The sequence below is a fragment of the Salvelinus namaycush genome, chromosome 6 (assembly GCF_016432855.1).
Source record: "Salvelinus namaycush isolate Seneca chromosome 6, SaNama_1.0, whole genome shotgun sequence".
Taxonomy (NCBI): Eukaryota; Metazoa; Chordata; class Actinopteri; order Salmoniformes; family Salmonidae; genus Salvelinus; species Salvelinus namaycush.
Window position 1 is genome coordinate 38,164,020 of NC_052312.1, and position 53,127 is coordinate 38,217,146.

Below are 53,127 nucleotides of genomic sequence, written 5' to 3' on the forward strand. Positions count from 1 at the left end.
CTCTCTAAAAGTTGGATGCATCTCACCCCTGGAGTCAGCCATCCTTGACAAATGAGAACAAATAAATGTGTGTTGTGTCTCCTCAGTCCTATTTTGAGGGATGTTTACACCAAGTTCCCACAGCGTTTAAAAGAAAAATGCATTGTCAGAGATATGCAGAAAAATGTTTACAGAAATCGTCTTTGAGACTACCCTTTTCTTATTTCTAAGGCGTGAACAAACATCAGATGTACAGTATCTGCCAAGTAATCCCAACAAATTACAGTGCAGTAACAGATGCTCATTAGCCCTAGTCAACAGTACAGGCTTTCCCATACAAACAGGTCAAAAATACAATGACTTTGTATCACTCACCTAATGAGAGTGTAACTTTCTTTTGATTCGCCACAGAACTTCAAGCCTTGAGCTCATAATTGTGGCAGTAGTCAGTCAGTCACACATTGCGGTGGCACCACCAATGAAAGGCACCTTGTTGCAGGACTCTTGGACTGTGGGGTGGGCCCCGGCCAGCACGATGACCTGTCACTTTAATTGCAGCGCTGTCACTCAGGCCGAGTGCAGAGATTCCTTTTATTCTCCCATAGCCCCCTTGCTCCTAAAGTGGTGTCTGACACGCACCACAATGTAAGCATTTCGCCGCGCTCTGACAAGACGATAATAAGAATGACTTACTCCCTCCCTTGGACTGGAAGGCATTATGTGTTCTTCTAAGTTTAGAGGGCATAATTTATGATAATTACAGTGCTTACAACCAAACAGCTCCAAAGGATCTTGCAGTGAGCACAACTATGCCAGAAAAAAAGAAACAAATGAACAGAAATAGAGAAAATGTTGGATTTGAATTATTCTTCTCTGCTGACATTTGTTTTATATCAAATGTGTGTTTATAGCTCAATAAAGTTGCTATCCGTAAAGTCAGTGCTAGTAGCGGGGGGAAAAATGAGGGATTATTTATGACTCAGGTTTCAGATGTTTTCGGAAAATGGGCAGGGACTCTGCTGTCCTAGTTTCAGGGGGAAGCTGGTTCCACCATTGGGGTGCCAGGACAGAGAAGAGCTTTGACTGGGCTGAGTGGGAGCTGCCCTCCCCTAGGGGTGGGAGGGACAAAAGACCAGAAGTGGTAGAATGGAGTATTCGGATTGGGGTGTAGAGTTTGAGCATAGCTTGAAAGTAAGGAGGGGCAGTTCATCATGCTGCTCAGTAGGCAAGTGCCATGGTCTTGTAGTGGAGGAATAAGGAGGGAGGAGAAGGTGAAAAAGAGTTTCCTGGGGTTAGGGTGATAGAAATTTAGAGTGATAGAAAGTGGCTTTAGCAGCAGGTACAGAGGAAGAGACGGTAGAGTGGAGGGTGTGAAAGGATGGTAGGTCATCCGGAAGTTTAGTTTTCCTCAATTTTCACTCAGCTGCCCTGTTCTGTAAGCTCACAATGAGTCACTCGGCCTCTGAGGAGAAGGGGAGGGCCGAGACAGCCAGGAAGAAAGGGGACAGAGCGAGTCATAGGATGCGTAAAGGGAGGAAAGTAGGGTCGAGGGAAGCAGAATGAGGAGACAGGAGGGAGAAGGATTTAGCAGAAGGGAGAGATGATAGAATAGAAGAGGAGAGAGTAGTGGGAGAGAGAGAGCGAAGATTGCGATGACACATGACCATCTGGGCAGGGGCTGAGTGGGTGGGGTTGGAGGAGAGAGAGACAGAAAAGTAGTGATCATTAATAGTGAACTGGAGGGGGGTTGCGATGAGATTAGTAGGTGAACAGCCTCTAGTAAAGATGAGGTCAAACATATTGCCTGCCTTGTGAGTGGGAGAGGTCTGGGAAAGGGTGAGGTCAAAAGAGGCAAGGAGGAGAAAGCAAGACGTTGAAAGAAATGAATCGAAGGCAGATGTTGGGAGATTGAAGTGGCCCAGTGCGATGAGCGGTGAGCCATCGTCAGGAAATGAGCTTACCAAGGTGTCAAGCTCATTGAGGAACTCTCCAAGGGTGGGCGATAGATGACATAAAAAATTACGCTTGAGTGGACAAGTGATAGTGACAGCATGCAATTCAAATGAGGAGATGGACAGGTGGGTGAGGGAGAGAAGAGGAAATCTCCACCTAGGACAAATGAGTAGCCCTGTGCCATTACCGCGATGACCAGTTGCTCTCGGACTAAGAGAGAACACGTAGTCGAATGAAAAGAGAGCAGCTGGGTGATCCATGTCTCCGTCCAGGGCAAAAAGTCTAGGGACTGAAGGGCAGTATAGGCTGAGATGAACTCGGCATTCTTGACCGCAGATCGGCAGTTCCAAACATTGCAAGAGAACAGGAATTCCACATAGGGTACACTAAATTAGAAGGGTTGTAGCCAAGGGGTGGGACGCGTGTGTAAAGCCTACAGGAAGAGGAGTGGACAGGTATTGAAAACACACACATAGTTGACAAAGCTACATAAGAGCAAAATTAGATAATCTGTAAATAGCTAGGTAAACTATTAACGATGTATTACAGATAAGTCGCTTGAAAGGAAGAAAAGCTGCAGTAATTTAACTTCCCACAAGTGCCTAAAATGCACTAGCGGGAAGTCTAAAGTAAAATATAGTTTTGTATGGGTCTTTATATTTTGTATGCCTCAGTGTAATGTGAATAGCATAAACAAACATAAAAAATGTAGGTTATGTCAATGTGTAAATCACGACAAACTACGGCCTCCCTTGGTCAGTCTGACCAGACACAGTATTGAAGCTTTCTCATCTCTTTCTGATGAGGATAATATGTACACTGGACAGAGATGTTTTGATCTCTCAGTAAGGGTACCAGACAGCTCAACGTCCTTTTGATCGACAACATGGATAAAAACAGGCTAAAGAAGGGTGGTTCCATTAGGCTCCTTGTTAATGAAAGCTACCAAGTAGCAGTGTTCTCTGCGGTGAGGTCCTTTACTAAACCCCCCCTTTTGGCATTTTGATGCATCTATAAGTCAGCGTTGGCTAATAGCTCCACATTGGCCTATTGATGCAACACGTCATTAAAGCTTTGTCATTTCCTGAGCGTCTGATAGTTCCTGGCATTCACTCAGCAGGGCTGCTGTTAGAAGAGGACTTGGAGGAGAGAGGACTGGCCTAACGACAACAAACCACCTGCTACATCAGCTACAATTTAGGGGAAATTGCCAAGAATAAACTCATTGTGCCCTCAGATTGTTAATATTAACTAGGTAGACGCTGGGAGAAATGGAGTGTTTATCTAAAGGATAAAGATACAGTAGGGATGTGGAACGCTATGACACCTGATGCTGTTCTCTCTAATAGGATGAGAAACAATTCAACAAGCGGCCGTCTATTTCCGATCTGGTGATTTCAATAAATTATTTCATAAAATATAATTCCAAATGCATCCATAAACATTGCTGCTTTCAATACAGTAAATCTGTGTTATGTCAAAACAGAGATTAGAATGCAATGCACACTGATTCACCAATGTCCAGGACCTATTACTGATCTCACCTGTCTCACTCTTACTGACAGCTGTGGCTGCTTCGCGTGACGTATTGTTGTCTCTACCTTCTTGCCCTTTGTGCTGTTGTCTGTACCATGTTTTGTGCTTCTACCATGTTGTGCTGCTGCCATGTTGTGTTGCTACCATGCTGTGTTGTCATGTGTTGCTGCCATGCTATATTGTTGTCTTAGGTCTCTCTTTATGTAGTGTTGTCTCTCTTGTCGTGATGTGTGTTTTGTACTATATTTTTATTTTATTTATTTTTATTTTTAATCCCAGCCCCTGTCCCCGCAGGAGGCCTTTTGCCTTTTGGTAGGCAGTCATTGTAAATAAGAATTTGTTCTTAACTGACTTGCCTAGTTAAATAAAGGTTAAATAAATTAAATAAAAATGATATATATTTACTTGGTGGCAGCACTATTATATAAAATAACTATTATATATTACTGTATATAAGAGGCAAAAGCTAGTAATGACACTTCAACAACACAAAACTCTCTATATTGTGAAAAAATAAGTATTATTCTGGATGTACTCTGTGGTGGACAGCTGTTTGATTGACCAGTGAAACAGGAGTACAGAGGGTGAAAGGTGAAGTGATAAATGACATTGGAGCAGTGACAGACACCTGGAAGCCTGCCCTCTTTTCTCAATTAGAAGAACCATTGTCAAAAAAGGACTCTACAGTGACATCATTATAAATGTGTCTATTCTAACTTGTTTCATTACTGGAAGACATGGGCATCACTTTATTTTTGTCCCCCACGATGAGGAGGGGGGGAGGGGACTGTGTATCTGTCTACGTCTTTTTGTTCTTTTATGTGTACGTATATGATGATTGCTCTGTGTTATTGTTGGTTTGGTCTGTATGGAAAATGTCAAATAACATGTTTGAAATGACCATTACAGGGAAAAGGGTTGATGATGGTTGATGCCAGACTGTTATATAAAGCCATCCCATTAAAACCCAACCAGCATTTTATAGACGGCACTTGGGAATGGCAATGCTCAATGATCCGAGTTACGACCATCTTATATAACATGGTGTTTTGCACGGTAGTCATGACAACACAAAAGTAACAGAAGCAGGTATTTTGTTTCATTGCTATTGCACTAATTATTATTATTGCAATAATGTGATATAATTCTGTATCTTGACATGTACCTTGAAGGCGGCTTAGTATTTTCCCTCACGGTTTCCCTACTTTATTATTATCCCAGGTTTCAGTGATCTAGTCCACAAGGGTAGATATACAGTGCCTTCAGAAAGTATTCACACCCCTCAACTTTCTCAACACATTTTAATGTTACAGCCTGAATTTAAAATGGATTAAATTGAGATTTCTTTGGTCACTGGCCTACACACAATACCCATCATGTCAAAGTGTTTTAAGACATTTTTACAAATTAATAAAAAATGAAAAGCTGAAATGTCTTGAGTCAATAATTATTCGACTCCTTTGTTATGGCAAGTCTAATTAGGTTCGGGAGGAAAAATGTACTTAACAAGTCACATAATAAGTTGTATGGACTCACAATTATCTGTAAGGTCCCTCAGTCGAGCAGTGAATTTCAAACAAAGATTCAACCACAAAGACCAGGGAGGTTTTCCAATGCCTCGCAAAGAAGGGCACCTAATGGTAGATAGATCAACATAAAAAAAGCAGACATTGAATATCCTTTTGAGCATGGTGAAGTTACGAGTTACACTTTAGATGATGTATCAATACACACAGTCACTACAAAGATACAGGCATCCTTCCTAACTCAGTTACCGGAGAGGAATGAAACCACTCAGGGATTTCACCATGAGGCCAATGGTGACTTTAAAACAGTTACAGAGTTTAATGGCTGTGATATGAGAAAACTGAAGATGGATCAACGACATTGTAGTTACTCCACAATTCTAACCTAACTGACAGAGTGAAAAGAAGGAAGCCTGTAGAGAATAAAAATATTCCAAAACATGCATCCTGTATGCAACAAGGCACTCAATTAATACTGCAATTCACTGTCCGTCCTGAATACAAAGTGTTATGTTTGGGGCAAATCTAATACATCACATTACTGAGTACCACTCTCCTTATTTTCAAGCACAGTGGTGGCTGCATCACGTTATGGGTATGCATGTATCATTAAGGACTGGGGAGTATTTCAGAATAAAAATAAATGGAATTGAGCACAGGCAAAATCCTAGAGAAAAACCTGGTTCAGTCTGCTTTCCACCAGACACTGGGAGATGAATTCACCTTTCAGCAGGACAATAACCTAAAACACAAGGCCAAATCTACACTGGAGTTGATTACCAAGAAGACAGGGAATGTTCCCAAGTGTTGGAGTTACAGTTTTGACTTAAATCTACTCAAAAATCTATGGCAAGACCTGAAAATGGTTGTCTAGCAATGATCAACAACCAATTTGACAGATCTTGAAGAATTTTTTAAATAATAATGGACAAAGTTGTGCAATCCAGGTGTGGAAACCTGGATTGAGTCTTACCCAGTAAGACTCACAGCTGTAATCGCTGCCAAAGGTGATTCTACAAAGTTTTGACTCAGGGGTGTGAATACTTATGTAAATGAGCTATTTCTGCATTTAATTTTCCCCAAAAATGTTTTCACTTTGTCATTATGGGGTATTATGTGTAGATGGATGAGAACAAACATAGATATTTAATCAATTTTAAATAACAACAAAATATGGCCCTAGCCCTCACCCTCCGATCCAACAGGTCCCAGATGTGCTCAATGGGATTGAGATATGGGCTCTTCGCTGGCCATGGCAGAACACTGACATTCCTTGCAGGAAATCATGCACAGAAGGAGCAGTATGGCTGGTGGCATTGTTATGCTGGAGGGTCATGTCAGGATGAGCCTGCAGGAAGGGTACCACATGAGGGAGGAGGATCCCTGTAACGCACAGCATTGAGATTGCCTGCAATGACAACAAGCTCAGTCCGATGATGCTGTGACACACCGCCCCAGACCATGACGGACCCTCCACCTCCAAATCAATCCCGCTCCAGAGTACAGGCCTTGGTGTAACGCTCATTCCTTCGACGATAAACGCGAATCCGACCATCACCCCTGGTGAGACAAAACCGCGACTCGTCAGTGAAGAGCACTTTTTGCCAGTCCTGTCTGGTCCAGCGATGGTAGGTTTGTACCTATAGGCGACGTTGTTGCCGGTGATGTCTGGTGAGGACCTTCCTTACAACAGGCCTACAAGCCCTCAGTCCAGCCTCTCAGCCTTGCGGACAGTCTGAGCACTGATGGAGGGATTGTGCGTTCCTGATGTAACTCGGGCATTTGTTGTTGCCATCCTGTACCTATCCCGCAGGTGTGATGTTCGGATGCACCGATCCTGTGCAGGTGTTGTTACACATGGTCTGCCACTGCGAGGATGATCAGTTGTCCGTCCTGTCTCCCTGTAGCGCTGTCTTAGGCGTCTCACAGTACGGACATTGCAATTTATTGCCCTGGCCACATCTGCAGTCCTCATGCCTCCTTGCAGCATGCCTAAGGCACGTTCACACAGATGAGCAGGGACCCTGGGCATCTTTCTGTTGGTGTTTTTCAGAGTCAGTAGAGTCAGCCTCTTTAGTGTCCTAAGTTTTTATAACTGTGACCTTAACTGTCTACCGTCTGTAAGCTGTTAGTGTCTTAACGACTGTTCCACAGGTGCATGTTCATTAATTGTTTATGGTTCATTGAACAAGAATGGGAAACAGTGTTGTGAAACCCTTTACAATGAAGATCTGTGAAGTTATTTGGATTTTTACGAATTATCTTTGAAAGACAGGGTCCTGAAAAAGGGACGTTTCTTTTTTTGCTGAGTTTATAATATTCAGACTGGCTGACACAGGCTCATCAGTAGGAGAGACAGACACACTGCTATTATCTGCTGAGAGATTTCCCCTGATTGCAGCTCATCTAGAACACACAGTATTGATTTCCTATTAACACATCCATGGAAAGAGGCTGCTAGGCCAGATGATAAGGTGGTGAAAGGTAGTGGTTAAGGAGGCGGACCGGAGTTATTAACTTCTTATTTTGCCTGTATTCATTACATTATCTTGTTTTTGGACAGTAATTGCTTCAATCTTGTATATGTAATAAGCTTTGACAAAGATTTTATTGTACATTTTGTATTTCTGAATTTACATTTGAAATGATTTGAATATACATATATCATCCAGTGGATGGAAGCAACAAGAAAAAAACTGAACCAAGGGGGCCTATGGAGCTGTCAGTGTCAACCACGGCTGTTGAAACCCTTTTCTTCCACCAGCTACCGCAATCACAGGGAGGAAAGATGAAAAGTTGTGATGCAAACGTATTGATATAAGTGGCCCAAAATAGACGTTTTACCCCGCGGACAAGAACACACTGAAATCAACTTTCATTACACTTCCCACCGCACTGATTTGCTTTGACACGAGCATCCAGTCCCATGAATAACCACGACATGTTAATTCATGTTTACTCCAGCGATGGGGATTCTGAACTACACGTCTTCAGAATGAGAGCTGCTCAAGTCTCAGCAGGGTGCCACGTATGGGCATTTGGAGACAGCAACAGAAACTGGCGGAACATTTTATAGTTGATTATGCACTGAATGCGGTTGTCATTAATTATCATATTCTCCTGAGTTGTGTACATTGGGGATAGGGTCTGGGATCAAATGGAATCCTGTGGTTAACAGGGCCTCCATTAGAGAACCCAAACTAATTACCAGAAACAATTAAGAACATTTTTATATAGAAAAAAACAAATCTCTTCCTCCAATTGATCAAGCTAGCTGCAGTATAGGTCATAACGTGCTACTATCATAACTCCAAAGACATGAATCAACTCTTGTTCTCTCTAGACAGTGTTTGGCCGTGACGCACACAGGCTTCTCTCTAGAGACCTCATCAGCCAAGGGAAAGACACGACGCCACCTGGCTGGTGTTCTGTGTATCCGTGTGCCTGAGCTACCCTGTTCCCCTGTCTCACAGTCAGTGCTTCACTAAAGCCTGTCTGAGAATAGCAATTAAAGGACGAGGGAGGCCTTTTCTCTTTCTGTCGTTTAAATTGGAAACCTGAGCCTTCACGGCCATCACTGCGTTATATCCGGCACAACAGGTGCAGTTTGGTGGTACTATCCTGTCACCGGCTCTGAGTCCCAGCAAGTGATAATAACAGGATGGAGCTGGGATCAGAGCCCTCCACTTGTTGGGTTGATTTACATGCTGTGCAGAGATGGCGAGGTGGCGTGAATCACCGGGAGAGACAGAGAGAGGACACGGTGGGAGGACATGAGCGTGACTCTTGATGCAGCTGTTCATCAAGCCCATCGACTCACAAAGATTTACAGCTCACCTCCCGGCAGCTCACTTATCCACAAATGTCCGCAGCAACAGCTGTGCCGGGAAAATGTGTCAGCATCCCGAAAACACCACAAGCATGCAGAAAAACTCACACTGGCACTACTAGGATACAAAAGATTCCAATGTATCCACACACTACTTACTGGGCTTAGCTAACAATGACTAGTAGATGGATAGCAATTATTCACTAAAGGAAAACTATTTCTTAATGCAACTTTACCATGACGCATAACACCAACAAGCCATTCATTGACGAGGCAGCCAGGTCAGTGGGCTGTGTTAGCCCTGACTTACCCCTGCGCTAGCCTAGCAGACAGCTGATGTCAGACAGCCAGTATTGTAGAGGAGCTGTGTTTTCTATGAATGAGCTGCCAGACTCCCACTCCTCTAAAGCGATGAGTCATCCATTGGCCCTGTGTCTTACAGTATGTCAGTGGGCTCAGCTGACGGTCCGCTGTTAGGTATAATGGAATGGGTTTATATTTAGCGTACCCACACATGCCAGGGTGCGTGCACACACACACACACGCACGCACGCACGCACGCACGCACGCACGCACGCACGCACGCACGCACGCACGCACGCACGCACGCACGCACGCACACACACACACACACACACACACACACACACACACACACACACACACACACACACACACACACACACACACACACACACACACACCAGAGGAGCTGGTGGGAGGAGCTATAGGAGGACGGGCTCATCATAATGGCTGGAATGGAATCAATAGAATGGTACCAAACACTTCAAACACATGTTTGACTACGTTCCATTGATTCCATTCCAGCCATTATAATGAGCCCGTCCTCCTATAGCTCCTCCCACCAGCCTTTCCTGCTACAAATAAATTCATGTCTACGAAAGTAGAAACAATAATGCAACAATGCCAGCAATGCAACAAGACAAAGTTCACTGCATCCTCTGAGGTTTTAGGGCTCTGCCTTAATGAATGAGCTTAACCAAAAAACGCTCCACTCAGAATCTCTGGAACAGAATGTACTGCGCATCTGTTTATTTTGCCACTCAAGTACCCCTCATTTGTGCACTTAAACTGAGACTCACAGAGAGCTAAGTACTGTGTTAAAGCAGTTAGAGATGTCGCATAAAGTTCACAGGGCATATCCATCATAGACTGGGTACACACACGAGATCACCCCTATCCTCATGCACATTATAAAGCCTCACTGTCTGCTTGATTGAATGATAGCAGTACATTATTTCACCCATCTGCAATACAAAGCCAGCTAACACGCTACTTGAATGTCCTCTGAAAGGCCTATGATGAGGTGGGGAAGTGGTCCTAATGGTATGCATGCTGGAGGAGTGACACCGGCTCTTTAAATGGCCAGAGGAATCAGGGCCTGTAACCTCAGTGGAGACTAGGGAGGCGTGGAGATGAATGTCCCTGTCGGAGGGGATAAATCTTCTTCATACCGCTGGCTGGTAGCAGGTCCCACCTCAATTTGGAGCTGGGTAGAGATAAGCCCTCATGACACTGTCTCCCGGGCAGACTAATTTATCCACAGGCTAGAGAGAAGCAGCTCTGATATCTTCCCTCTGGCGCACGCTGTTTGTGTCACTGCAGTATCTCTGTCTGTGTGTGTATAATGTACAATAAACCTTACATCCACATAACAACCCAACCCCATATATCTACCTCACGTCTCCTGATTAGTCACAATAATCTAGAGAATACAATTAGCCAGATGAGATTGTTACTTCAGTGCCTCCCTGTGGTTTTCCTAATAGCAACTAGTGGGCTCAAATCAAGCCTATATTGAGGATTCCATTCACAGAGGAATTCAAATCAACCTAATGATTACTTCAAACACAGGTTATTTGATTTGGGTTCAACTCGAGAAAATGTGTCTCTCCAAATCCACTGTAAAGAGTGGCTCCATAATGGATTCAGCCCACTGTTCAGTGGTTGTTGGGTCTCCATAGAGATGAAAAGACAGACTTATAAATGCAAATTGATAGAGGACATAGCTCAGACACCTGCTGTGATCACAAGATGTTTGAAGTTTCTGTCCTTTACCTGCGTTTCAATCTCTGTCCATTCTAAATCGATGAGGCTACTTACTCGTATAATTACTATAGGCCCGCGGATGTGTCCTTTAGTCTACAAGGGACAGTATGTACAACATTCCCCTTGAAATAACGGTTGAGTCACAGATGCAGTAACACATCGGCTGTGTGAGTGGCACAGTACATTATACTTTAGGACTGAAATGCGGTGGGTAGCCCTGACTTTCTCAGACGCCTTTCCTCACACAAACAGACAATAGTCTCTTCTACTGCGCTTAGTGGTTGTTATTCACACTTAGCTTGACAGAAACTTCGGTACAGATTGCAAAGTTCTGTGTTATTATAAGTTGTTTAACCAACTAAAAGTTGCGCTTTTGTAAACAAAAGGCTTCAGTGGATATTTAGCGCTAGCTCCCGAACCCCAGGAGCAGATTCTAAGTGTTATTTCTCTATCAGTAATTACTCACAGGCTATCTAATCATGACTCCATTTAACCAATTAAAGGCCACTTGCCACTACTGACAATGGTAATAATTTAAAGGCAGCATGCAAAACCTGCAACACACAGGCCCTTAATGAGCCTACAGGTGGATGCCTAAGGTACAGTGGCATACGGCGTCACCACAGCATATCCTTTCAACCACCCACCAATCTTCTCTTTCTAAGTCTAATCATGGATCCACATCTACATCTAACAAACAGATTTCCTGCTCCAGATTTCCTCCACACACACACACACACACACACACACACACACACACACACACACACACACACACACACACACACACACACACACACACACACACACACACACACACACACACACACACACACACACACACACATTCAGATCTAGCCTCTAATCACACACACAGGGTCACGTTTCAAGAGTGCATGTGCATCCCAACACACTAACAGGAACATTTTAGGATTTGAAATGCTAATTGACGCAGAATAGCTCTGGTTAGAGCTATATTGTTTTGAAGATGCTCTTGAACAAGCATGCAAACTTTTGATTGGGAACCATGTGTCATTCTGTGAGTTGATGTGAAATTGTTGAGCTAGTGTATAAGACAGTACATTTCATATTATCCGTAGTGGGCGAAGATAAATGACTATAGTGTACACATAATTAGCAGTTACAGCTTGTCAGTTGAACCCAATAACTATATGCATAATTCTTTAACCTAAACAAAGCACCTATAAATCATCATAAAACATAACAAAATTCAGCGACAATGGATTTTCATTCCATGAATTCAATGCTCACACACATCCCCACGTGGACTTGCTTGCTGACGCAGAGACTAACTCAAACTGAATCTAGTAAGTAGATCAACTGCCTCTGGACTGATCCTGTCTGAGATGTAGTCAATCCAGACGTTTCTACACTTCCATCAATATCAACTTCCAGCCCTTTTAGCCGAGTGGGGAGGGAGGGGCCCTGATTGCTGAGTTGGCCTACCGCAGTCTCTATGGAAACCTGTTGGCATATACTGTAGCAATGCCTGGAAGGCTTAAATTTGTTCTTATGGTTACAAGCAGCTCTCGGCAATAGTGAGGCCAGCCTAAACGACAATCAAAACTGGATGGCAGAAATATTGTCCCCAATTGCATTCCCTATTATGACACAGCTTTCATTTCAGTTCATTGATTTGTTGTTGCCAAGTGACAATTTGATTGTTTTTCCAGAATAGTTCAGAAGTTGAGGGGAGAATTGCCAGTAGAAACAGGTAACTGTGAAGCACAGAGCTAAGGGTTCACAAGTGTAGAGGAAAACAGGAGGGGAGGAAACCTCTTATGGATGAGGTATGCACAGTACTCATTACATCAATGAGTGCCAAGTTATGCATGCTATAGACGGTGTAAAGAAAAGATACATTCACACGTTCAACTGTAAACTGGTCACTTAGCGCCCTCTAGTGATTGTCCAGACTACTGTCTCCAGTAAGTACCAAACAGCCCCAATACGACACAACTCCAGCTAAATAACTTCTCAGTAGTGCAATTACATCTGATAATATGTTTGTTGATACTCTTTAGCACTAAAATTGGTTGAGTAAATTATACCGCCTCATATAATGGATTGATATGTATTATCTCCAGTCTGCATCATATCCGGGCGTGATTGGGAGTCCCATAGGGTGGCACACAATTGTCCCAGCGTCGTCCGGGTTTGGCCAGGGTAGGCCGTCATTGTAAATAAGAATTTGTTCTTAACTGACCTGCCTAGTTAAATAAAGGTTAAATACAAAAATACAGTACATCATTGCCATTATGTCTCCTGTTGATTGAAGGTGGATGGCCCAAGATGCCTGACTGTAAACACCCATCAATGGAATGACATCTATCACTCAGAGGGGCAGTTAAGATAGTGGGATCCATAGAAATAGAATTCTGGATTATGGGTACTCAATATGGCCAGCAGTTCACCCAACAGCCACCCATTGACTTGAATGTGGGGAAACCACTTATTGGAATTTTAACCCATAGTTAACTCCTTCTGGCCAAGACTCTGCAGGTCAATACAACTACTTTCCCCACCCTGAGCATGGCAGAGACTAAATTAGCTCTTTACAGTTCCATCTGTGCCACAGCTGTCAGGCACGACCCATGTTTCAACCATCAGAAAAGGACCAAGACAAACAAATAAACATTCATGAGGTGTACGTTAATGTGTAAAAAAAAAACATTTTGCAATGTAGTACATTTATCCTTTGGCGAGTTAGCTTGCATTTGACTGTTTCAGTAACCCTCACAGTAGAAAGAGAGGAATTTAACTAACCCGCTACAAAGACTGCTTAGGTATAATAACGACCAAAACTGCACCCAACATTCACACATTTTATTAGAATGATCAATCAAAACTGTATTAACAGCATTCAAACAATTAGCTTGATCTGTGAATACGATATCAGTAACCATATAACTCGAAGCATTTTAAAATGTTTACATCAGACAACTACAGTCACCAAAGAAAATGACAGCCTGTGCAAAACCTGTAAATACATTATGTAGGCTGATCAGTTATAGACCTGCTTAGCTAACGGTATAGTGTAGAAACCAGCAAACAAACAAAACAAATAAACAAGCAGGCCTAAACCCAATCCTCAGGAAATATGATTAAGAGAAGCAGGTGGTTGTACCTAAAACGCTCCTAAAACAGCTAGGCTAATCTGATCATGTTGGGGTTGTTGCTGTGTGACTAACGTAACTTCTTCGCCCCGCGGGTCGCCTTGGCCACCTTGGAGCCCCTCTGGTGGTCGCTGATGCCGTTCCGCAGCACGTTCACGTCGTACTTCTGCCTCTTCAGCTTCTCGGCCAGGTCAAACTTCTCAGCGTGCAGCTGGCGCAGCCACAGCCAGAGCTCGCGGGACTTCTCCACCAGCCTCTCCTGGTTAAGGTGGTCGATGTTGAGGGGCTTGCGGCGTTCCAACAGAGTCTTGGTCTTCTTCTCGCGCCCCGTCAGCTTCTTGCCCGTCTTCACGTCCCCCTTCTGTATGTAGCCGCCGAACGCCTTGTTGGAGAAGACGTTCTTCTTCCTGGCATCCTCCTCGGCGCGGAGCTTGGCCTCCTCTTCCCGGCGGGTCCGCTCCTCAGCAAGACGGGCCTGGCGCTCAATGTTCTGCTCGGCGCGCACACGCTGCTGCTCGGCACGGTCGGCACGGCGGCGCTCGATGCGGCTGCGGAGGGCCACCAGCTCCTCCTCCTCTTTCTGGCGGCTGGAGAAGTGCATCTCGATCAGGCTCTGCAGGTCATTGAAGTCCTTCTCCAGCCTCTTGCGGTGGAGGTCATCAAAGTCTAACTTCTCGCCGTCGAGTAGCTTGGGAGGAGCGATGTTGGTAATGTACTTGGTCCGTGGCTTGGTCTCCCCCTCGCTCCCCTCAATGTGTTCCCTCTCCTCCTCATCTACCTCGTCCTCCTTATCTTCCTCATCCTCCTCTTCTTCAGCCTCCTCTTCCACCTCAGGTGCCTCCTCTACTTCTTCCTCCTCATTCACCTCCTCATCCTCCTCGTATTCCTCCACAATATCCTCTGTGTCAGACATGTTAAGCCTGCCTCTGAGTCGGTCAAGAAGTCAAGGAAGAAAGACCAGCGGAGACACACACAATACACACACTGAGACCAACTTGTGTCCCAACAATCAAGAGGGGAAGGGAAGTTAACTTTTGGGCGTGGTTGCTTGGGCTCTTTTAAAGCTTTACCCTGATCATGTGTCCAAACCCCACTGTCTAGCAGAAATGTTCAGACAGATGGAATGGAGTCTATTTTCTTCTTCAACAAGTCTGCCCCCTTCCCTTCCCTGAACCCCGACCCCAGTCTCTCCCCATCATTCCTTTCTAAAGACAATCGGGAGTGCCCTATTTCAGACGCACAACAGATGCACTCAGGTGCCACTCAAACCTGTGCTCTCCTTCAAGCCCACAATCGAATGTATGCCTCACGATCACAGCATGATTGTTGTAGGTATCAATTGAAGTTCTTACTCATATACTCTGGGGTTATTTATACACTTGGTCATCAAGAGGGAGAAAATAGAGAGAGTTTATGGTAAGTACACCTGTAAAAAAAAAAGTCATAGTGGTCAAATAATCAAAGGGATGAAGTTTCCTAATTTCAGTTTAGAAGAATGAAGAGTAATAGTTTAATGGTCACTATATCAATAAATATATAATGAACGGTCTATATATATCAATAACTATATAATGAATGGTCTCTTATATTCCACATACAGAGTGATATATCAAGCACATATATGGGTCATGCACCAAAGATAGACCATTGATAGATAGACCAAAGGCTTGCTGCCAGTTAAAGTAGCACTTCATTGTTAGAATGTGAACACCAGACAACGTAACTGCGGTCACCTCGCTTATGCCATCACGTCATAACCACCTCATCTTGACTGAAGTACATTCATCTAGAGCATTGTTTTTCCACTGTGACTTACAGAGCTTACCGGTGAGCACATCCAAGAGCAAAGCATGTCATTACAATATATAAAGTACCCTTTGCAAGAACACCAAAGCCGTGTATAATCTTTTCAATAGTTGTCCTTCCTACAACTACTTTAAATATGTTCACTTTGCTAATTGACACCTCAAATTAGGATCTCTGTCTTTGTACATCAATTTGCCCTTAAAATACATTTTAATAAATAACAAAGAAATGCTTGACCACTTTTCCATTTTCATGTTGCACTCTGAAAAAAATCAAAACAAATAAAACCTCTTCCAGTTTGCCAGCCAAAGACTACCCTACCATAGTAAATCCTATTTGAGCACAAGCTTTCAACTGATCATCCTTGAGTGCTGACAAAAAACACCCGTCAAGGAAAGACGGGCCCTAAAAATACAACAAGAACCATTTCTGAACACTGCCTCGTCTCCACTTCGGAATGTAATTAAAACATTCTTGCAATGGAAGACTCCAGCTTTCAGGGTCGAGCGGATTGCTTTTTTAATGTTTACTTCTCGGGCACTGACGGCAACAATAGAATACATAGTGTTCAGCACTTAAATACCCAGCCCTTGAGTTAGGAGTGCAAAAGCACAAATGTGGTTTTAGTATGGGATAATTGACAGGGATAGACAGGTGCTGCGCGTTGTCCACAGGTGTCCCCTATGAACACAGAGAATTCCAATAAACTACTGTGCCGTGGAAGATTGATGAAGATTGATCCTCTTAGTGAATACGTAGCCTTTTCCTCAAAAGGCGACAGCAAAATGGCAGAGCACAGGCCTTGGACTAAGGGCTAGGATTTGGGGACAGAGAATAGAAGGATTTTGAAAGTGTCCCTGCACTCCACAGCCTAAGACTCACCCCTGAAGATTGCCAGCCAGTACCCACAACTAAGAGTCACAGTATTATTAAGGCCAGTACGGAGCCTCATATTAAAATAGTAATAGCATCAGAACAAGCATCCTGTGCAACACAGATGTCAGTTGAAATGGGTTGAGAGAACATTTCAAACATTTATGGACTAAAGCTATTCAATTTCTAGGGGAATGCCCCCAGTCCTCCATACCTAACTATTTTCCAATTGACAAATTTCAGTGAACAAAAGATGAACCCTCCATCCCAAAGAAAAAAAAGAAAAAAAACTTCAACCCTGCTGATTGAACAATTATGAGTAGCAGATGGTGGTCTGGTTTAAAATGAAGCCTTTTGGTCACTGATGGCAAGGGACAACTGTGTCTATCAATAGGAGCAAGGAGAAGCACAATTGACCAGGACTAGACTATAAATAGCCACACTACTGCCTCCCCTCTCTTTAGTATTAACACTAGTGAAATGTGTATTTTAACTTACAGTATTGTTTAGTTGTGTTACAGTATTATTTCTGTTAAAATTAGGAGCTTACCGGTCTTTAAAACAGATTGTTATCATCTCTTTTGTAAGGCATTCCAGCGTAGTTCTTTGTTAGCCTCTTATTAAATAATATTTTGAGATGAAAAAAGTGTTTTTTGAGCTTGTGTTTTAAATAGATCCCATTTAAGATAGTTGCATAGATCTGTCAGACCTAAGCCTGTAATGTTGCCACAGGCACATACAGAATATAGTATACTATACACACAGGTCAACCTAAAAAAATCCTTTGCACTAGGAATGAAGGAAACGGTGCCCTCAAATGGTCAAACCATGTAGCTATTTTATACAAAAGTAACTGCTACATTCCAACACAATACTGTATGACATAATAGGTCTACACAAATACAGTGAAATTTAAACTTGCTTGAGGAATTTTTATCATTCAAATGATTAATGCTGTATACTCTTACGCCCAATACAATCTCGTATGTCGAGGTACAGTTTTACCATTACGACTAACTAAACTGTGTCTCAACATTTTTACATAAACAGTTAAGACCATAACAAAAACATAGAAATCCCCATAGAAATCATCTTCACACTTGAGTACAGTAGTGTGCTGTGAACTTCTAAACCGTTTAGATGCTAGTTAGAACATGTAAACATAAAAAAGGCAAGAGCACAAAAACATGGCCCTGTTTTTAACATCGAGAAACCCCTCATGTTATCCAATCAACACAATCCTTATCAAACCGCGCCTTTCTGTTTCTCAACCTCAACGGACTCGCAAGCTGGAGAATCCTCCAGTTCTTTACGGCTTACCCTTCCTGGGTTTTGGATGGCCTCTCCACTACAAAAAAACAGTGCCATGGCTCTGCAAAGAACACATAGTGCTTTCAGAAAGTATTCATACCCCTTGACTTATTCCATTTCTTTTTGTGTTACAGCCTGAATTCAAAATTGATTAAATATACACTTCCGTTCAAAAGTTTTGTCCATTAAAATAACGTCAAATTGATCAGAAATACAGTATAGACATTGTTAATGTTGTAAATGACTATTGTAGCTGGAAACGGCTGATGTTTTATGGAATATCCACATAGGTGTACAGAGGCCCATTATCAGCAACCATCACTCCTGTGTTCCAATGGCACGTTGGAATAACCAGCTCAAAGGGATATTCAATTTCGGCTTTTTTTATCTACATTTAATCCAGTTTAAATTCAGGCTGTAACAACAAAATGTGGAACAAGTCAAGAGGTGTGAATACTTTCTGAAGGTACTGTACATATAATTTTAGACAAAGCAGCAACATATAATGATATATACTTGTCAATAAAGGTGTGTGTACACAGTTTGTCCTGAAGTTGAACAATGTTACCTCTCTCAGGGGTCCTCTGGAAAATAACAGCCAGAGAGATAGAGTTACAACGCAGAGGAAGAGGGGGAGGATGAGGAAGAAAACCCACAAGGTTACTGGTACAATGGAGCGCTGATCAACTGCAAATAGGAAAAACAGAACCTTAATTTTCCAACAATCTACCCTTTCTTAAAAATTATAAGTAACAATAATGGAACATAACTTTGTGTTGAAAACAGAGCTGGAAATATATATAGTGAGTGTACAAAACATTAGGAACACCTACTCTTTCCATGACAGACTAACCAGGTGAAAGCTATGATCCCTTATTGATGTCACTTGTTAAATCCACTTCAATCAGTGTAGATGAAGGGGAGGAGACAGGTTAAAGATGGATTTTTAAGCCTTGAGACAATTGGGACATGGATTGTGTATGTCTGCCATTCAGAGGGTGAATGGGCAACACAAAATATGTAAGTGCCTTTAAAACGGCATACGGTAGTAGGTGCCAGGTGCACCGGTTTGAGTGTGTCAAGAAATGCAACGTTGCTGGGTTTTTCACACTGAACAGTTTCCCATGTGCTCTAAGAATGGTCCACCACCCAAAGGACATCCAGCCAACTTGACACAACTGTGGGAAGCATTGGAGTCAACATGGGCCAGCATCCGTGTGGAACGCTTTCGACACCTTGTAGAGTCCATGCCCCGACGAATTGAGTCAGTTCTGAGGGCAAAAGGGGGTGCAACTCAATATTAGGGAGGTGTTCCTAATGTTTTGTACAGGCAGTGTATGTTCAAGTTCTGCAGAATGTATGCTTCAAATAAATGAATTAAATGTCAAGACGGCTAAGTTACATACGTCATTACCTTTATGCACATACAGGAAACCAGATGCTGCTCCGTATGGGTTGGACACCTCACAGCTGTACAGACCACTGAAGTCAGGGCCCACCTTCATTAACTCCAACAAGCCCCTGGTCTCACTGAGATTTGATCTATTCAGTCTAAGACAAATGTAGACACATAGCAAAACATAGATATAGACACTGATCCTTAGAAAATGGGTTGGGGGAAATGAAATACTGTGAACAACTGACCTCTTCCATGTGAACTCTGTTGGAGGGGGGTTGGCGTCTACTAAACACTGAAACGCTGGTGCCTGGGGTGCGCTCTCATGAAGGATGATTTTGACCGAATTTGGAGGATCTATACAATAGGCAAAAAGTTGCACCACATTATTTATGTGCTGTTACTGTTGTGTCTAATATGGAGTAGAAACACTGTGGCTGTTGTCATTGAGAATACTCACAGTGTATATCTATCTCGTAGGGAACGACCTTCTGCTGGCTCAGAGTGGTGTGGTTCACCAGGCACTGAACCTCCTGTTGGTGCATGACCCTGGAGGGCTCTCCCTTCAGGTGGACCCTCACCGTGGCGGTGTCGTCTGGGTTCAGTGTAGTGTTGGTTGAGGTTGTCAGACTCAGTGGTTGTCTTGCACTGGCCGTGCTCCACCGTACATCTGCAGGGGGCTTGGCGTTAGCCGCTGTGCATGTGGCCAAGATGCTCTCCTGCCCCTCAGCAACCACGGGTGGAGTCTCCACAGCAACCGAAATCACAGGAGGAACTATTGGGAAAAAAACACAATAAACACATTGACTTAATATGAATGTATGTCTTTCTATACTTTAAAACCTAACCCTTGGATAGCTGGTAAAGGAACACCCTTAACAAAATTGTATCAAACGATTTATTCCATTGGGGAAATACATCATAAATAACCTCTTACTTTGGACATTGAGGTGGATCTCTGCCTTGTATGGCCCACTGGGGAACACAGTGAAGATGCAAGTGTAGACGCCCTCATCAGTCAGGGACACATCCCCCAGTCGGATAGAGCCCACCAGCGCAGTGGTGTTCCCAATGAAGCCCACCCTGTCCCCCTGCCCCTTGACATGTGATGGACCATGGCTAGGGGTGATGAGGAAGAAGTTGTGGTTGGCACGGTAACCCCTGGTACTCTTCTGCCATGAGATCTGGATGAGCTCCTCATCTGTCTCTATGAGCTCACAGGTCAAGTCTGCGTGTTGTCCCTGGGTCACTGTTGGGCGGCCATTGTAAGAGATGACTCTGATACCTAAAGGAATATTAGCAGGATGCATAAGAGAGCAAATTCTCAGACTCTTCTTGATATTGTGGAGAACAAATGTTATGGCTTTGCTTTGCATCGCTCCTACACTCACCAACTCCAGTCTGAGTCAGCATGAGAAAGAGGTCCACCAGAACCCAGAAATATGTTTGATTCTTCATTGGCATGCGATCTCGTGTTCGACAACTTCAAGTAAACCTTCTAATCTGAAGGGGGGGACGAAGACACAGTTTAGACCTATGCATAAGCAAAATTAGAATGAAACGAGCCTAAGATGTAGACCAAGAGGAAAGATTACAACATCAGTGACCTAAACATGGGTCCAGGGGCAGAATGGGACAAGAAACCACACCTACACATTTTTCTCCCTTGAAGGCCCCGTTATTATCTAAATACTGAGAATGATAACATGCTGACTAACACTTCAATGTTAAACTGATTATGGCAATAGGCCGAGTTTATCATTAGTCATGTAAACACATTACTCTGATTATCTTAAATCAGCAAATCATAATCGAAGTAAGCACACGCCTAGATTTCTGAGCAATCGTTCTAATTAGTCGGACATGTAAACACCTTCAAATCGGAGTTCCAGCAGTGTATTGGATCGGCACGTCGCAACTCTGTGTGCCACAGAAAGTATCTGACTAGTGACAAAATTAAGGAAATTAGAAGGGGGATTTCGGCAAGGCCATTTTCTTGCCTACTGAAATCCCCCCCATTACTAGTGCCTCACCCGCAATCAAACCGCCATAAAAATAAAAAGAATGAAACGCAGCCTAACGTGATCATTGACCGCTGCCTTGAAGGACACAAATAAAACATGGTTTCTGCTACTAAGATCATTGAAATGTATGCTAAACTGACAACGGAGTGGAGCAGAAATCTCAACTAACAGACAAGTCGCAGCAATGAAGAATTTAGTGTGTGCGCGTTCACGCGGAGGGGGGGGGGGGGGGGGATTTCGGCACAACACCGGCGGCCAAACTGCTGATCTCGGCAACATGGCCATCAAAATCCCCACCCCCACCTGAAATCCCCGATCAGGTTGTAGGCGATTTAATGGCAATGTTAGCTAGCTAACCTAATGCTACAAATTAAAATATCATATGTGCATGTTCCACTTTCTATACATTTCGAATAAGTATCTCGAAATGTTTAGTTAGTATTGAAGTTTATTTTTGGGGGCTTGGAGATCAGCAAATCCATCTCCCCACTAGCCTATAACCTACTGTTCATTTGAATCATATCTTTATAATTAACGTTGCCTGTTTGTATCAGTTGCAAAAACATTGGAAACTTTTTATTTGTAGTCAACTTTTTGAAGTTATCGGCGGTCACAGAGAGAGAGAAATAATGTAATTATATTTTTAGGCCGAAAAAGCGGTCGAAGGATGCACTTAACGTTACCCTTTGCTACATGTGGTCTGTGCCAGGCGGTAGATTACGGCCGTTTTCAAGTGCAATCGGTTTGGGGAAACAGCTCGGAGATTTAACGATGCTCCTACAAAGGTTCTAAGGATAAACTTGATCCTTTTGGGAAACCCTTCTACGTTCCAAACACATAAAAGACACACCCTCTTCCCTGAAATTAACTTCTTATGATGAGTTGACACGTACAGAGCGAGGGAAGAATGAATGGAACGCCCTTGCACGTGTAACAGTTTAACTTTAGACCGTCCCCTCGCCCCGACACGGGCGCGAACCAGGGACCTTCTGCACACATCAACAACGGTCGCACACATCGTTACCCATCGCTCCACAAAGGCCGAGGCCCTTGCAGAACAAGGGGAACCACTACTTCAAGATTTCAGAGCAAGTGACGTAGCCGATTGAAAGGCTACTAGCGTGCACCACCGCTAACTAGCTAGCCATTTCACATCCGTTACACACGGAAATGTGCCACAACTTCGTCCCACGGTTGTTTTCAGTCATGGAACCACCTGGAGCTGTGGTGTGTGCTTTATATGCGCTACAGTCATTTATGATTGCATTTCATATATTGGCTAGAAGACAACGCATGCTAGCCATCCGATAATATCAGGTAAATCGAACATTACTATGTATAAGTGTGATGTCAGGGAAAGTTGTATGCACTAGATAGTTTCCAAAAGCTAACAAAAACACTTATGATACGTGTTTGTGCATTACTAGCACAATTTCTAACTTATTTACATTCGTTTTTACTTACACTTGTACGTTGACTTCTCCATATTGATGTGGATTTTAAGTTTTGAATGACTTAGCAGGTGTACAATCATCGCGAATTGAATGATGGGGCGTTTCAGCCCCCAGAGTGGACAGGTTGCCGTCCAAACACTTAAGACACACCCTATCCCCTCAGCCCTCAAATTACCACAATCATCGCGAGGTGTCCACTTAATTTGACAGCTGAAGGGATAGGGTGTGTCTTAAGTGTTTGGACCGCAACCTGTCCACTATGGGGGCTGAAACGCCCCATCATTCAATTCGCGTCGATTGTACGTCCTCTTAACAAGCAACGGGTGGCTGAAAACACAATCATCACAAAGTGTTCACTTTTCAGCCACCCGTAGCTTGTTAGCGGACGTACAATCGTCGCGAATAGAATTATGGGGAGTTTTAGGATCCAGCGTGAACATAATTGTACGTTCGCAAAGGCGACTAAAAACGAGGGCTGCGGGGCTTACGTTGCAAACTTCCCATGACTGGCTAATCATTTGGACAACTCGCGATGGGGATTCCCCCAATGGCATTAAAGCGAGGGTAAATTGGAAACCAAAGAGTTCATCCACAGTTGCTTTGTTTCGTCCTCTGAAAAACGTGTTCGTACAGTGACCTCTTCTGGACAGAAATATATTGCAGTCATAGACCATATTTTTATATATATAAATTGTAATTCATGGCCCAAATATTTTACATTATGACTGAATTAATTAAACGTCTGTGAATTTTCTAAAATGTTATATATATATATTTAAAAAAAATTCAGACCGTGTAATTAATTCAGTCATAATGTCAAATATTTGGGCCATGATTTACATTTTGCCAACATTTAAATTCATGGGTCAAATAATTTACATTGACTGAATTTATTAAACATGTCAAATACAAATAATTTGCTTAAATTTCCAAAATACGTGATACATTTTGTTGCTACAAAATAAAAATGAATTGTGCAGAAATTTCAAACCAGATTATCGGCTCTTCCCCTCTGCCTGCAATTATCGTAAATGCATTGCAAAGCCATAAACTGTCGTGCTACTGCCCCTGATTTTTGGTGTTTGAAACCCCCGTTCGGTCTTTTCGTACGGCACTAAAGCTGAAGACGGTATGTTCCCCCTTGAGCTCAGTTACAAATACAAAAATATGATCTATTAATTATTTTTGAAGGTAATCATTGTGATTTAATTGTTTCAGAAACATGCCGACCAAAGGTCCTCTGCAATCGGTCCAGGTTTTCGGACGCAAAGTGAGTAAACTATCTGAATTTATTCCACGTGTGTTGAGCCAAAGAACTAACGCTATCCGGCTAGGTGACGTTAACTAGCTCAACCATGTTAGCCAGACAGGCCAGAAATGTGTATTTGACCCCCCAAAAAGTATCCATTACATTTGGAAATATAAGTGACCGTCGATTTGACAACTTTATTGTTAAACGTCCACATGTGCCTTGATTGTAGCCAGTGGCATATTGATATGAATGGCTACAAATGTTGCGGCCTGCTAGCTACGTCAATCAATTAGCTAATTTTATGCCGGAAAGCATGTTGTCCAGCTACATCAACGCCAATTGTTTTGTTTAGTGAGGTAACAAACGTTAGTTCGCTGAGTTATTATGCCACAATACTGCATTTGTTAACTAGCGGCGTGCTTTTTTGGGAGGGGGGAGATTACATAGTTTAACTAATCATTGTACTGTAGTTAGCGAGTTGCCATGACTTGGTCCACTCATCCCTCATGATGTACCTCAGTGTTTGGTTAAGACATTGGCTGGCTAACTAGTGTTGATTATAATAATACTGTTGATCAGCAATCACCTGAATGCATTTTTTTTGTCTGTGTGGGGGGGTGAACATAGTAAAGAAATGTTTAACGTTGTTTAGCCACCCCTGCTTCCTAGAAAAGTGCACATATAATTAGCTAAAACCTAGCAAATGGAAGTGAACATTACAGTATCTCTTTGCAGAAAACAGCCACCGCTGTTGCTCACTGCAAGAGGGGGAATGGCCTCATCAAGGTGAACGGCAGACCCCTCGAGATGATTGAGCCAGCCACTCTCCAGTACAAGGTGAGTCCTTAAAGACAGATTGAAATTTACTGTTGTCCAAAATAAGGGATTTATGTTTCTGCTTTGAACAGGGGAGGGTAGTGCGTTACATTTGCTCTTCTGCTCGTATCTTCCTTACAAACAATGGCTTGACTTTTGATATTATCCTAATAAAGTGTAGAAACGTTTGTAAAGGTATGGTGTGGCTATTATTACGCTTTAGCTACTGTGGGCTTATGATATGAAGGCGCACCAACTGACTCCGACAGGTGAACTTGAGGTGAGGAACACTGTCAGGCCTACCAGAGTTACACCTATAATTATTTAAATATTCTGATTTGAAAATTAACGAATAAGCCTTTGCGTCTATCTGTAGATGCAGTAGCCTTCTTTCATAAAGAAATGCGTGTCGGTGTCGTAGATATGCCGGTGGCATGCTATCTCTGGGATTAGGCCTATATGACACCTAAGCCTATAGGCCTGTGCGTGCAGTGCCTTGATACATTTTAGTGCTCAAATCTGACAACTGAACTGTGAAAGTAACCTTAAAACGTTACAAAAGAATAGGGTGTAAAGTTTTGCGTATGCTACGCATCGAAGCACAAGGAATGGTGTTTTTGTCAATTGTAGGCTGTTTTCTCATTTGGCCAATATCCCTCGTTTATTGAAGGCGCTGGCCGTGCCAGGTCCGATCCGGCTGCATTTGGATGTCTGATAAATTAAAATCTTCCCTGGTATGTTGTCTGGCTACACATTTTCCTAAAGGAAACTCTGAAGTAGTATATTGATTTTAGAATATTCACATAAGTCTGTACCCTATTGGATGGAAACGTAGCTAGTGCGTTAGTCCAGTGTCACTTTGATTACGCTTGCACATCATGGTTCACCAGCAGCCCCAAACATCTACAGAATAAGCTGCCAAACAAGCATTATACTTAACCCTCCCCCATACTCTTCTGGGTGTTGAGCATTTTGTCCTCTAATTTTACATTGGCTAAGCCTTCAAGGTAGGGAGGGATGCTTTTTCTATTTGTCGAGATTGGCAGTCTTTATTAAGGTGTTGAAAGTTAACCATGATATTGACGTGCCCAAAGTCGGTATGCTTTGTATATTGGTTGTGTGGTGCATTGGCACAGAAATCAGAAATGTTTGCTAATTTATCAAATAAAAACCAGTGAGTTACACTTACATAAGTATTCAGACCCTTTACTCTGTCATTTGTTGAAGCACCTTTGGCAGCAATTACAGCATTGAGTCTTGGGTATGACACTTCAAGCTTGGCACACCTGTAATTGGGGAGTTTCTTCCATTCTCTGCAGATCCTCTCAAGCTCTGTCAGGTTACATGGGGAGCGTTGCTGCACAGCTATATCCGGGTCTCTACAGAGATGATCAATCGGGTTCAAGTCCGGGCTCTCTGGGCCACTCAAGGACATTGAGACTTGTCCCAAAGCCACTCCTGCGTTGTCTTGGCTGTGTGCTTAGGGTTGTTGTCCTGTTGGAAGGTGAACCTTCGCCCCAGTCTGAGGTTCTGAGCCATCTTTGCCTCGATCTTGACTAGTCTCTCAGTCCCTGCTGCTGAAAAACATCCCCACGGCATGATGCTGCCACCACCATGCTTCGCCATAGGGATGGTGCCAGGTTTCCTCCAGATGTGAAGCTTGGCATTCAGGCCAAAGAGCTCAATCTTGGTTTCATCAGGCCAGATAATCTTTCTCATGGTCTGAGTCTTCAGGTGCCCTTTTTGCAAACTCCAAGCGGGCTATCATGTGCCTTTTTCTGAAGTGGCTTCCGTCTTGCCACTCTAACATAAATGCCTGATTGGTGGAGCGCTGCAGAGATGGTTCTCCTTCTGGAAGGTTCTCCTATCTCCACAGAGGAACTTTAGATCTGTCAGTGACTATTGGGTTCTTGGTCACCTCCCTGATCAAGGCCCTTTCCCCTGATTGCTCAGTTTGGCTGGGCGGCCTGCTCTAGAAAGTCTTGGTGGTTCCAAAGATCTTCAATTTAATGATGGTGGCCACTGTGTTTTTTGCTATCAATGCTGAAGAAATTGGCTTTGTCATTATGGGATCGTGTCTAGATTGCTGAGAATTTTAATCAGTTTTAGAATAAAGCTGTAACAACAATGTGGAAAAGGTCAAGGGGTCTGAATACTTTCTGAAGGCAATGTATTTTATATAATTATAAATATGACTTCAAAATGTTACATCTGATTACCCCTAGCTGATTGTCTGTAGCTGGCTCTGATCGTAATGAAACGGGCAGGGAGAGTGAGCTTGTCGGTGAACCCCCAACCTTCTGGCATCGACTGTGCCACAAAAGCATGCTGAAGTGGCAGTTGATATCCACGTTTATAAACAGGGTTGCTATTTTTATTTGTTGTGAACAATATTTTGAGTAAATTCTGAGGGGCTTCCATTTATTTGACTGTATAAGTGGAGGGTCATGTGAGGAAAAACATTAGTTGAGGGTTGTGCATTTTGACACCTTGGGTTGGACCAGCCCCCCTTTGGTACAACCAGAGGTTGCTAACTATTTTATGTATGTGTAAAATGGCTTCTTACAGAGCTGCTGTTGGTTTACTAAGCCCAAGTTCAACATGGGTCTTCATTCAGCTAAATGTCTGGTTGTGTCCAGACATTTAGCTGAATGTGTCTGCAGGATATATAGACATTGTGTGCGTCCTTGACAAAGTTTCTCTCTGTTGTAGCTGCTGGAGCCAGTGCTGCTGCTGGGCAAGGAGCGTTTTGCTGGCGTTGACATCCGAGTCCGAGTGAAGGGTGGTGGACATGTCGCACAGATCTACGGTGACTTGTTTTTACAACTGGAAGCTGCTCTACTTCTGTTCAGACATATCATCTCAGTAGAAACTGATGTCTTGATTTGAAATGACTGTACTTGACAGAATATGGCTGTTTGTCTTACTCTGTGCCATCTTGCAGCTATCCGTCAGTCCATCTCCAAAGCCCTGGTCGCATACTACCAGAAATGTAAGTGTCAAATTTACTAATAAAAACAAATAATGCAGTATCTTGTTTTCAATAGAATATTGCCTCTGCTGATAAAATATTTGAGTGTTACTTTGGACACATTTTTGCAGGAAGCAATATTGCTATGTTGGATTTCTCCCTTTTGGATGAAGGCGGGTGCGTGATTGCTGTGTTTCCATTTGGTCAAGTAAATGGTTCACAATAACTAATCTGACCTGTTTCTTTCTCTCCAGATGTGGATGAGTCCTCCAAGAAGGAGATCAAGGACATCTTGATCCAGTACGACAGGACCCTGCTGGTTGCCGACCCTCGTCGCTGCGAGTCCAAGAAGTTCGGTGGACCAGGAGCCCGTGCCCGCTACCAGAAGTCTTACCGTTAACCTCTCTGTACATTTTCATGTAATAAAGTTGAGGAAGAAAATAATTCTGTCTCGTTTCTTCAAACTTGCTTGATGAAAAATTTCATTAATGACCATCAAGCACTACTTTGGAAAGTGTTAAGGTAGACTGCGATAGGACGTCGATGCAGAAAGTAAACTGCATATGGGGTAAATTTCCACAACTAAGTGTTGAAGCATGAGGCTCCACTTCTCAGCTGTTTTGGTCCCGTGGCAACCACGCTGTTAATGGCGTTTAGAGAACCTGTGCAGGTGGTGACCTGTGAGTGCTGTCTTGCATCTCCCTCAATATCTCCGGTGCTGCTCGTGGCAATGCCATTTTCAGTCTACCGTTTAATAGTTAAGCGCTATCCTCTGGGTTTCACCCTGATATATTCAATTAATTGCTAGACTAGACCTGGTTGTTTTAAAATGGCTGAAGTGAATAAGCACTATAGCAGGTGTATGTTATGCTTGCTTCAGATTTCTCCTTAACATCTTTGCAGAGCACCATTCAGATAATAATTTGGCTTTACAGCCCTAGGTTGTTGCTCCTCATTGAGTACCTGAGCTGTACATGTTTTTGCTACAACTGTTATTAAATGTTTTTTCACAACTAAAGCCACCAAATAAACCCAATGAATGAACTTCAGCATCACTAGTAGTGTCTTCCCACATCTGCCATGAGCATCACTATGCAAGCATCTTCCTCTCATCACACGTGAATACTTAGTGGCCCATGAGTGATCCTTTCAGCTTAGGGCCATTTCACATTTATCTGTTTATGCATTGTGTATTTCAGTGAAGTCTTGGAATTCTCACTCAAATAATACTCAGTTTTAATCAATTTTAGTGGAATTGTGCCTTTCAATGTCAAAGAGCATTATACCGGTGAAAACCATGAGTTGGCAACCATCAGCTGTTGCCAAAGCAAAGTGGACATACTGAACAAAAATATAAACGCATCATGTGAAGTGTTGGTCCCATGTTTCATGAGCTTAAATTAGATCCAGAAGTGTTCCATACCCACAAAGTATCTCATTTTGTGCACAAATTTTACATCCCTGTTAGTGAGCATTTCTCCTTTGCCAAGATAATCCATCCACTTGACAGGTGTGGCATATCAACAAACTGATTAAACAGCATCAATCAAATGTATTTATAAAGCCCTAATTACATCAGCTGATGTCAAAGTGCTGTACCGAAACCCAGCCTAAAACCCCAAACAGCAAGCAATGCAGGTGTAGAAGCACGGTGGCTAGGAAAAACTCCCTAGAAAGGCCAGAACCTAGGAAGAAACCTAGAGAGGAACCAGGCTATGAGGGGTGGCCAGTCCTCTTCTGGCTGTGCCGGAATGATCATTACACAGGTGCAACTTGTGCTGGGGCCGAAAGGCCACTATAAAATGCACAGTTTTGTCACAAGACAATGCTACAGATGTCTCAAGTTTTGAGGGAGCGTGCAATTGGCATGCTGACTGCAAGAATGTCCACCAGGACTATTGCTAGATAATTTAATGTTAATTTATCTACCATAAGCTGCCTCCAATGTGGTTTTAGAGAATTTGGCACTATGTCCAACTGGCCTCAACCGCAGACCACATCCTGCTTCTTTACCTGCGGGATCGTCTTGAGACCAGCCAACTGGACAGCTGATGAAACTGAGGTGTATTTCTGACTAATAAAGCCCTTTTGTGGGTGGGACTATGTCCACCCATGGCTGCGCCCTGCCCAGTCATGTGAAATCCATAGATTAGGGCCTAATGAATTTTTTTAAATTGACTGATTTACTTATATGAACTGTAACTCAGTAAAATCGTTGGAATTGTTGCATGTTGTGTTTATATTTTTATTCAGTGTACTTTTATTGTAAACGCCTATTGTAGGCTCCCGAGTGGCACAGCGGTCTAAGACACTGCATCTCAATGTTAGAGGCATCACTACAGACCCTGGTTTGATTCCAGGCTGAATCACAACCGGCCGTAATTGGGAGTCCCATAGGGCGGCGCACAATTGGCCCAGCGTTGTCCGGGGTAGGCCGTCATTGTAAATAGGAATTTGTTCTTAACTGACTTGCCAAGTTAAATACATTTATTTTGAATGGACTAAGTTGTCTTGTCCTTTGTTCAGTGCTCAGTCTGTTATTCATTCTAGGACTAGGTGGAGGAGAGAAGAAACACGTCCTACCTCCAGTAATATTAATGTCCTCTCTCCTGTTTGCAACATGTTTCTAGATTTGATACTAGTTTTTATTGTACTTGTGGAATGGATTGGACAGATGCAGATTTCTTGATACCTAACCTCAATTTCTCAGATTTCAACTGCTCCCTTTTCACCAGCAGAGAGTGCTGTGTGACAAAGTACGAATCCAATGGCACAAACACGTTTACAGCTCAAATCTGAGGCAAAGCTTTGCCTGTTTTGCACACAGTACAAGGTTCTTCTGTTCATTAAACTCAATTTCTCTGATCATATATTCACTCACAACTTGATTTCCTCAGCATGAGGCCCTCACGGGGAAACTGTCAGCTATCCATAAGGAGTTTTGGTGATGGAAAAATATATCAATCAATAGATCAGAGTATTGCTGCTCCTAAAAGTCAGTTAAATTTTATGCAATCTCTACTATGGTCAACAGATAGACAGACATGGGTTGACCATGGAGTTCTCTGTCTGGTGATGAACAAAGACCACCACAGCCACAAACATTGTGCCTGTGCAGATAAAAAATACTCACTTTTGGAAGGTGCAGCGTACTGCATGTGGGATTGTTTGATTCCTGTGCCCAGGGTGTCATTAGGGCCTTCGGGTTGTGTTCATTAACACATTTGCAGGAGAAGCTGTAACATCTGTGGCTGGTTGACGATGAAGCACAACAGAGCGAACGGCATATGGTCTTGGTCTTGTTTTTCCTCATTTAAAAATAGCTGGTAAACATTTACCGAAGGTGTAGGCCTACCTCTCTGTTTTCAGTCACTGGTTATGATACATCCTGTGCAGTCTTTTTACTGAACCGTAAATTATGTTTGTTCTGCTGCTGCCTCTATCTAAAGTGTGTACCAACCAGTGCAGATGCCCAGGTGAGCAGTGTTGAGCTGAGCCCCAGATGTGCTGTCTCTGTCTAGGCAATGGGCAGGCCTATTTACTGCACTCCAATAATCAACCCAGCAGGGAGAGCCACTGCTACTGTTGTTTACTCTCTGCTCCTGGATCCCTGTGGCCCTAACCTCTCCTCTACGGCCCTACCTGGCCCTGGTCGTTGACATCAGCACAGAGAGAACCCGCGGTAATTTACAAACTCCTTTTGGGATGGGATTGGGATGCAATGGGAATTTTAGAATATTTACTTTGAGAATTGTAGAATTTGTAATGATATTTAATCATTCAACTTGTTAGGTAAAACCTTTGGCATCATAAATGATGTCATTTATGATGAGGCCTTGTTGAGGTAGTGTGGACCACATGGGGGTACTAAACACTTGTACTCACACTGGTGCACCTGGCTTTCCTCTGTTCACACCTCATTCTGCCTCCACTAATCGCACAAACAATAGAGGTGTTGGTCCAGGATGCATTTTGTCATCACACTAACCCCCCCCCCCCCCCCCCCCCCCCCCCACACACACACACTTTCTCTATCAGCAGCCTACTTTGAAGAGAGAGGATAGTCATGAGCATTTCTCCCCTCTTTCCTTTTCCCCCTTCCCCTTTAGGGTTCTTTGCCCTGGGTGAGTTAATAACAATTGACCGAGCAAGGTGTCAGAGAGCCTGGGATAAGAGGACAGTAGCACGCACAAACAGATGCTGGGTTGGCTGGAGAGGAAATGTAGCTTAGCCGTGCGGCACGCCACGGTTTGGGCTTGGGAGTGTTAATGAGGGACTGTGCCACGCTCCCTCCTTAGCTCCTGTCGCTCTCTCCCTAGCCCCTATCAGACTGTCGCTGAGGGGGAGGGAGAAGAGTAGCAGGGGGCGGCAGGTATCCCAGCGGTTAAGAGCATTGGGCCAGTAATCGAAAGGCTGCTGGTTCAAATTCCCAAGCTGACTAGGTGAAAAATCCCTTGGGCAAGGCACTTAACCATAATTGCTCCTGTAAGTCGCTCTGGATAAATTACTAAAATGTATAAGAGGAGAGGGGGAGGCTTTATTCAGCCAGGGTACAACAGCACTGAACACTTATTTACTGGGTGGAACAGACAAAGCAGATGTCCTTTTTTAAATTTCCTGTTAGAGCAGGCTATTTTGATTCGTTAAGCCGTGTCGGATCATACCTGTGTGGAGCTTCCTGAAACACAAGCATGGAAAATGTTCACAGGCATGGAACATTTTCACAATGATTTGCCTTTTTTTTTTTACAAGCCAAGTAGAGCAGAGTAGTTGGCATTTTCTTCTTTTGGCCTTGGCTTTTGTGAAGGAACACACTATTTTGTGCTAAAAAAATAAGCACTTGGCTGAAAAGACAGCAACCACCTGTGGTTGAATAGCATTTGCCCCCACAGACCTGCCTGAGCCCTGGCCTCCATCAGGAAAATTGTAGCTCCCTTCATATGGTTCCTTACTCCACTCGCCTTCACCCAGAATCACCAAACAAATCATTTTTAGTGGGCTTTTGAACAATAGAGCCAGAACAGAATGTTGAGCCGATGATTGATTCATCTCGACTGTTTTGTTCCAGACGCAGAGGCCTGCCCTCCCATGCTCACACCAGCACGTCGGAGTGTTTTTGGGTCTGAAACCAGCCAGAATCAGGCCCGGAGTTATTGACCCTGAGCAATTAGTCACACTTTGGCTCGCCAGCATTGACTCATTCCCAATGTATTTACCCCTAGACTTGAACTAAAGTAGAATTAGTCCCACTGCGCTCACACCGCTCAGCCTTTGTCTCCCATTAACGGCCCTCTCTATCGCTCTCTCTCTCAAACACACACACGGTCTGGGCAGTGTCGTGGCACTGAACGTGGCCTTGGAGTGGAGCCCCATGTGAAATGAGACGGGGGGTCAGGTTGTGTTCCCCAGAGTGCGAGCCCCTGACACCCGACCCAGGCTGAGGGTCACAGGGTGCCCCGTACACCCAGAATCACCCCCAACCCCTGGGCTGGCGGGACAGAGAGGCCTGGACCTGTGATGATCCCCTAAAGCACCAGGGCTCTTGAGGGGTCAGACAGCCTGCTCAGGCCCTCTGTAGACATAACATACTGACTGGACTACACTCCACACAGACAGAAGACCCTGCCACCAGCACCACACTAAGACAAGAGCTTTTAGCACAGAGAAACTGGAAAACATTGATCTGAAAGAATTGCTGTTTTTAAGTAGCAGTAGCATGCTCACATAATGATTGAGGATAATGGGAACACATGGGAGAAACTGACATCAAATCATCAGAATGGTATTTAAGGTTAACTGCAGAAAGTCCTCATGGTGTGCTGTTGTGCCTACAGTACTGTACACAGTTTGGTCCCTGCAGGTCCTGAAGCTCTGTGTCTGTCAGGCTCTGGGCAGATAAGGGACATGCTTAATTAAACGCCCTAAAGGCTGTTGAAAGGCACCGGACGATGCCAGCACGAGAGGACTTGACACCCGAGTGTTCCTCTTTCACTGAGGTGGTTGTTCAACCAGGAAAGAGGGGGGGCTAGGCGTGACGGGGCCCAGTTACAGCACCATGCCTGCCAGAGTCATCACAGAGCTGGGGATGGAGGGAAGAGGGGTAGGTGGAGGAGGGGGGAGAGGAGGTTTGTGGTGTAAAAAGTAATGGCTTATCCAGATACTCTGCCAGCTCCCAGCCTCCCTCCCCCTCTCTCTCTCTCTCTCTCTCTCTCTCTCTCACACTCTCTCTCCCCCTTCCCCTCTCTCTCTCTCTGTCTCTCTCTCTCCTCCCCTCTCTCTGTATCTCCCCCCTCATCTCTCACCCTGCCCCCCCCCCCCCCCCCCCCCCCTCTCTCTCTCACTCTGGCCTCGGTGTCCATGGCTCCAAGGCTAGAAGAGAGCCCTGCGCCCCAGAGACCAATGGCCCCTCTTCTCCCCTCCTGCATACACACAAAGACATACACATTCCTGGAGAAAGGGATGGGAGCGTGACAATCGGGAAACAACGGCTGTTAGTTACAGAAAATGCATTACACCGTGGGCAGGGGGAGAGGAGCGGAGGAGAGGAAGTGCTGGGATTAGGCAGAGTTTGGAGACGAAGAGCGGGCCCATATTTCCCGTCCAGTAAACTGCTCAGATTTATAAGACCTCTGGGGATGCTGATACCCCATCCTTGTCCCATCAGCTCCGACTGCTCCTGATTTAAAAATAAGCCTAAATCGGAGCATGGCAGTTGTCGGTAGGCCATGTGGAGGTCAGAACTGTCGTTCACAGGAAAAATAAAGAACACTTAAATTCCCATCAGGTTGTAAAGGTGTTTCAATAACAATTGTTTGAATATGACATTTCAGACCCTCTACTAAAAACCAACTAATCTCTATGCCTATGTGGCATCAATATGAGTCAGAAACATTTATTCGGGTGTCAAACTTGATTAGAGTGTGTAAATAGGATACGTTTAAATTAAGGTTGGGTTTGGATTACAATTATGTTAACAAATCATGCCCCCTTTTACCAAGCTCCACATGCAAATGGCCCCTCTGCCCCCTTCGCTTCATTTCATTGAATGGGGTTCCGTTGTTTCATTGCCCCCAACGCATTGAAAAGATCACAGATATTTTAGCCTGAAAAGCCCTATACGGATTGACCATGCAATGAATGCTTCCATCAGGATGCACAGCCAACTAGTTTGCATGCCCTTTCCGAAGGACCCTATAATGCGGAATAGGTGGTTGGAGTCCGTTGGTCCCCAGTGGTGGCGAGTATACCAGTAGCTGGACAGCTGGTTATGTATCTGGTTGTGTATATTTTGATAATCGTTATCACTATCATCGCTAGCATAGCTGACGTTAGCTAGCTGGCTAACGTTAGCCTACCTCAATACAACTCAGATTTGGCTTTGAAACACGATAACATTTCAAAAGACAGTAAATAATTAATAGGAAAACCTTTTGTCATGATTGTGATGTCGCCAGATTGACTTTAGATGCAGTATAACTTTAGCCAGCTAACTAAGATTGAAGGGACCACCGTATTTTAGCATGCTAACATTAGCATTGCTAGCTATTTTTTGACAAACTTTGCTAGTAACAGTAATGACAACATTGCCATCTCTCTCTAAAGTAAATTTGACAACATCATAATATGGTAAAGTTGTTTCCTACAAATTATGTTCATACTTTAGCAATGTCATCGTATTTCCATGCATATCTAAGTTAGTATAATTTAGATGAAACAGTCACATTAGCCTCCGAGGTGCAACCCATGTCTAGGGGGAACAATACATATTGTGGTACTAGACAACTCATTTCTGACTACAGCAGTGTACAAACTAGCAGCAACAAACTCAAACCAACCAAGGGATATAGCAAAACATGTCACAGTTGGTTGCATAGTGTGATAGCGTCATCGGCCTGAATCTAATACAATCCTCAGCCAGTCAGTCTACATCTGTAAAACATAGAATTACCTTCACATCTGAAGTTAAATAGAAAGGTGAATGCAGGGATCAGGTTGGTTACACCAAGCTAATCATAACCACCATGTAATCAGTGTGTTTGTGTTTGATCGATCAGTATCTTTTGATAAGGGGTCAGGTGCTGATCTACGCTGCTATGCCTACCAATGGGACGCTGGCAAAGAACTCACATCCAGCCTCACTTCTTGTCTGCTCACTAATGGTCGTACATGGGGAGAACAGAATTAGGTAGGTTTTGTCTGACCTGTTCAAACTTCAACATATATCTGATATGTCTGTGTATCAGATATCACCTATCCCTAACTGCCATTGGCAATAGAACAATGATTGTGTGTATGCGTTCACAGATACATGAGATGCTGGCACTTAACACATGAGGTGATTACTAATGATACAGTACAGCACAAATGTCCAGTAATAGCAACACCCTTTTCATTCCATGGGTGACTGATGAACTCTGCCTCAACTCTGCCTATTTCTACAGATGGACTGGAGATGCTTTTGCCAGACGGCAGCCTCCGTCATTTGATGGGGAGACCATAATTGTCTAGGTTTTATCTGACCTGTTCAAACTTCAAAATAGTATATGTTTGTGTGTCAGATATCCCCTAACTGCCATTGGTAATATAACAGTGACCGTGTGTATGTGTTCACAGAAACATGTATGGAGTCAGTACATGGAGACTTGATGATGTTAGGAAGTCCAGACTGACAAACGGGCTTGATACTGATGTCGCTGAATGAAGAGAGACCTGGCATTAACATTTTACTAGACACAACTTTTACTTGTATTGTCTTTTTTATTATTGAATTGAATGGTATCAGTCAATATGGGGTGGGAGAAAACCTGTGTATTCTGTACCAGGATCAGGAAACTCCTGTAGTATACGGGACACCACACAGGAAGGCATGACCACTGACATGTTTGCCAAGGCAGCCCCATTTACCAGACAAAATGCCAACAGGCACAGTATCTGTATCGGCTGGGAATAACAATGAAAGGTTCACATTGTTATATTAGCAGAACACCCTTTCTATGGTATTATGTAAAGGGTTGTTTATTCTACATGGACCTGTTACTACATTTGAAAGTCATCAAAACACTTAGTTTAGAATCTACATAAATTCAGCAAATGCATTTTTCTCATATTATTCTGTAGGCGACTGATCTAATCAAAGCTTCCTTTGGCATCTCACCATACATTTGCCTGTAGTCAACCTGCAGAAGGTTTGTTTGTTGTGATTGAGTGGGGGGGGGCTATGGGAAAGTTGTTGACAGATGGGTGTGTCTTGATGGTGGCAAGGACACACCCAAGAAACACCCACGTCAAACCACACCCCCAAGTTTGGCTTCTGTCATGGCCGCCAGCATTTATTGAGGAGCAAGCCAAAAAACTAGGCCAAATCAGTGGATGCAGTTCCCCTTTAAAGACATCCTTCAGTGATTTTTTTTTACTTGTCCTGTTGTAATATCCAAAGTATAAAGAAAGTAAAGTACACACACTAAAGGGTAAAAAAAAAAAATTGAGCAAATGTGTGTTTTTAAGACAACTGCAAACTTCAAGGAGTTGGTCCAATGGGAAGTCACGATGTCAACTGCCTCCCCCCTTGCTCGAGAAGCAATAGAGAACAAAATAGGAATGCCCCTCCCCCAGGTAACTGGAGTGACGCTTTAAGCTATTCAAACCATAACCCAATATAAGAGTCCTTCAGTGGTTTGTTCTCCTTTGTTAGTATCATGGGCTTGTCTTCACTGGCTACCCCATATTAACTATTGTTCACATCGGTGATCATGGAACTAGCTCTCCAGGTAATAGTCTGTGAGAACAGCAGTATCAGAACTTTAAAAGCATCAGAGTCCTCCTGGCATTCATCCAGAACACCCAAATGACCACCAGTTCTCTTTTCTTATATTTACATGTTAGTCATTTAGCAGACGCTCTTATCCCGAGGGACTTACAGTTAGCTAGCTATCTTAAGATGAATGCATTATCAGCAAAGTCCGAGTTAGTAAAGGGGTGGGGAGTCAAGTGTTTTAAAAAAATGTATTCAGTCTTTTCTATATGAAGTGAACTCATCTCTTTCACCATCTCCCTCTGGCCCTCACAGCAATAAATAACACCACTTTCTCTGTTTCCCTCTCCCTTCGTCCCAGAACAGCTACTGTTCAACTGATGTATGTCTTTTACTGTGACAGGCCCTCATCCACCGGATGTAGTATCTCCTGTGATCACCCCAGGCCTCGGAAGACCTCTTCAACTACAACAGGAAGCAGTCATACGACCAGGTCACGACCCCTCTTATAACACCATGAGTCAAGCGGAGCCCACCCCGTGAGCCGGCAGGGGAAGGTTCCGGTCTCACCGAGGAGCAAGGTGCGGAAGGATCGTCAGGGGAGGAGAGGGAGACCTAGTCAGCGCGTCAGAATGAGGCAAAGAAAGGGGGAAAGAAAGAGAGAGAGGAGGAGGAGAGGAAACATCTGTTAGATAGCAGCCGTGTAACATCATTACACACAAGGCCCACCGGCTCACCTAACACGGCCACAGCTGGGTCTAATACAGCCTCCATCCACAGGGGAACTACTGTGTGACCCGCCATAGTCTGAACTATGTACACATCCAGCCAGGAGGCACCAGGGAGGGGATGATGGTGATGCCTAAGCCAACAATCGAGACTCACTGGGGAAGTGTCTGTGCCAGAGCCCCAAGCTTCTGGCCTGAACACGGGGCTGACATTATGGGAGCTATTCTAATGCTTTTGTTTGACAGCATTTTTTGCATTTTTTGGTTTTTGGACGAGAGGAGAGGCAGTGACTGAGGACTGAGAGAGGAAGTGACTGAGGAGTGTGAGAGATAGATACTGAGAAAGAGAGAGAGAGAGTAGTCTGGCACATGTGTTGGATGTTAATAAGACTGATTAATTTAACTGTGTTTTATTTGAACAAGCAAGTTTTACACTCTCATTAAACTCCTCTGTAGAGAATTGGTGAATGATATAACGCTGCTGTGTGATGTTGATGTATTTCTCACTGGCCTTATCACACGCCGGGTAATTCTAGAACTATCTGCTCCTTTACAGCAATAGGCATCCTTTTTAACAAATGAGCCAGGTTTCTTCTGTTGGATTTATGCCTTGCCAAACTCTGGTATTTGTCCCTGTGCCAGCTGTTTTCTTAGCTGAGGTAAATCTCGATAAATCAATAGGAGTTCATCTGCTCAGAAGACTGTGTGCTGGCCTGTCTAAAAGGCCACTTCATCTCTATTGGTTCCAGAGCATGAATCAAGCCCTCAATGAAGAATCAGCCGAGAAGTGACATTCAGATAGCAGGCTCAGTGTTCCTGAGCAATGATATGGGAAACAGAGAAGTCCCATATTTTAAAGGGGTATGGTATGGTGCTGGACCCAATATCCCAGGTATGCATCTTTTTTTTCAGGAGGTCGTTTCAACTCCGACATAAAACCATTCTTCCTCTAGCACTGTCTCAATTAGGAGGATGGTCTATGTCTCTGTATGGTAAGCTGATCGGAATGCTATGTTATTTGACATGTAACCCTAGCTTCACCGCCACAGTGAACGAGGACGTTTCGAGGTGATGTAGAGCAGGAGATGGGTGCAAATCATTTCTATGATCGCTCGTGTGTCATGCAGGGTAAGGCCTTGGAATTCCGTGCATTCTGGACTCTATGATTCATACTGAAAGATTTCACCTTCCGTACATTGGCAAAATGTCACATAACCTGTCGCTGGGAATGAGGTAAGACCAGTCTGAGTTCAAAATGGACTCCTTCAGATGTCTCCTCTCTATTGCAACATATTCAAAGAGTACCTTCGTCTTCGTACTGTAGAGAAAGGTCAAAGGTGCTGATTTGACCTTGTGTGCGTCAATCACTCCTCTATACTGTATGTCAGGGGCAGAGGGAGGGATTGGAGGAGGGTGGGACTGTGGCCCAGTGGGCTGTATGTATATAGGCTGGTCAAGCTGAAATCTAATGAGGAGCAGGAGAGAGCGAGAAAGTAGGAGGAGAAAACCTGCCCACAGGTTCTCGGGGCTTGAACCCAGCACGACCCCAGTGTGTTGACACAGGTTGCCCTCCTGCCCCTTTAACCCCCCCCCCCCCCCCCTCCACACACACACACACTCTCCCACCTCCTTACAAATCTTTGGGAATTATTGAATAGGGTCCCTCAATGATCGAGCCAAATTGTTACCCAGTTTCAGTTGCAGCATAAGGGGACAGTTATGATTCAATCCAGTTGTATCCTAATTAAATGATCAAATAAGATATGTTTCATTTTCATTCATCATGTTTGTTTTGTCAAATCAATGGGGTAATATTACAAAGAGAATGAAGGTAGACATAGAAGATGGTGAGTGTTTGATATACACTACCGTTCAGAAGTTTGGGATCACTTAGAAATGTCCTTGTTTTTGAAAGAAAAGCAATTTTTTTGTCCATTAAAATAACATCAAATTGATCAGAAATACAGGGTACAGATTTTGTTAATGTTGTAAATTACTATTGTAGCTGGAAACAGCAGATTTTTTATGGAATATCTACATGGGCGTACAGAGGCCCATTATCAGCAACCATCACCAAACCGAAGATCTCGTACAATGCTGTGTACTACTCCCTTCACAGAACAGCACAAACTGGCCCTAACCAGAATAGAAAGAGGAGTGGGAGGCCCCGGTGCACAACTGAGCAAGAGGACAAGTACATTAGAGTGTCTAGTTTGAGAAGCAGATGCATCACAAGTCCTCAACTGGCAGCTTCATTAAATAGTACCCGCAAAACACCAGTCTCAACGTCAACAGTGAAGAGGCAACTCTGGGATGCTGGCATTCTAGGCAGAGTTGCAAAGAAAAATACATATCTCAGACTGGCCAATAAAAATAAAATACTAAGATGGGCAAAAGAACACAGACACTGGACAGAGGAACTCTGCCTAGAAGGAGGAACTCTGCCCCAAACTTTTGAACGGTAGTGTAGGTTGTCTGAGATCGTATTCTTCTACTACCATCTGATCCTCTGGGACCATAGTGGTAGCTACCCACTGGGCACAGACGTCAGTTCAACGTCTAGTTTTGATTTACATTTGGTCGAGTTATCAACTAATGTGAATTCATGGTGAAATCAACAAAAAATTTCGCCATGTCATTGGATTTAGGTAAAAAGTAGGGTGATAAAAAGGTGAAATTCCCTTACGTTGATTACTTTTTTCAAAATTTTATCAGTTTACCACTTCCAATTTTTGGGGTTGAAGTGACGTGGAAGCAACATTGATTCAACCAGTTTTTGCCCAGTGGGTAGTATGTGAGAAGAGGCTAGCTGTGTGGCAGTCAGAAACCTCTCTTCAGGAGGTTGTTATTGGGGAACACACGGTGAGATGACATCACAGGGTCTCCGTTCAATAACAACATCTACACAACCCTCTTTGAATCGGTTTGTTGTGACTCATGTATGAGTGATGGGTCACTTGGAATAAAAGTACAATGATTGACTAGCCATGAAATTAGGTAATATTATAATTGTATGCATTTTTGAAGAATCACGAATTCACTCCACAGGAATCTTAAGATCTTAAACCATAACCCCGTCTTTTTAGAAAACGTAACTCAAGACCTGGAGTTAGAATTGGCAAAGATACAATTGCACTTATCCGGTGTATTTGACAATAAAACATATTTAAATGGCCAATTCTCCATTCCTACACAGACTACATATTTCCAGTGTGGAGATGCACATTCCTCTGTGGTGTTCCTCTGAAAGGCGTTGGCCCAAAACAGTGATATACAAGCAGTCTGTCTGGGGCGTCAGTGTGTCCGAACTGAGAGCACAACAGGGGCACTCCAGACCGCTCCAATCCCTCCTATGTCTCATCCTCTCCCTGACCCTCATTACTTCTTCATGTGAGAACCGTGAAGAGATGACTAAAACACAAGCATTCCCCCCAAATTAACTCCTCACTCACTAAGAATGTCAACTGACCACGGTGCTACAAATCTCTTCAGCTCTGTCTCATAAAAACAATGTCTGAACCCAGAAAATGAACTCACACAGACAGAGGAGTGTTGTCTTTCATCGCTTGCACTGGCAGTGTGTTGATGCACTATTGAAACTATGTATATTCGTAGCTTAACGTTACCAGGTTTGTGTTTTGATAATGCGGTTGGAGCCAAGGAGAGGGGCTCAGAGGAGGTTCTTCCCAGTGTGTTGGAGCCAGGGCCTGTGATGAGTGGGCACGCTGATTAGCGAGTTAGCGAGGGTGGCTACAGATGGACCCTAGCTCGCTCTGTGGTTTCAGCGCCCCGCTGTTGTAAACTGTGGGTGGGCATGGGGATAAAACACAGCCCAGGTTAGGCATTGTTTATGCTAGGTGTCTGTGGTTCAACCTTCACCACAGGGGTGTGCAGTGCCCTAATGTCTCTGTTAGCAGTAAGATGCTAAAACCACCTACATTGAAGCTAATGTCCAAGTTACCATTCAGATTTTGCCCCTCTTAGAATAAGGTAAATATTTATCCAAAAAACGTAACACAAAACAACTAAGTTATTACGGCACAGGCTTGTTGCATGCTGTTGTCCCTCGTAACTCTGAGTCGTTGCGATCTTTGCCTAATCCACCTCGACAGGGTAGTCTGCTGGAGGTCTCTGGATGGCCTCCCAGGCTGGAAGTGTGGTGTGTGGGGGGGGGGGGGGGGGGGTACTCCACCTGTCTCCCTGCCCCGAGCACTGAGGGTCAGCCTAGAGCCTGAGTGGTGGTCCTCCACCCCATCAATGCTAAACAGTGTGAAACAACAAATGAACTGCACCACCACCCATGCAAATGTCAGCTACAACAAGCGCTGGCTTTACAAACGACCTGCCACACACCCAGGATCCTGTTGTGTGGTCTCATATGAAAACACACTGAGTATAACAAGCATAAGGAACACTTTCCTAATACACCCCTTCCCCCCCTTTTTGCCCTCACAACAGCCTCAACTTGTCGGGGCATGGACTCTACAAGGTGTCGAAAGCATTCCACAGGGATGTTGGCCCATGTTGACTGCCTGCAATGCAGTTGTGTCGAATTGGCTGGAAAACCCAGCAGCGTTGCAGTTCTTGACACAAACCGGTGCGCCTGGCACCTACTACCATACCCCGTTCAAATCTTTTGTCTTGCCCATTCACCCTCTGAATGGCACACACGCACAATCTATGTCGCTTAAAAATCTTTCTTTGACCCGTCTCCTCCCCTTCATCTATATTTATTAATTTAACCTTTATTTAACTTCATCTACACTGATTGAAGTGGATTTAACAAGTGACATCAATAGGGAATCATATCGTTCACCTGGATTCACCCGTCATAGAAAGAGCAGGTGTTCTTAATGTTTTGTACACTCAATGTATATCCCCTTTGTCAGGATGGTCATTATCATTCAGATACCTGCCTCAATAAAGCCTCTGTGCATCTATATTGCAGTCTATTATAATAACTGTGATCTTAGATGAACACACACCAGCAAAGCAAAGTAGCATTTGTGATATTCATCATACTTTAAATAAAGATCTAATTTGAAGTTTGCAGGGGTCCTGTGACTAGGTGTCACATTCCTGACAATGCCGTTACTGATGCTTAGAAACACAGCCATTGGTTGCCACATACTGACAGGCGGTATCAGACCAATGGTGCAACCAAGCATCCCATACCCCAAAAGTGGACCATAATAGTATTTTCATTGGCATGTGGTCTCATGTTTTGGTGATGTGTGTTGTTGTATTTTGACATGATGTGATGCCAGATAAGCATCTTACCCGGGGTCCAACATGTAATGTCAGGGTGTTCAAGTGACACGGTCACCTCCCTGAGAAGTTTGTGAAAGTGCATGCGTGCGTGTTTTGCTTGCGTGTGTGTGAGCACGAGTGAGAGTATGTGTATGAATGTGTGTCTGTCAGTGTGCTCTGTGAAAATTGTGAAATCCATTGACAGGGGAGCGGAAAAGAGGGGAGTTTAGTAGGCAATATTCTGATTCCGGAATCCTTGCTCTCCCCTTGCTACCGTTCCACACATAAATCAGGGGAGCGTGACTAAACCCACCTGTAACAGGAGCCGGGCCGGCGCTCCCCCGTGGATCCAGGGCCTGCGCGTCAGCATTTCAGCACGCCCTGCAGTAAGGCCCCGCCGAAGCCCCACGGGCCCCTGGAGACCCCATGAAACCAAACAGTGAGGTCAGCATTGGGCTCAGAGAGAGAGAACACAGAGAGAACACACAGAGAGAGAGAACACAGAGATCCAGGGCCAGCAGGGCCACGGCCAGAGAGACTGAACCTGGGATTAAGTCATTAAGGACAGCCATCACCTTAAGCCACCGCTGGGGATCCTCTGTGAAGCTGCTGTAAAAAGATACTCTCTATTCTCGTGTATTGATTAGCTCAGAAGCAAGGAATAATCTTGGAGGAGTGCTGGGGTTTGAAGCAGATATTTTTGAGGATTTCTGCTACATTGCTAAACAACATTAAAACACACTTCATGTGTGAATTTCCGTTTGATAGATGACTGCTTCGGTGGAAGAACAAAATAGTAAAAGAGGTTGTGAACGTGCTGAGAATGAGGCTTTTCCATTGTCTCTCCTCTGCACCCTGTACTGCACCCAGTATTCACTATCATAGCAGTCCTATTATCACCTGTCCATATAATTCCTTGTCGTCCATTTTCCTACACACCCTCCTGCACTTAAATTGTACACAGGTATGTAACACTATATCTAATAACATCCACCACAGTAACACTAGAGCTTTTACAGTATTAAAACAGGTGGGGTGACATCCAGGATGAGTGGAATGTGTTTGTGTGTGTGTGTGTGTCTCTAGGACACCTAAGAGATGGGATACTGATCCATCCTATCCTCCTCTTGTATGTTTTCAGACTTGTTTACAAGAGGTCCTTCCTGCAGCACGTGGAGAACCTGTCTGCCAACAACAACAACACCCACCATCCAGGAGAACCTGTCTGCCAACAACAACACTCACCATCCAGGAGGAATGCCTACCATGCCTGCTGCAGTTGGCCCTGGCTACAGCACAGCATACCTCCCAGACACACACGCGGTCAGACAGACGGCCGGCCGGACAGACGGACACACCGCCAGCGCAGGCAAGCACACACATGCAAGCACACACACACACACACACATACATACACACACTCCCCTCACTCACTCGCCACACCATCATCAATACCCAATTACCACGTCCTGTGTTTGGACAGTAAAGTTAGATCATGCAGGTTGGCTCCCTAGGCCCTTCCAGAGCAACCTGTTGAGTGTAATTCATGTGAGTGTCAAATGTGGGAATCCAGGGATACTCTTACCATTGGTGGACCACACATCTGGATGGGCTGGGCTTCAGCACTTAGCCATTTATCACCATTATATGGATCAATTATAACTCAGATTACATTTATAGCCATCACAAGGTAGAGCAGGCCCACATACCAGACTTTTTAGACAGGGATTTAGAGGGATGAACATCTTAGTGCAGGGTCATTTATACTTATAGACGAGTTGGTTGTTTAGCAACAAAACCGACGTGTGCGCAAGCAACATAACTGTAGGGCAAAACAGACAGGGTTGGCTTAGAATGTTGACAGCATGTAAACAATATTTAGTCTCCAATGTTTATTGAAAACATAAATATATATGCACAATGAGCACTTGTTGTCTCTCAAATACATCGTTACAGTTGTTGGTTAGAGAGCCAACACATTTTTGCAATATTAGCATTGACATGAAATCAGTGAAAACCCCTCAAAACAAGACATGGTATCAAGAACAAGATGAAACGAGCCACTTATAATTCCCCACATGGCAGTTTTTTGTCATTGTTGCTAGCAGTCTGGCCATCTAGAATCATAACAACACACAGACTTCTGCCCCATTGAGGTGTGTGGATTGTTTTTGTGACGTTGTCAGCTAACCCACCTATTGGGAACTGGTCACATGTCACAGAGAGACAAATAAATCTATAAATCATGGTAAAAGTGAATAATTAACTTCCTCGTTTGATCTTCATGTACCCTGAGTGGAGTACCCTGAGTGGAGTACCCTGAATGGAGTACCCTGAATGGAGTACCCTGAGTGGAGTACCCTGAGTGGAGTACCCTGAGTGGAGTACCCTGAGTTGAGTACCCTGAGTGGGGTACCCTGAGTGGGGTACCCTGAGTGAAAAAAAAAAAAAAAAGGTTTTCTGTTTCAAAGACTTCCAACACTGCTTTAGGAGACATGACTTTGTTCTTTACCAACAGTGGCTTTATGGCTATCATATTCTAGCATCCATTCAACTAAAGCCTCATTGCCCTAGTAGCTGTTGTTTTAATGACATGGACCCGATATAACCAATTACACAAGACAGCGGTAGCCCTCTCCTCAGTCTTTAACACTGACATTTGTCAATATCCTATTAGTTTCTCTTGGAGCCTGTGAGTTTATTCTACAAAGCCTGTTGTTGCTTTATATCCCATGCCTACATTAGGGCTGATTTTCATTGTAACCAAAACGGTATACTGGGTTACTGACTTCTAGAAAAACTAATATTGGGGGCCATTGTCTCTGGGTTGCTGTGGCTACCGTCACACTTTCTCTGGTGATTGGATTTATTTCGGTCTTATCACTGGCTACATCACTAATTCCCCCCGGCAGAGTGATATTAATGATAGCAATGTCTCACCAGATCATTTACAGCCGTTTACATTGAAGCACACTGCTACAAAGCACGCAAGTGTCATTAAAGTGCTCTGCTGATGCCCTTTGTTTTGATTACAAACCAATTCTCTCAGCCATGTATGGTTTGAGAAAAATGTCTCTCATAAACTTTCTCAGTACTGGTTATGGCATATAGTAGTTATATGTGCTTTACACATATCGTCTCAACTGTAAGAGAGGCCAGGGTGGGGGTAGGGGGTTAACGTCTTGCCCCTCTGTCCAGATAAGGCGTCTCGTCTGGGGGTCAAGACCAGCACCCAATGACCACCCCTCTAAGTCCCCATGAGTGACCGTGTCTGGATACACACAAGCCACTGGCTAACACCCACAATCCATCACTCCGCTGAATGAGGACAGAATCAATCACCAAGGAATGTGATTTGTCCATACTAAATCAGTATTGTTTGTCAAGTGACAAGCTGTTGAGTCCTGTCCACACTGTCGAAGGAGACATAACCTGTGATGTGGATTGTCAAAAGACATGTAACACATGTCCTCCTCTCGTCCTCCGTCCAGTAGCCTGTTCTGTTCTGTTGCTTGTTATTGTTAGCCTCCATCTTCAGGGAACAACTCTATGAGCCAGTCCGTCAGTAACACACCGTTTGTGTGGGTCCGTGATGATCGGTCTGTGGCCAGGTTGCAACACTCTCATGATACCGCCTCATAATGTAATGCTGTGACTGTGAGGGTCATAGAGAGTTAGCTAGCAGCATGTGGAGCCTGCGCCAGCCTCTCTCCCTCGCTAATTGATGCACTTCAGCCGCTGGGCTCTTTGAACTGAATCCCCCTCGTCCACCCGGCAGAATGCAGATGGCATCATTATTTCCCCCTCTGCTTTGAAACTCAAGCCCCCGATGATGACCCAGAGCTCTCGGCGCTGCCACGGCCGCCAGTGAGAAGACCCGTCTGTTTGCTTTGCATTAAGAAACAGTGTGCCCTGGCCCCGCGTCGCTGGCTGCGCCACTGTTGTTGCTTTCTAAGTACACTTGACACGGGTCTGTGTTTGAGGGAGCCAGGCTCCGGGGCTTAGGATTGTTGTTGGGAAGAGATGCTATCATCAGTAGCCACAGACGGGGCAGTAGCCCTGAGAGTCCTGGGGGACGCTGCATCATAGCTGGGTTGGGTCAGGGAGGAGAGGCCATGTTTGTGTAGTGCTTTAGCCCCTGTGTGATAGCAGAGATGACTGGCGGTACTCCAGGTCTGGCTCCACTCTCTCGTATGAGCTGGGCAGGGCAGCTGTTAGACCATGATCCTGCCTATTCCCCTCCATTCAGACAAAGAACCAGCATTAGGCTTTAAGACGATTCCCCACACAACTGCAACCTGGTAATCTGTGCAGACAGTATCTGAGAGGACCGATTCCCCTCCTGAGCCTCGTAAGGGGACAGACGGACAGAGGTTTTAACTGTGGTGAAATGGCTTGAGGCCATTTAGAAGAGGAGAGAGCGGACTTCTACAAACATGACCTTCTGTCAATGTGAAGCGCTACAACCAACGTGTCTCCGGTTTCTGTCTCCCCTGGCAACGTGAGGACAACGTATTTTAATGACAATACCTCACGGGACAGGTTTGTGATACCGTTGATGATGTATTTGAATTATGAAACTAGGAATCTGTAAACGGTCAATGGATGAAGAGGATAGAAGGTGTATTTAAACATTATAACATCTAACTTCTATCTCACACATCCTGGTTTACATACTGTATCCTCATTGTGAGATGGGGTCTCTTTCCCAAACATTAACGAGCCTAGTCACCAAGCCGATGTGGCTGATGACCTGGAGGTCAAAGGTTCATGACCCCAGGTGAGGCACTGTCATCGTGTCCATGACCAGGCTACTTAACCTCTCATTGGCCAAGTCAAATCCCAGGTGTGACCGTGTGAGACTGCTGGGTAATATACGGTGTGTCAGTCACGCTGGGTTCTGGCATCCTCTAAAACAGCCCAATGATTGTGTAGTCTGTCTGAGTCAGGAGGTTCGGTCAAGCAGGAAGACAGGGGTTGGCGAGGGATGAAGTCCCCAAAGTTCATGTTAATTTTTAAGCCTGGTTATGACCCCTGTGTCAGCACCCCTCTGGATCTCTCCTTCTCACTAACTAACTGACATTCAGAGAACATACAGACCACGTGGAAACATCTTGTTAATGCCCTGACCAGCATGGACATAAAGAGAGGGAGAGAGAGAGGGAGTGGGAGTGGGGAGGGAGGGTAGGGCCAATACAGAGAGAGAATGGGAGAGAGAGAGAGACAGGGAAAGAGAAGGGAGAGAGGGAGAGCGAGAGAGCGGATTGGACCAATGCGGAAAAAGAGAGAGAGCGGATTGGACCAACGCAGAGTGTAAACGTCCCACCTAAATCATTAGTTGAGCTCTCTGCAGATTTCTCATAAATTTCCACATTAGCTGGAATGTGCTAACAGGCCCAGCTCTGGGTATTGTCATGTGTATTTATATCCTCCTGTAAGGCAATCTCCTCCATGTCTTTGGTGAGGTCTAATACTGGGCTTATTGACCATGTTGCATAAGGAGGAAGAGGACAGCAGCACAAGGTTACTGTTAACAGCTCAACAAATACACTAGAATATTCCAGTAACGTCACCTGGTGAAAGGGAAGCATGCCTTGACGGTTGAAAGTTTCACATCACTTTGAGGAAAGTGTGAAAATGTGAGTGCGTCCCTTAAGTAACAGTCATGTTTTCCTGTTATATGATATTCTCTCTCAGTACTCTGGGCATGTTGTGGGGGCTTTACTGACATGTCGAGGAAGAGGCTTGTTGATGTACCTGGTCAATTATTAACCTCTGAAGAAGATGGAGTCTCTGAATGCCATGCGAGGTGAGCATTTCCCTGTACACAACACACCGTACTGTAGGTTCAAGTTTATCATAGGTCAGAGAGGGGCCCTGAAGCCAAGTAAATCACACCTCCAAACACTGACAGACCAGGAGTAAGGTGACGTTGCCCATAGACACTGATCTTGGTTTTTTTCACTCAGTTTTGCATTTCCCCCACTATGGGTTAAGGTTAGGATTGGGGGAGGGGTAGTTGATCCTAGATCTGTATCTAGAGGAAACTTCACTCCGGAGCGACTGAACAACAGTCAACTCTGAACTCACTACATTATCTCTGTTACGTCGAGTGATGCAACACCATGCTCAGTTACAGGGCAGTTATTGGATTTTTACTCCAGAAATAGTCATTTGACTGATTGAGGTTGAACTACAGGAGCTAAACCACCTAAAACGTCACAATGTCATCAGTTCAGAAACACAGCTTTGTAACCTTTTCACATTCTTTTCCTCTGATGGCACCTGGACTCTTGTGCCAATGTGTCATGGCACTATAATTAGATTTTCTTCAGGTCAATTCACATCCTTATCATGTCAGCATATTCCATATTCACATGCCCGATTGGTCTCCAGTGTTCTGTGTTTTAAATGTTGAGTTCACGCTGAAGATTTATTGACTTGATCGCCCCTGTTGCTTCTCTGGGTCTTGAGATTCCTGCAGTGCCTCTCGACTCCTCTCTGTATCCGTCCCCCTTCACCAGGAAAGCTAGACCCTCCCTGCGCTTTGGGTTTCTTGGCAGGGTATCCCGTGATTCTCCCTGACAGCTGAAACGTCACCCCCTTGACACTGGCGGCGATTTATGGGCATTTGCAGGATACACAGTAGCCCTGGGGAGAGCAGGACACCGGGGTGACACCACAGTGCCAGGCCTGAGAGGATCAAGTCCCTATCTACACCATCAACATCATCTAGCAGAGAACTCTGTCTGACACCATTTTGTCTGTGATAGACAATGAGAGGAGACTATGGAGAGAACTCAGACCTTTATGGAGGCTAAGGAAGTATCTCCTGTCCTCTCCAGCCACCAAGCACATCTGTCCCATCCTGACTGTTGCACAACTAACTGGACCTTCATTATAGCACTGAAACGGGTCTGTGTCCCATTATCCCCACTGCATACTACAGTGTGTGAACCAATATCTTAGATGTCTCACCTAGCTATCTTAAGATGAATGCACTAACTGTAAGTCGTTCTGGATAAGAGCATCTGCTAAATGACTAAAATGTCAATGTGAAGTCATCTACAGGGTCTGAACACTGTTTTTATTCACCCCACTATCTGGAACCAGCTCAGCAAGAGATCTTTGTTTATTGTCTTTGCATGTACATTGATAAAGGATACTAGAGTCTCGTGGCTCAACTAACATCATGTTGATTGAAACTCCTAGTTGTGTTTCAGATGCGGGAATTGTGATTTGTTTTTGTTTTTCTAGAATGGAAATGTCACACAGTGTCACACAACCCAAAAAGTTGTAACTTTTATTAAGGCCTCCCAAGTGGCGCAGTGGTCTAAGGCGAGGCGTCATTACAGACCCGGGTTCTATCCCAGGCGGTATCGCAGCCAGCCGCGACTGGGAAACCCATGAGGCGGCACACAATTGGCCCAGCGTCGTCCGGGTTAGGGGAAGATTTGACCGGCCGGGATGTCCTTGTCCTTGTCCCACCGCGCTCTAGCGACTCCTTGTGGCGGGCCGGGCGCAGGCCCGCTAACTTTGGTCGCCAGCTGTACGGCGTTTCCTCCGACACATTGGTGCGGCTGGCTTCCGGGTTAAGCGAGCAGTGTGTCAGTGCGGCTTGGCAGGGTTGTGTTTCGGAGGACGCTTGGCTCTTGATCTTCGCCTCTCCCGGGTCCGTAGGGGAGTTGCAACGATGAGACAAGACTAACTACCAATTGGGGAGAAAAATGGGGTAAAAGTAAAATCATGATTTGTATAGTAATTAACAGTCAAATGAATGATGTGAAATGTGAAATTATGTGGAATCAGCAAATCTGCCCAAGCTGAAAAGTACGTCCTGCTTTTACAAAATGTGGTTACCAAATTGGTATTATTGTGTGCAGTCAGGAACCAACATGATCTGGTGATCTGTCAGCAAGAAACCAATCAAATCTATATTGGCTTCCACATGTGACTGCTCCCCCAGACCCTTGTAAACAAGACGGAATGGGCATACATGTCATGAAATGCTCACCATATACTGTATATCCAGTGATCGAGACGACAGCTCTTACTCTACTACTTACTGTTGAAAAGTATCACGTCTTCATTTACATAATTAACTTTCACATCTTCACTACCTCTGAAATTGAGTTAATTTCATCCACACAATCCATTCTCCTCCTATATACATACTTATCATCTATTGTGAAGTGGATCTGCAGCTTCTCCTTGACCATGGCCTTCAGCTCAGACTCCCTGGGGTTGTGTGAAAGAAGGCCTGACTGCAGTAGAATAGTCCCATTGAACAGGCCAGAACCAACCGGTCTATTGTCCTGGATGGGCAGCTGCTGATCCCAGGAGGATGTTGGAATGATCAACGAACCCCGAAACCCCAGCAGGATTAGGAGCGCTCCCTAAAGTGTCAGTTACTGGGAGGGATGAGTACATTTACAGGCTGGAACAGAGCTGTAGAACAATAGAATAGTGTAGAGGATGAGGCATGGATTGATGGAGGGTCACGGATACAATATGTAGAAGAAATTGTATATTTGAGGGGCAATATTTCAATAGAAATCTACTTTAATTTGGGTAATTTACGTCAGGGATATTTTATCCAAGTGGGTTTAGAAGAGATGACTTGACATGGGCCAGAGAGATGTGTCACTGACTGACACAGGTATTCCAGGGCCAGAGTGTGACATCCATGGGACATTCATAAGGTTTAACCAAGGGTGGTTGCATAACAGTATAGTACACACTGATCTGGAACGTACTCAATGCACTGCTTATCATACAGTATGATATTACACACACACACATACATACATACACACACACACACACATACATGCACCACACACACACACACATGCACCACACACACACACATGCACCACACACACACACACACACACACACACACACACACACACACACACACACACACACACACACACACACACACACACACACACACACACACACACACACACACACACACACACACATAATAGTTTCATGAATGTTCAGTTAACCCCAACCCTAATACTATAAATGGTAAACAGTGGCCAAAAGGGTGACAAAAATGTACTTGGCTAATTTCTTGGCACATGTCATGGATACCATACCTCCAGGCAGAAACAGGAGCCCTCAGCGACCACTAGTATCCCAGCTGAGAGAAGCAGACTTTGCCGATCGTAGAGAAAAAATGTCAAAGGCCACATAGCACCACTGAGAAGGCTTTCATCTATTTTATGGATTTAAGATGAATGAGTCCCAGATCTATTTATACCACCTAGATACCACATGTGTCATTTTGACTGCACATTCATATCTATTTATGATTGGACATGCCACAAGTTACAGTTGCACTTAACCATTCTCACTGTCTAGGATATGTTTCTTTGAAATGTAATAGGCTATGCTGTAGAATTTCAGAATTGGGGTTAAAAGTAGAACATTTTTGATAAGACGAGTCAACAA

The 53,127-nt window shown here is 44.2% G+C and overlaps 2 protein-coding genes across 2 annotated transcripts; one reads left to right on the forward strand and one right to left on the reverse strand.

The window, feature by feature from the left end:
• Nucleotides 1–14,100: 14,100 nt before the first annotated feature.
• On the reverse strand, nucleotides 14,101–14,943 carry LOC120049116 (troponin T, cardiac muscle isoforms-like). The gene has a single exon (XM_038995358.1). The coding sequence runs from the start codon at nucleotides 14,941–14,943 to the stop codon at nucleotides 14,101–14,103; it is 843 nt and encodes a 280-aa protein (XP_038851286.1).
• A 9,003-nt stretch (nucleotides 14,944–23,946) lies between these two features.
• Nucleotides 23,947–28,377, forward strand: LOC120049967 (40S ribosomal protein S16-like). Its single transcript, XM_038996512.1, has 6 exons — nucleotides 23,947–24,023; nucleotides 24,113–24,164; nucleotides 24,882–24,983; nucleotides 27,675–27,771; nucleotides 27,907–27,954; nucleotides 28,188–28,377. The coding sequence occupies exons 2-6, from the start codon at nucleotides 24,117–24,119 to the stop codon at nucleotides 28,331–28,333; spliced, it is 441 nt and encodes a 146-aa protein (XP_038852440.1). The 5' UTR covers nucleotides 23,947–24,023; nucleotides 24,113–24,116; the 3' UTR covers nucleotides 28,334–28,377.
• Nucleotides 28,378–53,127: the final 24,750 nt, after the last annotated feature.

Excerpts from the sequence above, each read along its gene's own strand:
- LOC120049116 (XM_038995358.1), bottom strand. The coding sequence starts at position 14,943 with ATGTCTGACACAGAGGATATTGTGGAGGAATACGAGGAGGATGAGGAG.
- LOC120049967 (XM_038996512.1), top strand. The coding sequence starts at position 24,117 with ATGCCGACCAAAGGTCCTCTGCAATCGGTCCAGGTTTTCGGACGCAAA. Across the intron at positions 24,984-27,674 it reads CAGCCACTCTCCAGTACAAG|CTGCTGGAGCCAGTGCTGCT; the intron begins GTGAGTCCTTAA and ends TCTCTGTTGTAG. Across the intron at positions 27,955-28,187 it reads GGTCGCATACTACCAGAAAT|ATGTGGATGAGTCCTCCAAG; the intron begins GTAAGTGTCAAA and ends CTTTCTCTCCAG.